Genomic DNA, 72,089 nt, shown 5'->3' with positions numbered 1-72,089 from the left:
AGTGCAATTAAGAGCAGGAATTCACGTTATTCTGGCAAATATTCTTCCTGATATGCCAAAATTCACTTAAAATATTTCTACTGAACAAAATCTATAACTCAAGGCTTCCTCGTGCTTTTTCTCTTATGACCCTTTTCCACCTAAGAAATTTTTACATGGCTCTGGATGTATAGGCATATAAAACAGGTATACAAACAAAAATTATTTTAAATAGCGTCATATTTTTTTAAAAGATGAAAGCAAGGTTGCATGTTAATAAGACAGGTGTGTTCATTTTTTTAATACACATTTGTTTTTACACAAAGAATTACATCTTGGCTGAATATTTGACACAGGACACACAAAATATATTTTTCAGAGTTGCTTAATATTTTGATTTTATAGGCATCAACATCGAGAACATGCTGTGTAAATACTTACACAAAGGACAGGCACATAATTCAGAGACAATTCAGTAATTATTCAAGATCGCATCTTAATATCAAGCCAGAATTCACTTAGTGATTTTTTTCTTGTGAACCTCAAGTCAGCAACTCAAACAGGAAAATTTTCAAAGGCAAACTTTAACACTGTACAACTCAAAAGCATATTAATCTGATACTTACATGCTGAGGAACATGGCAGGGAATCACTGAAACCCTTTGTCTTCTGTCATTAAATTACTACCTGTCTAAAAAAGCAGGAAACTTATGTCCTGTGAAAACACTGAAGATCAGAACGTGCAAAATCTGTCGAGTCTGAGCAGAGGTGTCATGGCCAGTGTTCGCTGACACTGTGTGGTGTGGCGGCATGCACAGGGCAGAATACACACACGTGCTGCGTGTTCAGAGCCAAGGCTGCAGCGAAGTCCTGTGATGCCGCACAGGCGTGTGCCAGCAGGGACACCGTGAACTCATTACATGTTTGATTTTGAATTAGTTTTTGGTGGTTGCGTGTTCAGAAACCTTGTATTGTTCCCAAAAGTTTTGGGACGACTGACCTCCGGTCACATGACCTCAGATGATGTCACAATCTGTAACTATAGAGAAGCTCAGCTTTAGTTCATGGTCCTGTTGGCAAGGTAGTTTGATATCAGAACCGGGAGGATTGTCTGCACAACATGAATGAAGGTCCTGAGCTGTTATGACAAAGGAGAGTGAGAGTATCAGGTGAGTTTGCATTACAATAGTTCATTCTTGTGGTGACTGGTCCAATCCCATGAGACTCACTCTAGTTCACAGAGATCTAATTTAGCCTAGAGAGATATAAGTCAGTTTCTTGAGAAAAGACAGAAACTTGCTTTTGAGTGTGATGCTCCATGACCTCGTCACCTAGAAAATGTCCATCCCCGGACCTTGTCTCATTAAGGAATCAAGACTCAACATGAAACCACAGCACCTTCTTTTATGACCATGGTCTTCTAGAAAATTCTCACTTGATCTTAAAAGCAAACTATATTTCTCCAAGCATCTGTTATCTGGGTTTCTTTAGATTTTCTCTCTAAAAGTCCTGAGCTACCAGATGAGAGAAATAGGTGTCCCTTAACACCATCATGCTAGAGCCGGCAGCCTTGGCTGAACCCAAATTTCTAACCAACCCTATCAAATGTCAGGCTTGCAAGTCAAGTCATCCTGGATTCTTGAGGCCAGCCTGTCCAATCATTGGATAGCACAAAAAGGCTTATCAGACTGTTAATTGCTAGGAGGGCCCAGCCCACCATATTCCATGGACTTGTGGTGGAAGGCTGTATAAGAAAGCCAGCTAAGCATGTGCCCGAGAGATCCAACCAGCAAACACTTTTTCTCCATGGTTTCTGTTTCAAATTTCTACTTGAGTTCTCCCCTCAAGCATAAGCTATAACCTATAAGCTGAAATGCATCCTTCCCCCCAACTCCCTACAGTCGCTTTTCAATCAGAATGTTGTATCACAGCAACAGAAAGGAAACTCGAGTAACAACCTAAAACAGGAATTTTTGTATGATTTTATGTTCTAGGGATTCAGGCATTCAGAAGGAAGCAACACGATGTTTCCGGTCACCATAGAGTCTACATTCCCAAAGGCAAACATACTTACTAAGTGAGCAAATAGCCAAGATCATCATAGATTATTGCAAATTCCATAAAGAAAAGAAACAGGATATGCTGAGAGCAGCCCGGATCAAGATACAGATAACAGAAAGGAACCAGATCTGGGTGGAACCAGATGCAAACGTGTGCCAAGAGAGAGGGAAAGAGGAAATAGCAATCCAGAGGCCCTGGGGTGGAAACGCTCTTGCTGTATTATAGGGAGGGAAAAGCATCAGAGTGGAAGAAATACAAAGAACAAGTAGAAAAGGAAGACGAAGAGTCAGACGACTCCGAGCCAGGCTGACCTTGAGTTTTATTCTAACTACTAGAGAAAAGTCCTGAAAATTCCTCAGTAATGAAGTGCATTCCAGTTTACATTAAACATTAATCTACAAACTTAATAGAAGAGAAGGAGGCATTCAGGAAGCTATTAGAAGAGCCGTTAGTGAGAGTTGCTGTTGATAACAGGGGAGATAGAGACGGGAGCACTATGGGGCCTTTGCCACTGAGTCATAGTCTGATTTCTAAGAGAGATGAAGAAGTTCCTACTGGGTGAGATGCTTGTTGGCAAGTTCTCTCCTCCCGAAGAGGCTGTGGGCGTGGCCCTTGCCCCAGTAAGTGAGGAGGGGGCGTGGCCCTTGCCCCAGTAAGTGAGGAGGGGGCGTGGCCCTTGACCCAGTAAGTGAGGAGGAAGACAGAGACCCATGGCTTAGGCAGAGAGAAGGGGAACTGGGTGAACAAAGGTGGCAGATCACTAACCACAAAAAAATCAGTTCAGGCTACAGCTGTCTTGGGCAAGCCCCTGGCCTGGGACCAGGACTGCAGAAACAGTGGGGACTGCAGCCCCAGGCATTTCCTTTGGCCCTTCCCAGATAGGCATCAACTCCCACTCCACCCTCCTTTGTCTCAGCCTCATCTTTGGTTAGCTCTTTTTGTTGTAGGAGTGAGAGGGGAAAGAGAGATTGCTTTAGATGTTGCATTTCTTATGCAACATATCCCCGAATGCAACCAATATCCCCGAAACAGAAATAAGAGAATGATTTGAAAGAGAGATTAGACCACTACCAGATTATCCAGTCATCCAGATTATTCACTTAGAAAATCCAGCTGCTCCAATTATAAAGCTTGTATTAATACAAAGAAAGTTCCAGTACACAGTAATATAAAATATGCAGAAATTAATATGTGTACCATATACCAGTGTCTTGGTTAAGGTTCTGTTGCTGTGAAGAGACCTCGTGACCACGGCAAAGGATGGTGGGAAGCCATGGTGGGATGTAGGTAGACACGGATGTAGGTAGACACGGATGTAGGTAGACACGGTCCTGGAGAGGTAGCCAAGAGTTCTACATCTGGACTCACAGGCAGTAGGAAGAGACAATGAGCCACTAGGCCAGCCTTGAACTTCTAAGAACTTCTAAGACCTCAAAGCCCACCCCCCAGTGACGTATTTCCTCCAGTAAAGCTATACCTATTTCAACAAAGCTATGCCCCCTAATAGTGTCTCTCCTTATGAGCCTCTGGGGGCCATTCTTATTTAAACCACCACAACCAGAAAAGTTGTATGATACAGAAGGAGGAGCACTCATTTGTAATTCAAAAATATTAAAAGCCAGTAGAAATGACCTGAGCCAGATCTACATGAATTTAGGTGCACAAACAACAGAGAACTTATTTAAAAAAAAAAATCTAAGAACATAATTATAATAATTGAAGAAATATATATTTCTAAAACACAACTGATGTTTAAACTTGATCCAAATCTAATTTAAAAGGTAGTTGTATGAACCTGTCATAATGATGTTAAAATAAATAAAAACTTAAGCATTCAACATTAGTAAGAGAAATACTGGTAGAGAAAACTAGCAGCACAAAAAATAATTAAGGTAGAGTTGGTTTGAGGCAAAATATAAACAAACAAACAAATAAATCTCTTAGAACAAACTCAAAACAGACTAAAGGAGATATGACATTTCAGCTTCCAGGTGATGAAGTATATGGTACAAACTATTGTTCCAATATTGAGCCAATAATTCATGTTCCAAGACTGGATTGTAAAGATATTAGAGAAATAGAGAATCATGTCAAGATGTTTTATTACAGAATTAATTCTAAAACAGAAACCTTAGATACAAATCTAGGTATGATGGCAAACACCTGCAATCCCAGCACACAGGAGGCTGAGGCAGGAAGGGTGCAGTGAGTTTGACACCAGCCAAGGCTACAGGACCGAGTTACAAGCCAGCCAGGGTTAGATAGTGAGACCCAATCTCAAGAATCCAAAATAAATAAATAAATACCATACAAAACAACAAAAACGTAGGTATGGAACCTATGACCAATAATCGGAAAGCATTTAAATAGTCTATAGTATATTCACTAAATAAATATATAAGACTATCAGAAAAATTTTAGGGGAGACGTATTGCTATGTATTTGAATCTAAGTGAAAGAGCAAGATGGAAAACACTGTATGGAGCAGGAAGTGTTGGACCACGCCCACAGCCACCATTCAGCAGCTGACACAGAACCAGCAAAACCACGACAGGCTTTGAACAGTATGAGCTGAATCTGTCAATCAAACGGGAGAGTCTTGAGCCATATCAAAGGAAACATCAGAGATTACTTTGGAGGATGGGATTTATTTCCTTAATATACTCTGTACATTCTAAATTTTCCAAAAAGACATCCACAAAATTTCTTTATAATCTAGGGGAAAAAAATCAATGCATGCAATTTATGAACGCAATTTTGAGTGACTTTCACTTTCACAGGCACATAAGTCGAGCATGGGTCAAATATTTCCTGTGTCAATGTTAGCACAGCAAATACCTGAAGTGATTTATAAAGTGAAAGACTGGCTTGGTTCATAGTTCTAGAGAGTTCTATCTGTGACCAGACATAGCATTGGTAGGGGCCCATATAAGGCAGTATGTCCTACCAGGAGTGCACAGCAGAAGACATCCATTCATCTCATCCACAGAATCTAAACAGAGGGGTCTGAAGTCTCACAGACTTAAAGATTGGAGGCCCACCCACCAAGCCCCACCTCCCAGTACATCCACTGTCTCTCAGCAAACTTTAAGACCGTGAGCTTTGAAGAGAACATTTAATATTCAAGCCATATCAATCCCACCCCTCTACCACAAATCTTCAAGAAACAGAAAAGACAAATCTGGAATCCCCATGGATTAGTCGAGCTGTGAGCAAAGAAGATGAATGTTTCAACCTCATAATCATTTTCTGAGATCTTTGATTTGATAATCATAACCACCGTGTGAATAAGATACATTCATAATATCAAATGGGTTTATTTTGAAGCAGAGGCAGGGACTTAAGAAAAGATGAGTTCAATGTTGTTGTTATTGGTGGTGGTGCTGGTAGTGGTGTGTGTATGTGCATGTGTGTGGGTTGCTGGTAATGAAACTCAGGGCCTTCCACATGCTAGACAAGCATTTAACAACTAAGCTACACTGTAGCTCCCAGTTCTTATTTTATAACTTCAGCATAAAATTTCTCTCATCATTTGATCTCTCTGAACCTTAATATCATCACATTTATCATGTCTTAAGAAAGGAAAAAAATTGCCTATCCACTGCACATGGTGGCCCATGCTTTTAATCCCAGTACTTAGGAAGCAGAGACAAGTGCACCTCATTTAGAAGATCAGCCTGGTCTACACAGAAAGTTCCAGGCCAGCCAAGTCTACAAAGTGACCCTATGAAGGAAAGAAAGAGAGAAAGAGAGAAAGAAAGAAAGAAAGAAAGAAAGAAAGAAAGAAGAAAGGAAGAGAGAAAGAGAGAAAGAAGAGAGAGGAAGGGAAAGTAGGAAGAAAGAAAGGAAGGGGGAGAGAGGGAAAACGGAAGGGGGAAGAAAGGAGGGAAAGAATGAAGAATGATATCTAATCAAGTGAAATGTATTTGCGTATGCAGAAGTCATTTGAAAACGAAAATACTCTCTACCTTAAATAAATTAAAACCATTATTATATTTACATGTTTCTCCCTGGTTAAAAGGGTTGTTGTTATCATCAGTGGAATAGGTCACGTGTTATCAAAAGGAGTGCAGAGGTCACACAGAACTACGGAAGATGCTAACCCTGACTCTTTAGACTGCAGTCATCTGAGCCCCTGTTGCCTATCCCCAGTTCGTAAGGGCATGTCTGTGCTCGATTGGTGATCTCCACAGCTTAGCCAGCTCTTCTCAGTGTAATAATGCTTCCTTCACATGATCCACAGAGGCTTTTAATGTAATCAAGCATTGCACCTCTCAAGTGTATATTTTCTGTTAGTCACATGTTTATCTAGCTACAGCAAAAACAAAATAAATAAATAAATATTCAGAGCCTCCCAAACTAAAAAAGACGTTACTCACATTTTCTTTAGTTAATAAATCTTAAGAGAAACATAAATAGTTACTTAAGTAGTTACTATATATGCTTTAAAAAATTATAGGGACTGGAGTGATGGCTTGTCACTCTTACAGAGTACCAGGATTCAGTTCCAGCACCCACACAGTGTTTTAAAACTGTAGGCAACTGCAGTTGCAGATCTAATGCCATCTTCTGATCTCCATAGGCACTAGACACACAGGTGATGTATATGTATACATGCAGGTAAAACATTTATACATGTAAAATAAAAGCTTTTTTTTTTTTTTTTTTTTTTTTTTTTTTTTTTTTTAAAAAGGTACATTCAATTCTTTGGTGAGGAGGATGGGCATGCTGTGGCATGTACCTGCAGAAACCGGTTGTCTCCTTCTATAACACGGGTTCCAGGAACTCGGGTCATGAAACTTGGTAGCAAGTACCTTACTATCTGAGCCAACTTGCCAACCCCAAACTCTGTATGATTTTAAAATCATGCTTTTGTTTTGTTTTGTTTAAATCAGGCCCAGGTAAGATGAACTTACCTGGACTCTAGACTGAAGGAAGGCCAGAATTCTTAAAGCATCCACTAACATTTTTCTCCTACTAAAATCAATAATCCTCTCGAAAGTTCATCCACAAATTGTTGAACCTTCATAAGTTAACAAAACAGAAGCTATCTAATATTTTTAAGAACTATAATCCTAATGAGGGTCTCTGAAAAACTTCCCATGAAGCAGCCAATATTAAACAGGTCATGAAGTTGAGCGAGTACTATCAGTTTACTTCTACCCAAGATCAAGGTTTTGACCCATCACTATACCCTGAGGGGAATCCTACATCACCATCACTTCATAATATTCTTACCAAATATTAAGTCCAAGCTTGATGCATTCCCATTGGTTCTAACCACTTTTCAGATATTAATTCACTTGATCCTTAAATTGACCTATTAAGTAAAAATATTACTACTTCTGCTTCATAGATGAAGACATGAGGAATTAGTTAACCAGTTAGTTAACTTGTCCAGCGTCATTTAACTAATAACTGCTAGCACTGAAATTTTAAGGAGATGGGGTGCCCTTAAAATCCTGTGCACAGCTGTTACACTGCTACAGCACGAAAAAAGAAGTTAATTATTTATAGAGAACTTGCTGTGTTCCAGACTATACGCTGACTCTATAGCGTTACTACCACTGTTTCTCCTTTTTAAAGGCATAGAACTCTATTCTAGGAAGGTTCAGAAGCCCCCGCCTCATAAGCCAGGTTGGTGAGTTTTAACTCAGGTCATCTAATTCCAAAGCACATGGGGGTTTGTAGTCGTTAGTTTGTTTTTGTTTGTGTGTTTGTTTTAGTCAGGGTATCATGTAATTCAAGCTGCCTATAACTTGCTATGGTGCTGAGAATGGCCTTGGATATCTAATCTCCTTGCTTCCACCTTCCAAGTGCTGGCACTATAGGATGTGCCGTTAGACCCAGTTTACGAGGTGCTAGAGAACCAAACCAGGCCTTTGTGAACAAGAGGAAGCACTCTACATACCAGCCCAGCAAAACACATGCTCTGAAGTAGATAGCTTTGGCTTCATCACAGGCTTTCCTTCAGGGAGGACAAACAGGTAGTGAGGAAGACCTGGGCATCTCTATGGGACAGATAACAACATGGGCTAACAAGGAAATCCATCTATGCTCAGTGAAGAGGTTGAGAATTTTGAGTAACGTGACAATTTGAGGAAGTTAAATGGAAGATTGCTGGCTGTGTTTCACATTGGGATACGTACTAGCATTTTTAGTTCTTGAGGCTTGAAATGAAATCCCAGAGTGACTCATTTCCATTGCACTCTGATATGAAGCATGCCTCCTGATCCAGCAAGGATGGCTGACTTCTCAAGAATTTATGAGCCACTTGAAGCTGGTAAGCTCCAAAGCCACCTAACTCCAGGGACCGTGTCCTTCTAATCCAACATGATCCCGAGTCTCAGAGAATATTCAGTCCTGAAAGATGTATGAAAGTATGTCAAGAAGGAGTGCTTCCTGTGATAACACAGCTTCTTTGCAATAAAGATGTTGCTCCAAGCCTCATGGATACAGTTCAAAGTTAGAAAGATATGCACCCAAGGTAGCCAGCAAATAATACAAAATACCCATATACAAAGATGTGTATCTAAAAGTTCCATCAGAGAATCACTGAGTGACAAGGGACATGGAAAAGCCTGGCTTTCTGTCCCTTGTCTGATAACCGTGAGCAGTCTGCCATGATGCTAACAGTACGATTATATGGTAGAGTTGTTGGTATATTCTCATGGGACATCTGGGATCACCATTGCTTAGGGTGTTTTCTAGTCTTTTTGTCCTAGTGTAGGACTGTTTATGATATTTATTGTATTTGAAAATATTTTTTTGGCCAGGTGCGGTGGTACACGCCTTTAATCCCAGCAATTGGGAAGCAGAGGCAGGCAGATCTCTGAGTTCAAGGCTAACTGGGTCTACAGAGTTCAAAAACAGCCAGGGCTACAGAGAAACTCTATCTCAGAAAAGAAAGAAAGAAAGAAAGAAAGAAAGAAAGAAAGAAAGAAAGAAAGAAAGAGAGAGAGAAAAGATTCTTTGATTATAGGGATGAGCCTCTCTTAGGAGATTAAAATATAAACTCAGAGTCAACACGAAAAGAGCTTTGGCTCTTGGGGAAAGGTAATTGTCCTCATAGTGTGATATCATGGGAAGGATTCTTTTCTTCAAAACTACTTGTATGGGGAAAAAATTTTTTTTTGGTTGAAAGTTGGAAATATGAGGATATGCGAGATAGTGGACAAAGACATCACCCCTTCCATAAAGGTCTGTATTTAAGAGGAGAGGGGTGAGTGGCAAGCTGGAAACAATAATAACGATAAAGAAGGTGAGACCAACATGGTGGAACCAACATGGCAAAACCAACATGGCAGAACCAACATGGCGGATTCCTACTTTGAACCTTTCTCTCACCCCGTTTTTTGTTTTTGTTTTGTTTTTTAACCCCTCTAATCTCCTTCTACACTTAGCAATACCTGGACCAGAGAGAAGCCTGAATCCCACTGGCTGACCCTGGGGTGCTCTGTAACTCTAAATTATCTGGGACCTTTTGACACCAAATGCAGACACAAAACCCAGAAATAGAGGAGTACTTTGGAGGGAGGGTCCAGATGGGGAATGCATTGAGGGCCCTCAGCTTCCAAAGATACCTGAAGCGAATGGTCTGTGACACTAAGACCCGAGTCCATCACTGCAGTGTCAACACTTCCTCAGTGACTACAGGAAAGGCATGTATCTTTCTGGAATTTCACATTCCAGAAACCTACATAAGAGACGAGGAAACCATGTTAACATATCTACCAGGAACAATTGTGAGGCCAACTAGCATGTTCTTATATTAATAAAACAAAATAATCAAAATAATCAAACGGTCATAATATAAATGTATCACTGGCTTGGAATACACTGTCATTTTAAACTTTGTATGTCTAGATATTTATTTCCTAGCAAGCACACAAGGATTCTAGAGTTTATAATTCTGTGGGCAACAACGCTAATACATGTACGTATAATGTAGCTTTCTAAGTAATAAGCAGTGCATAAATACATGTCGACTAAATGACAGATGATTCATCAATTGATTGAGTGAAGGCATTTTCAAAATCAAATATACTGCTACTAAATAAAATCGCAGCTGTCGGTCTAAATAAATAACTCAGGGGCCACTTCCCAGGCTGAGTTAATGATCATCCTCTACAACAGCCTTCCATTAGGCCTATGTGAAATAAGTAATAAATTTCTAAATTAATTACTTTACTCATGGTTAGGATGGAGTCAATAAATAGAAGCAGAAAGGACAATAATCACATTAGTGAGACCTGCTGTGGGATCTGTGCTGTGAGGAGAAAGAATGTATGCCCCAAGCTCCCTTTTAGTGTTTTCCATAGCAGTTAGCATCTTCCCAAACAGCTTGTAACTGACTGCTGTAGCATGACTGTTAGTTACTTTCAGTCCCCTCTTTCTAGTATTTAAGTACTGCAAAGCTGGAGAGTCTTTAATGGGCCATACCAGCCCTTGATGCATGGTTACTCAACAAATACTCATTAAATTAACACACATGTTTATTAATTAATAGCTTATACTTCCCAATGTATCATCTCACTGCTATCCAATGTTCATATGCCCCATGCCTAACTTGGGATATGAACAAGACCTTAGAGACTATTCATGATCAATAGTTCCAAAATGCCACACCTCCTAATAGTGCCACTTACCATGGGCCAAGCATCCAAACATGAGTCTATGGGGTCCATACCTATTCAAACCACTGCATATATTGAAATAACGTTCTTTAAAACCTTCACATTTTAAAAATATGATTTCATACTTGGTAATTACTAAGTTGCAAAGTCCAGAAAGAAGCTCAACTAAAAGCTACAAGGATTGCTGGCAACCACAACTTTAACCTATGTATAATGTATTTCCTGGTGGGTTTTTGTTTCACGTAGGGGTCAGGAGTCAGTTTTATGCTTGCTTTATGTTTTGGTGGTGCTGATAGTCGTGGTAGGTTTTTGTGTTTATATTAGAAGTAGAACCCAGAGCCAATGCATGCTAGTCAAGTGTTCTTCCCCTGAGCTACACCCCCAGCCCTAGTGTGTTTTTTTGAAACAAGATCAGTGTGATTTTATGTATGGTCCACAAGAAGACACAAAATCTCAAGGCTCCCAGAATACCATGCACAATTCTAAGGAGATGATTTGAATGAGGCCAACACAGACTGCAGTGGCCTCATAGTGGGCATTCAGTCTGGAGAGCAACCTAGCTACAGTATGAGATAAATAAGGGAATTGTGGGTGAAGGTTAATTTTAAGGAACAGAGGGAAGCTATATCTGGTGAGATGACCCTGCAGGTAACGGTGCTTGTTACACGCCTGTGAGCTGTGCTGGATCCCTGAAACGTGGTGGAAGCAAAGAACTGACTCCTGAAAATTACACTCTGACCTCCACATGCACTCTGTGGGAGATTTGCTTCCATGCTAACACACACACACACACACACACACACACACACACACCACCACCACCACCACCACCACCATCTCCACTGAATAATAATAATAATAATAATAATAATAATAATAATAATAATAATAAAAGGAGCAGAAGGAAGAGAAGAATAATGGGCAGCATGATAATGTAAAAGACCAGAATAGGCATAGAAATGGATACACATACACACACAGTGTCCCATTCAGCTCAGGCTGTCATAACAAAAGTGCACAGTCTAGGTGACTCTTTTAAAAAAAGAAAAGAACGAAAAAAAAAAAAAGAAAAAAATAGATTTCCTTGCTGTTCTGCAGGCTGTGAAGCTGAACATGCAGGAGCTAGAAGTTTGGTTTCTGATGGGGCTCCCTTTGTGGTTTACAGATAGCACACTTTCTTGGTGTGTCCCGACATGGGCTGCTCTTAGAGATTTCCCTCTCTTTCTTCCTCACCTTCTGGAAACACGGATCATGTCAGTTCTCTCTGACTTTAATTGCCTTCCCAAAACACTGTCTCCAAGTACACTGGGGAAGGTAGAGCTTCAGTGAATGGGTTTTAAGAAGACACAGTGATGTGCAAACTTTTGAAGCAATGTGTACAGTCACACAACGTGACTCATTCTGAGAAAGTGTTTAGTTAAAGCCACTCAACAATGAAACCAGTTGCCCACCCCCAGAGCTGCGGCTTTGTGTCCCTGAAGGATGGTGGAAAAATGTGTTCCTACGGTGAATGAAGCGTAAAGCAGAAAACATTCTAGCTTTCTCCAGCTCAAAACCTCTGCAGTATTTAAATGTTTCTGGCATTGCGGTTTGAGTACACTCACCATGAATTTCCCTTGTTCTGAAAGATTGGATCCATATGTGATTATTATTTGGAGAAAGTCTAACAGAAGGCTCCAAACAACGTTCAGACAATGCGTGATGAACTGAAATTTCACCACTCTTGGCTTTGCCGTGAACTCTGAGGTCTAATTCTAATAGGGCTTGTACATAGATTCATGGTTTTGTGAGGGCTTTGGGGAGTGTGGCTTAAGTCAATACTTGAACAGCATCCTCGACACTTCTTATCAGTTTTTTTTTTTTAAGAAAAACTTTCAAAGAGGTTAAGTCTGATTGCATGAGTGAGATTAGAAATTCGTAATAGGGAAAGCCATTTCAAACATAGTGCTTGGTAACTCCCAGGAAGAAAAAGCCTAAAAAAGGAAACTAGATTAGGATAGAAAAATCAAGAATATTCTTTCACTATTTTTCTGCCACAAATTGCATGGTCTCCTAGTAAGTCTACAGGTATAATAATTAGCCCACCAGACCAAAATTGGAATTATGGCTCATCTGTAAATACTTGACAACCAACCCTATTTATTAACCCTGAGTTCTGTTTTACTGTCAACTGTGCTATGACCAGTTTATATGTACATGCTATTTTAGCTTAATGCATGACATATAGTAAAGGTTATCTATCATACAGTAAAACAAAACAAAGATAAAGATACTGTTAGTTCAAATAAAAATTGAACTAACAAGAAAACAAGTTAGTTGTAGTTGATACCCCACTATTTAGTAAAGTGAATCATGCTGTTAAGAATGTTAAGCAAAATGGGTATTAAGAGATACACACACACACACACACACACACACACACACGCACGCACACACACAGAGTGACCTGGAATTCACTCTGTAGTCTAGATAGGCCCTATTTCAATAAAATAGTGCAACAAAGGAAGATATAAGATGTCACCTGTCTTAGGGTTTTACTGCTGTGAACAAACACCATGATCAAAACAACACTTATAAGGACAACATTTAATTGGGGCTGGCTTACAGGTTCAGAGGTTCAGTCCAGTATCATCAAGGTTGGAGCCTGGCAGTGTACAGACAGGCATGGCAATGGAAGAGCTGAGAGTTCTCTTCATCTGAAGGCTGCTAGGAGAAGACTGCTTCCAGGCAGCTAAAAAAAAAAAAAAACGAGAGTCTTAAAGCCCATGCCCATAGTGATACACTTCCTCCAAACAGGCCACACCTACTCTCTCTAAGAAGGCCACACCTCCTAATAGTGCTACTCCCTGGGCCAAGCATATTCAAACCACCACATCATCCTATGGTCTCCATCCCCCCACATGTACACTTACACATATACATACATCACACACACACACACACACACACACCTGGTACAAGGCCATCACCGCATATTCTCTGATTACTGTTAGCTACCATGGGAAAGGAGAAAAGGTGCATTTCTTTCCTTTCCCATTTGTCATTAATCATTGCTGACGTTTGGCTGAGCACCCATGAACAGTCTTACTAGGCTTCTGGCAGTTGACTTGGACTATACAATGGCTCTGTCCCCACAGTACACTCCAGAAAAGATTACCAATCTCCATCAAAGTGTTTCCAATTTAGAGAAAGAGTTCATCAAACAGCAGAAAAGACTTACAATTGAGTTGATTTCCATCCTCCTGACCAGGTTGAATTTTTCAATACTTTCTTGGGGGCCTTCTCACTGGTGGGCCTCTTAATCCTTAGGTTAGAAGAAGAGTCTAAGACAGAGACAAGGTGATGCCTATGCACAGGTAGAGGGACTAATCTAAGCCATACATCTAAGAGTTAGCATCCTCCCAAGGACTGCCAATGGCCAGTGGAAGTGAGTGGGAGGGAGGGAGGGAGGGAGGGAGGGAGGGAGGGAGGGAGGGAGGGAGGGAAAGAGGGAGGGAAGAAGGAAGGAAGAGAGGGAAAGAAGAAAGAAAAAAGGGAAGGAAGGAGGGAGGGAAAGAGGGAGGGAGGGAGGGAATCCTCACCTGGTGCTCTCTGAGAAAGACTCAACTCCCCTGGCAGTTCTGTTTTCAACTTCTGCCCTCTGGAGCAGTGAGAATCCCTCAGAGTTACACTTGGGAGGATGGACGTGTTAATGCTATACACAAATATAATAGAAAGTTACCGTAACCAGGTTAAGAGATGTCTCAGTAGGTAATTGGGTTCCCATAGCTCACATAAATGCCATGTAAGTGTGGTTGGCCATCTGTGATCCCAGCTGTAGGAGCAAAGACAGGGAATCCCCTGGCAAGCTGTGAACCACACCAGCCGAAATGATGAGTTCTGGCTTCAGTGAGAGCCTGCTACAATATATCAGCTGGAGCGTGACTGAGGAAGACAACCACATTGACCTCAGGCTTCTACAGGTGTTCACATGCTCGTGTGCTCACACAGATGTGAACATGTAAACACTACCACGCATGAATAAATCTTTTGACACAAATGTATCACTCTCTGCAGTCATAGTGGTCCTCAACAATGAAAGGGACAATCAAGAGGATCCCTTTATCACATCTGTATCCGATAGTAGACAAGAAATGTACCCTTCAAGAGGTGTCAAAACTCACTACCTCTTTTTATTTATAACCGTCATTGTTATCAACAACAACTTGACATTTCTCCCTCTGGGGATCACCACTAAAACATATTAGGTTATCAGCATATGCTGATGGCTCTGGAAGCCATCAAACACTCTCTCTCTCTCTCTCTCTCTCTCTCTCTCTCTCTCTCTCTCTCTCTTTCACACACACACACACACACACACACACACACAGGAAGTCAACATTCTGTTATCTCTCCTGGAATCAAGAAAAACAAAAGAAAAATAGCAACTGGGGATATGACTAATTTGAATAATTGTGTTTGTCTCTGCTGCTCTTGTAATATGTACTGTCTGGGGGCAAAGTCAGTTGTCTTAAGTGAGAGAATGTCCCAGAAAGGTAAGAAGCATGTCAAGGAGAACATAACTTTTTCATATTTCTCATTGTTCTCTCACTAACTTCATCAAACTTTCTCCACCCCCACCCCTGAGTAATTTCCCAAACTCTTCTCACAGTAGCTAATTTGTCCTGCTTTTTCTCAGCACATGTTCCTGGAACCATTGGTTTATTTCTATAATTGTGTTATTAACCTGTGCCCTTCATCCCACGCCAGCCAGCTGTGCGTTCCACCTCCCATAGACATCCTATAGATACTTGGACCCAAGGACTTAAAGGATTTCTCCAGTTCCAGGAAGGTCCTGGGATGGGGTAACCGAGTGAGTTGCTATCCTTTTAGACGTTTCCTGAGGCTGACATTTCCAATGTCTGTCACTAATTTCAAAGTCCCTTTGTATTACCCAATAAAGATGGATGGATCGATACATAATGATTTTTTTTCTATTGAAAGAACAACTTAAGTTTATCATCTGCCATTTATCCTGCCATTTATTTCAAAAACGAACTTTATTCATTTTAACATCGACTCATTTGGAGTATGGAGAAATAAATAAGGGCTGTAACTGCTGGCGTCCCCGTCCCCCAATGCTTACCAAGACCTCTGCATTTCTGATGATTGCTTTCTCTTTTGTAAGCTAGAAGAGAGTGGCAGAAGGAGCTATCCCTGAATTGGCTATTAACACTCGCTCCATAAGCTGCTTGAGGCTTTGCTGAGCCTTTATTAGAGCTCAAATTCTTCTTCTTCTATTCTGTTCTCTCACCAACCCACTCTATGTTCCCCTTTAAAGTATTATCTTTAATAAACATTTTGTGCCCTCAACGCCTCAAACATAAACTCTCCATGAATCCTCAAAGCACCCTGTAGCAAAGTGATCATTTGGATGTCAAATTCCTATGTGAACATGTCTGAGCACTTTCAAGATTGAGGAATTCTGTAACTCCAGAAATTCCAGCATAAACTGGCAGGCCAAAGCAGCACACTGGCCTGCCCTGTTTTTAGGAGGCATGGTGGCTGATACGTCACCATTTGTCACCCTCGCATATATTATACCCGTCTTCAATGTGTGACCTCGGAACAGTAATGCAGTTGTGACATGGCAGCTCATTTGGAATGCAAAATGTAATCCTAGACCAACTGCATCAAAACCCCTGGAGCACAATACTGTTTATTACAGGCTGATGATTGCAATCTGCTGATGGAAGCCAATCATATTTCATTCCCTTTAGTACTGTTGCATATAGGAACAGACAGCAGTAAAGCCAGATTGAGTCAATGAACTACAAAGAAGGGCCTTCTTGTGGTATCTCGGAAAGGTAATAAACCCAACAAGTGAAAGCATATTTTTTGACTGCTATGATGCTGTGAACCAAGTTCTGGCACTCTAATGGCACTTGGTGGCTACTGATTCAAGCCATCTAGAAACCCATCCAACCTCTAGACTGTGAACAAATAATTTGTTTAAGCAATTCTCTTTTTTTCTTGTGTTTTCTTTCTTTCCTTCTTCCTCCGTTCTTCCTTCCTTCCCTTCCTTCCTTCCTTCCTTTCTTCTTTTTTAAAAGCCTTTCCTCCACCCCTCCCCTGAGGAGCGCAGAAGTCACTGACATACACCATCATAATTTGACTGTTTAAGGCAGTGGTTCTCAACCTTACTAATGTTGCTACCTTTTAATATAGTTCCTCATTTTGTGGTGACTCCACAGATCACCACACTGCTACTTTATAACTGTAATTTTACTACTATTGTGAGTTGTAATGTAAATATTTGTGTTTTCTGATGGTCTTAGGCAACCCCTATAGAAGGGTGGCTGACAGCTCCCAAGGGGTCATCCTGAGGAGGGACACAGTTTGGAGGGAACAATTGAGGCATCTTTTGTGAAGGATGTAGGAGGATGGGTGGGACCTGACTCAGTGTGAAGAGGCAGAGACTTATCAGAGAGAATTTAGAGAAGATGGCACTGTGAGAAACTGAGCAACAATAGGTTGCATGCAAGTTGAAATGAATGCTGGTGTTAGTACATTTCTTGAACCAGATATGCCTTAAGGCTGCAGTTTAAGTGCCTTATTGTGCACCAGCACCTAGCATTGAATGTGATATTCTACAGATGCTAAGGAGACAAGTGAGGGATGATGCTCTGGTCTTCAGGGAAACATATTCTGAGGTACCAGATGCTGCTTCCACCATTAAGTCATCAATGTGCTTCAACTGTGACCACCTCACCAAGCCCACTCTAATTGCATCTCCCACTTTTCTGTGATCTGTCAGGCAAGGAGGGTTACCTGTTGTCTTAGAGTTCCTATTGCTATGAAGAGACACCATGGCCACGGCAGCTCTTACAAAGGAAAACATTTCATTGGGTTTGGCTTACAGTTGATAAGTTCAGTCCATTATCATCATGGTGAGAAGCAGGGCAGCGTGCAGGCTGACGTGGTGCTGGAGAAGGAGCTGCGACTTCTACATCTTAATCTAAAGGCAGCAAAGGGAGACTCTGTGCCACACTGGGAGTAGCTTGAGCATAGAAGACCACAAAGCCCTCCCCCAAAGTAACACTTCCTCAGACAAGGCCACACCTCCTCCAATAAGGCCATATCTCCCAGTAGTGCCACTCCCTATGGGTCAAGCGTTCAAACACATGAGTGTATGGTGGTCATACCTATTCAAACTACCACATCTATCCATCAGGGAAGAAATGGAGGTGCCAGGCCACCATCAGTACCCAACCTTTCTTCTGTGTCTGCTCTTTCCAGACGCTAGAGAGCACCAACAGGTTTGTGTCTTGTGGTGGGAAGCAAAAAAACACAAGGATTATATGAGAGCTTGGGGTTAGACCTTAGATCCTTAGACCACCTGAATGTGACTCGGAGGAAGCTGCTGCCTAATTACAATCTCAAGCAAGTGAGCTGACATCTCCGACGCTCTGTTTCCTTGTCTGAAAAACGGGAATTATAACCATGTTGGCCTCATTTTTAGAACATGAGAAATTCTGAAAAAGGTCATGTTCATAAACCACTTAGCATCCTGTTTGGCACACAGTGAGCACTCAATAAATAGTAGCCATTGTTAGTGACCCAACCTCTCTGTGGCTCAGTGCTAGCTTCCCATTCATCTATGCTTATGGGAAGGAATGGCCTTTACACACTCTCCCGTTGTGTTAGTCTGCCTTCTGCCATTATAGCAAAATGTCCGAGGCCAACTTAGTAAATGGAAGGCTTGTTTTGTATCAGGAGTTTCAATTCATGGTTGCTTGCCTCCGTTGCTTTCTTGTAGTAGCAAAGCACACACAGAGAATGTACGTGGCAAAGGAGGCTTGTTCACTAATTAGCAACTGAGAAGCAAAGAGAAACCAAGAGGGGGTCCAGCTCCACGTATTCCCTTCAGGAGCGTGCCCCTGATCCCTTAACTTTCAGCCACTATTTTTGCCTTCTAAAGCTTTCCACCACCAAGAGTTCATGAGACAAGCCTTTCACTATATGGGCCTTTGGGAGACATTCAAAACCCAACTTATTGCATCTGTTCACAGGCAGCACAGCTAAGGGACAATGACAAGAAGGAGCCAAGTGTTCTGCCTGGTCAACTGCAGTGCTTTAACACCTGGATGCAAAACCACTGCCAACATCCTCCTTCCCATAAGACTTCCTAACCCCCACCACACCCGTCAACTCACCAGAACTAAAACCTTCTTTGGTAGGCACTCCTTTACCCAGTACTTTCTAGCTCTCAAAGCCCATCTCTTGTCTCTTCTTCCACACCAGCCTTGTAAAACAGCTAAGGACAATCTGTGCTAAGTCTGCTTTTACCTATTATGAATGCACAGCCTGGTGACTATGCAATTTTCCAAAGACTGTAGGGTCAGGAAGTTGCAGATGGTTTGGGCCAGACTTAGTCATTTCCACCCCCTCAAGGCCTTGTGCCCTGTACATGGATGGGATTTTCCAGAGAAATGCATCATGTATGTGTTCTATGCACAAGATTCATTCAGCCATACAATAGAGCTGTGAAGAACTCCTTGGGACCCATTGTGTATCTTACCCAACCTAAAGAGGATGGGCCTTTCAACTAATTGTCTGTCTTTACTGTTATCTAAGTCTTTACTGTTATCTGCCCACTTGCAACTGCAGTATTCAAGAGGTTGAGGCAGAAGAGTCACTGAAAGTTTGAAGCTAGCCTGGGCTCATAAAGAGACTTTGTCTCAAACAAACAAACAAAATATATTTATTCTATCTTGTCCTAAATCATATGCAAATCCCCTTTAACCTGAATGTTTGCTCTAACCTTTACCTTTTGTGCTTATTCAACCAAAGATTCCACATTGAATTCATACAATTGTTCTTTCTTTTCCACACCTTACATTCAAGGAAGGACACTCAAGTGCTTATGGGGACTGGAGTGGGAGACCACAATGAAAGGGGAAGGATTGGAGTCAGGACCACAAAAAGGATGCTGAGCCTTTGTTTGAAGTGGAATCTTAAAAGTGTGGCTAGTGCCAGGCAAGCAGCTCTGTGTGAGGACTGAGGATCTGTGTGCAGACATCTTGTTTTCAAATTGGCTAAGAATGAAAGATGTGGCCACTCTGAGACAACTGGTTCCATCTCCAAGTCACTCATAAGGACTCAATGTATGTGACGGGAAAAGTTTGGTACCCTGGCTCTCTGACCTTCATCTGACATAACACAGTCTACCATCGAAGGAAGGCAAGGTAGGAACTTAAGGCAAGAGCCATGGAGGACCACTGCTTACTGGTTTGTTTCCCATGGCTTGTTCAGCCTGATTTTCTATGCACTTCAGAGCCACCTGCCCCAGGTGTGGCACTGCCACAGTGAGCTGGGCCTTCCCACATCAATCACTCCTTAAGAAAGTGCCTCACAGGCCAAACCTAGGAAGGCATCTTCTCAATTGTGGTTTTCTTTTCTCAGAAAGTTTTCTACCTTGTGTCAGGTTGTCGAAAAGCAAAACAAAACAAAAATAGAGCACTTGTCCTCCAAAATCTTGAATTGCATCTGTAATGGGGAGAGTAATACTAGTATTCCATAAAGGCAAGAGGTTTAAGCTATCTTCTTACCTTGTCGCTTAAGTAGAATACCTTGCACATAGTCTTGATTGAAGTATAGTGGGAATTATTTCTTATTCTAAGCCATGAGTAAGCAATGCTTTTAAAGCTATGGGCGCACAGACAATTAAGTAATATAATATAATTAAGTAATATAAGAAAAGAACCAAAATTCAATGATTGCTAGGGAGAATTTCAGCTATTTACTGACCAAATATTCTGCAGCTAGGCCTGCTGTCACAGGTCTGAAATAGCAGTATTCAGGGGACTGTGACAGGAGAACAGGGAGTTCAAAATGAGCACCAGTTACACTGTAGGTGTGAGTGTGTGTGTGTGTGTGTGTGTGTGTGTGTGTGTGTGTGTGTGTGTGTGAGAGAGAGAGAGAGAGAGAGAGAGAGAGAGAGAGAGAGACAGAGACAGAGACAGAGACAGAGAGAGAGAGAGGTGCCATGTGTGTGTCCATGTCTGTGTGTGTTAAGGATCTGCCATTTACGTTTTCATTGCTACGTTAAGATCTTAAACCACAAATTCCAACTAAGCTCTCACAGTCTATCAGTCAAATGGTAAATCTTCATAAGCAAGCTTTAAAGTAAAAATAATGACAATAGTATTCCTTAAAATTATGGGAAATGATTTTCATACAGACGACATTCTTTAGATCTCAAAATCTCTTGGTGGAAGAAACTGTATTCCCATTTTACAGATTAAGAAATCAAGCTTCCGTATTTCCTGTGACAGAACCTCCTGGTCTTCTGTCTCTGCATCTAGACATTCCTCCCAGACTTGTTTATCAGAAACAGTAAAGGTTACTACTTCTGTAAGATGCAGAACATGTTGTGCCTGGCTCACTCTACCTGAGGGTTGCTTCTACCGAGGCCCAAGAGAGTAGAAAACAGAACCAGCTGCCTCTCACTCTTTAACCAGTAACCCCATTACCCCCTGCTTGTACTGTGGTTACCATGAGCCTTGGCAACACACTTCAAGCCAACTAAAGTCACAGACTGCAGCCCATCATTCCCTATATTGGTTTTGTCCCACCCCTCCCTCCCTTTTAGACCTTCATTTTTACAAAAGCTGTCATATAATTTCCTCCAGAGCAGTTTTAATGAAATGGCCTGTTTCCTTATATAAAAAAGGCTCATGAAAAATACTGGAACTCACTAGTTATATCAAAGAAGATAAATATTTTAGTTGGCACACTGTCAACTATTAATTCCTGAGTTCAACCCGACTATTTTGCTTAGACTATGAACACATGAGTTTGGGCTCACAAACTTAGGATCTGAAACATTCTGGGAAAAGCCTAAAGAAACTGGCCTTCCTACCCGTGAAAAGTCCAACCCAAATGAAAACATATTTCACAGAGGTGTTCCTGTGTTTCTTAACAGACCAGTGCCAGGGAGTGCTGATGGCTTTTCAGGTTCACTCAATGCTAGCTCCGTTCACCCATGATCTTCAGAATCCCAGCGACGATTTCTCCCCACTTTTGAGTCTTTCTACCCAAAATAGAAAGTATTTCAAGCTATGAGGAATTGCAAATAGGAGCCTAGTGTTTTTGTTATTAGTTAATGGTGGTGACAGGCAAAGTGGCCACAATGTGGAGATGATATTTGAACCAACCATCTCTCCAGCTTCTCCCCTCCTGAATCAAGCATCAGAAGTCATGCAGAGAAGGGATTCACTCAAGACTTGATTGTGGCAGAGACAAGACTAATGGGGAGCAACTGGGCAGCTCTTCCTTCCAAGACTTTAACTCTGGCCAATCTGAAGATAGCATAGCTGCTAGCTATGGAGGTACCGATGTCCGTGCAGGCTCTATTGGGAGATTTCATGCAGGCTCTATTGGGAGATTTCATTGGGTTAGTAAAAATGTCATGAATGTAGTCAGTAAAATGAGTTCACAAACAACACAGGGGATTATCTAAGTCATAAGGGCAACAATGGAAACAAAGTAAATGCATATACAACAAAGAGACAAAAAAAAAAAAACAAAAAAACAAAAACAAAACAAAAACAAAACAAAAACCACTGTTGGAAAATACCTGAAAGAAATACACCAGTGTGGTAACATCTGAAAGTCCTGGTAACACAGGGGGCAATCATCCTATGTCCACAGTGTGTGTATGGACACGTAATCTAAGGAGACACTGAGAGATGTTTTCTAGAGCTTCGAGGAAAGGCAAGAGTTCACACTTCTGCTGGAATAGTGTGGCTTGAAACTGCTGCAGTCATTTTGTTACCACAAAGTAAAATCACGAAAATGACTCAGGCAACCACAGAGTGGAAACCGAGGCCCCAGCCATATTGTCAAGGCTAAATAGACAGATGGAGAGACGTCTGGTCCTGTTTGGCAATGTGGATCACAGCTTACCTGACGCCTGTGGACTTCTCAGAAATGTTAAGGAGCCCTCGCTGATACACAACTCACTGTGAAGATGAATTCTAATTTGTAAACCTAACTGTCTAGTCTGTAATTTGTGAATAATATTTCCACAGTGTTTGAGAGCACAAGAGCCCAAACCCCAGTGTCTGTAGAAACTGCCTTCCTCCTCTGATAGCCACTCATTTGTCTCTAAGGAAGCTGTTTTGTTATTGGAGGAGTTAACTTCCAACACAGCACAGAAGTGAACATTGTTATTGCCATCCTGATGTCCTTTTAAAATTGTATTTTATTCTCTATGATTGCATGTGTGTCCATGTTATGTGTGTTTATGCTGTGTGTGTGTGGGGGGGAGTTTACATGCCCTTATACACTCACTGGAAGCCAGAGGTATCATTCTCTGCATCCTTCTACTTCATTCCTTTGAGGCAAGCTCTCACTCATTGAACCTGTAGCTGAGCTAGCAATCCTCCTGTCTCTGCTACCCATAACACTGGAGGCACAGATGAGGAGACAGCATGCCCAGCTTTTTACATGAGTGCTGGGTCTTCATGCTTACAGAATAAGCTCCACTGAGACATCTCTCTGGTGCTGAATCTGGATATTTGCTACCTCAGGACACAGGGCATCTTTAGTGTTAACCAGCTAGTTGATATTTTGATTTCATAGTCTTCAGTACTTAGAGAATACTCCACACTTCATAAAAATAGGTAATGACAAATGACAGAACTATGTATAGGCTTACTTAATAAATCAAAGCCAAAATGTATTCATCAAATTTTAAAATGAAACTCACATGTGTAACTCCAACATTAGACGTTTTAACCCAATCCAAAGATAAAGCTCCTTAGCTCATGCTGAGAAATGACAGTGGGAAAACATTAAGTCTTTCTTTTCCTGATGAAGCCATTGTTTCTGTGAGAGCAGGAAAGTCTGTGCATGTTCAGTAAGAGCAATGTGTCACTCATGGGCTTGCTCCAAAGCCAGCAGCAGCAAGACAGAGATTAGCAGGACCACTTTCATTTTCCAGATAGTCTCAGCTCTCTCCACATGGTCCACTGAGCTTGCTGGACTTTATACAGGGCATCTCAGCATTCTCAGAGGCCATAGTGGAAGACCCCGGTTCACCCAGAGGCATTTTTCTGTATTCTGACCAGTACAGTCTCAAATTCAAATTCAAGAAGGGAACTAGATCTAATTTTAGCATAGAGAATTCTGTGACTGTCTGTAATTCACCCAGGGGAGATGGACATATGAATGAGGCAGAGGAAAGCGTGTTCCTGAAGAATTCAAGCACAGGTGCTTCCTAAACACCCCATTTGCTTTCTTTGTGGCAGTGTGACATCGATATCATCATTATTTGCTTATTTATATACTGTGTTACACTTTTACTCCCTTGAGGAAAATGTATATGTTTTCTCTAGACCTATATCAGTGCTGTTGCATAACTGATAGTAAATGTTTACCAAGGAAATAAACTGAACAGATTGAAATAATTAGTACCTCCCTAATTCCTGGAATTCATGCCCCCCCAATAGCCTACTGCTTAATGTAATGTCCTTCTCCAGATGCAGATCTTAAGAAAAGTTGATTGAATGTGAAATAATATTCCTTATGAATTTTTTTTTTTTTTTTTTTTGTGAAGGACCTTCCTTTTTGGGAGACAGAAGGGTAAAGAGGAAATAGATACACATCTGTAGTAGTTGACTCCTAAATGAGAAAAAAAAAAAAAAAAAAAGTCAAGGATGTTCACAAATGGTAGTCCTGATCCTTCCCAAAACAATGACATAGATTTCTACATTAAGAATAAACACTGGGTACAGTTCAAGGAAAGGGAGCATTGTTAGGAACGAGGCTGATAAGGCAAATAATGGCTGAAGATCAAGGGAACTGAAGAACCTAGTGAGAGTATTGTTAAAATCGCTAATTAAAAAGTTTCTCATTGTTTGGGAAGATAAGAACAGGTAGGAAATAATTGATAGGTTCTGAGAACAAAGTCTCAACGTCATCCTGAGGACGAACTGCAGATTCCGTGGGAGTGAGCACATAAGCTTACAGATGTAGGTGGCTAAAGGTACTGAGAATGAAACACAGCTCCGAGTTCAGGAGATGGAGTCATTTCTTTAGATGACTGGGCTGAAGGCGTGGCCTTACCTGTGGGCTGCTTGCATATAAAATGAAGCTAATGATCTTTGGAAAGGAATGAGAAATGGTGAGCTCCAAGCAGTCACTGAATCATCAACAAGGGTGCTGCACCCTTTAGGGCTTATGACCAACTGCAAGACTGACACAGAGTTTCAGAAACATTACAGGACACAGACAAGGAATTATGCATATATTTTGGATAGGGCTGGATTTAGGTAGAAAGAAGCAGGTAAAGTTTGTCTTCACCATTTGTCACCTTCCTCCTATAGCGTGTGTCATTAGCTTTCTTCACCTGTCCCACGCACAGATGGAAGGTGAGGCATATGACACACCTCTGCCCAGTTTCTTCCTTTCCTCTCTTCCACCAACTGGTACTTATTATCAACTATATTTAGAACCAACAAAATGTTACAACTGAAAAAAAAAGTGTACATTGCAATGTTCAATGGAGATTTCTAGTGATAAATTCTTAACAAGAAACTGGTTATTTCTGGACCAACATTTTATAAAGGGGTCTGGGAAACCAAACAACTGCCACAGAGTGGGTGCTTCCTTCCTAGCGTCTTGCAGTTGTGGAAATTCTTTGCCAAGCATTGATTTATCTTTTCTGTTTAGGATTGTTTGTCAAAGGTTTTTTTGTTTTTGTTTTTTTGTTTTTTTCTTTTCTTTCTTTTTTTTTTTTTTTCTTTCATGTTTGCGTGTACCTTTGTGAGTTTGTGTGCATGCAGGTGTCCTTGGAGGTCAGAAGAAGATTGTTGGATTCCCTGGAACTGAAGTTACGTTGGCTGTGAGTCACCTGATACAGGTGCTGGGAATTGAACCTGGGTCCTCTGCAAGAGCATCAAATGTTTTAACTGCTGAGCCATCTCTTCAGTCCCTTTGCTTAGGATTTTAATCACTCTCACAAAATGTGAGTTGCTTAGTGCCAAGGCCTGAGCTGAGTGAATACAGACAAATAAAGTGATAAGTCATGTATGTGAGACAGGCAGCATAGACCTTTGAATTCCCCACCCATGGGCCAAGGCAGGTGAACATATAAGACATTGACCTCCTTCTGTACACAACCACCTCAGATAAACAGAATTTTAAATAAATGCTGTAATGCAGAAAGGTCTGAGGGGCAATGACAGTAGGAGACATTCAAAGATACCCCATGTTCAGTGAATGCGAACACGTGCCTAACCTTCTCTGTGTTTTAAATAATTTCCTTCTGGCAACTTAGTAGGTCAGACCCTTTCTCCTCATTTTGAAGACAAAGAAACTCTCGACTTTTCCAAGGTCACAGCAATGGGAAGTAACAGCTCTAGGATTTGCATTTAGATGGTCGGGAGGCCATAGGTCCAGAGACCCACTATGCATAGCCACAAAGCACCTTTGTAAGACCTTCAGTTGAACAAAGGCCCTTAGAATTCTCTTCACTCCTTTCTGTCTTATCACATCCTGAAGGGTTGCAAAAGGCAAGCACATCTTTAGTTGAAGCACATCAACCTCCAGAGTGTCTGGGACTCTTAGTCAGGTCCTTTGCAGTATCTTTTCAAACTATCTGACCAACAGCTAAAGGGTCATAATTCAGAGCTGGGGATATAGAGATGCAGCAGAGGGAAGGAAATGGGGGCAGGGAGCGAGACTGCAGTTTGATCCATTTCATCCCATTGGAATCTTCAACACAACAAAGAACTTAACAATTACTAATTTATGGGTATATTTTGCTCCACAAATCACTATGGTAGCCTACCATTCTCCCAAAATTCCCTTGCCTTCTCTTTTTTGACTCATTTCTTCACTTTTAATCTTTTAAAAAGTTTTTATTGAGAATTTTATACTATCTATCTATCTATCTATCTATCTATCTTTGGTTTTTCGAGACAGGGTTTCTCTGTGTAGCCATGGCTGTCCTGGAACTCACTCTGTAGACCAGGCTGGCCTCGAACTCAGAAATCCGCCTGCCTCTGCCTCCCAAGTGCTGGGATTAAAGGCGTGCGCCACCACTGCCCGACTATACAGTATATTTTTACCACATTTTTTGCTGTCCTCCAGCTCCTCTCACACACCCCTCCATCCATCCAGCTTCCATCCTTTCCCTCCTTTAGAGCAAAACAAAAGGTAGATGTAGCGGGTGAGAAAATGAATTTTCTTCAGTGGAGTTACACCGATTATATCAATCACACTCCAGGGCCAGCTCCATGCTCAGTAAAAGTTAACCAATGCAAATTGGAGTTTTGGGGTTTTTTTTTTTGTTGTTGGTGGTGGTTTTTTGTTTGTTTACAGATACACATCCCTTATCTTTTAAGCTTTTCATCTTGCTTGGGGGAGGGGGGTGAGAGTACACACTACACACACACACACACACACACACACACGACCTTAAGGTCGTTTTCCAATCGAGGGAAGGGTGGTAGATTACAATGAAATAGGTTTTTCTTTGGTATTTCTAATCAGATCAGGCGGCTCAAACCGCAGAAAGATACTAGTTTCTTGGCAGGTCACCCGCTCACGGATCGATCAATCACACCCAAACTCATTTACTAACAACAAAAAATTTGCACAGTGGCAAGGTTCGTTTACTTAAGCCTAGGACTGAAGCGGTCACTCTAGGCGAGTGCAGTCAGGGCCACTAAGCCCTGCCCCGTCCCCAGGGAGCTCCCTTGCCTCCAGAGTCCCAAAGGCCTCCTGGCGGTCACTGGAGGATCGCAGGCCCTCGGGGAAGACAGGGAGGCAGCCGAGGTCGGGGAGAGGAATCGCGGGACGCACTGGGTTGCGACCCATTACCCTAAGGAAAATGGAACCTTTCGTTCCGGCCACCCACCCAAGAGCGGCGGGGAATCCTTCGATCTAGACAAGGAGAGGGGACCAGGCTCAACCTCCGGAATCCCGGACGCCGGGAGCCGCGTTACGGGAATCGCAGACGCCTGCAGTCCCGCCCCTTCGTCTCCGACCCCGAGCCAATCGCCGCGCGCTCTGAGACTGATCAGAACCAATGAGTTCCCGGTCTCCGGCTCCGGGGGGCGGGGCCAAGAGGCGGAGCTATGAGAGCCCGGGTCAGCGGCGAACGGAGGGTGGCGTGTGCGGTCAGGAGGCCAGAGCTTCGGGCGATCCGGGCTGCGCCTCCGCTGAGGGGCCGGCGGTATGAGCCGGGATCTGCGGGGCTGAGGGACCCCCAGGAGCGGCGAGGCTCACGGCCCGAAGGTGAGGAGAACAGGGCCCCGGGGCAGGAGGGTGCGGGCTGCCTGGCGTGGCGGCCACCTGGCACCGGGGCCCAGCGGGGCCGGGCTGGAACGGCGCCGAGCGCACGCCCGGAGCTGGTCGGGCTGGCCTGGGAATCCCCGCATTCCTCCCCTCCCGGCTCCGGGCTCCGACTTCCCTGACTTTGTCACCCGCCTTCTCCAGCCGCGTTCCTGACGCACAGTTCCGGAGCCCCCGCCCCAAAGTCCCCTCGGGATCGCGCGTCCTGGGAGACCGCGTCCTGCGTTCTTCAGTTCCCGTGCCGCGTTCCCTGAACCAACTCTGAACATGGCTCCAGAAAGTAAGGTTTTCGATGTCCCCTGAAATGCCACCATCCCCTGCTCTTGATATTTCTTAATCCAGAGCGAACTTTTCACCCAGACATCCTAACGTTTCGGCGTTGATGAACGTCCTGTGTTTATAAATATTAAGGTTCCCTTCATTCTGTACCCTTCCCAATACATCCCGCGTGCCTTTACATCCCGAGAGCAAGCCCATCTGTCTTTAGATTTTCACCTCTCCTAAGCGTAAACGTGCCCCCTCTTCCAGAGAGCAGGGCCTCTCTTTCTTAGGTGAACAACGTTTTAATTCAGAACTCCAAACAAAAATAATATCAAAGGCTTGACCCACTTCTGTTCTTGGCATTTTTCCATTAAAAAGAAGCCCATTTGGGCTTAATTTGTATAGTTATTGGACATTCCAGCAGCTGTACTGCTTCAGAGTAGTCAGTAAATGCTGGCATGTCAGCGTGAATCTTCTGAAAGATTAAGCTGTTTGGTCTGGTCAGTGTCGTAAACAAACTCTTTTAGACCCTGTGTGACTGCCAGCTTCCAGTTGGAACGACTCTTAATTTGAAATTACTGACTCATTATCAGGGGATGATCGCCATCATCTTAATTTTCCAAGTTTGTGTTTATATGTATCATTGAGAATTATCTATGAACTAAAATCTGGAATGCTACATTTATAGGACTAATCTGATAGTCAGTTAAATTCTGTTTTCCACAGGCTTCTTTTGGGGGAAAATTGTGTCAATTTGCTTCTACTCACAAATGAAAGAGAGAAAAAAACAAGGGGGAAATGTCAGATAAGGATAAACTGTATAGTAGAAATTTGTATAGTTGGCATTAGTGATTTAGGATATTACAAATACTGCTACCAGCTAATTTAATGCAACATTCTTATGTAACTGGACATTTTGTTCTGTTTTATTTATGACTTTGTGTTTTCATTTTACAATAATTTCTCCTAAGAGAATGTGACATTTCAGCTCAATGCTAAGATGAATACTGATTATTATATACCTATGAAGTGGGTGTTACAGTATCTACCTTTTAGAAAAAGGAACCAGGGTCAAAAGCTGACTCCAAAGCCTGTGCTCACAAACTGTTGTATTGACGGATTTCTGGGACACTGAGTGTTGCCCACAACCCTGCAGTTTAGCAGGAAGGGGTTTTCCCTAGAAGTGATCTCGGCTCTCATTTTGCTGCGGATTTACCTGGCGTGGAGCCTTTGCAGCTTGTCTACTAAGGAAGTTCTTAAAGCGTTCTCCTTGTCTTTGGTTGCAAAGGTGGCTTGATCACAGGCGAGGTTTCTGTTGCGATTATTTTAGTAAGCACTCAGCCTGCTCTGGAATTCATAAAAGATGCCTAGGTTTTTTCAAAGTTTACAAAATCAGGTAAACTGTTGTGTGAAAAACTACTTGGATACAGAGTAGTTTCAGTTAAGTAATGAGTGATACAGAAAGTACTGTGGGCGTTTAAGGATCGGAATTGAAATATTTAGTCGGGTTCCCAGAGGTCAGCCTTGAAACCTGCTTAAGGTTTGGATAAAGGGGAAACTAGAGAGATCACGTTCTGAATGTAGAACAAAGGCTAGAATGGAGAAGATGGAACACAGTATAGACTACCATGTACTGTTACCACGTATATTCAGTTTAATAACTACTACTTGGGCAACTTTGTGTGTCAGTCACTGGACATTTGTCTTATGTTCATGTGTTCTTCAAAGCCTTATTAAAGTAGGTCTTATTAGCGTCTTTCATACAAAGGCAAACTCGTTATTATCAGATTCTATATTTATACATAGATTTCCTAAGTTCAGTCTGAGCCCTTAACTGTAATACGTTGCTATATGAGTGGCGAGTAAAGTGATTATACCAGGTCTTTTAAAACTCATGTCTAGGCTGGTAATGTAGCCAGTAGTCCAGTGCTTGTATAGCACATGCCAGGCCCTGGGTTCAACCTTCAGCACTGCATACACGCACATACTCTGTCAGTAGCCCTTACATAGGTACACACATAATAAACTAACCGTTCTTTTAGTTGTTCCCTAAAAGCGTCAAGATTCTCAGCATGTGAAGTTGTGTAATTTCTGTGCTACATTTTGAATCCTTTTAGGGAACTCTGAAAGTGCAGTGGGAACACAGATGTTTGTGAATGTGGGGGAAATTCCACAGAAGAGATGTCAGTTTGGGTTATAAACAATGGAACAAGGCAGAGTCAGCCGGGCACTGGCATTGTAGACAAACTATAGCACGCTTACAAGTACACACTCCAGGTGTGCTGGAGGAAGTCGATCATTTGTGGTAACCTGAGCTAACCATCTAAGTGTGGCTGCCATGGAAATGATGAAAGTTAAGACCGAATGCTGAGGCCACGCAAAACGAGGAGCTAAAGTATTTGCAGTTGGAAAAAGAATCATTTCAGCATACTTGGAGTAAAAAGCCAGATTGCTTGTAAAGATGGCTTGTAATTCTCTCCCAGATTATAGCATGATCGTTTGAGAGAAAGACATCTAAGGAAAGGGTTTTCTTTATGTTGTGTGCTGGGGTTGAACACTGCAAAAAGGCCTTTCTCCACACTGTAAGCACATGCTCTATGAACTATACCCGGTCTCCTCTACTATTGATATTTTAAAATAAAAATGAATATTGGAGAGAGGTTGGACAGTGCAGGTGATGTAATCAGTTCTCTGATAGCTGACATATTTGGCATTATTACTCATCCTTTGAAAATCTTTTGAGGAAGAGTGATGGCTTCTGAAGGTTGCTCTGGGAAGAAGGGAGCTGGGAGCTGGGAGCTGGAAGCACAGCACTGTGCTCTGTCTGATCCAGTCCAAGAGGGGGTTGTGGTAGAGGAGGGGCCAGGGACTGTTGTAAGTGCTGTGATCTGTCCATAGAGACAGGCATGAATTTCTGTTACGAATCTGGAAAAGATTCGTAACAGAAAGTCAGTTTATAAGGGAAGAGAAGAGCAGAGCAGACTTTACTGACAGGCAACTGATAACGACCAGTGGTTTATAGGTGTGTGTGGGGAATACATTTCTGTGATTTAAAAAAACCTGAAAACAGTGTTGATACAGTGTGTCTGTATGTGTACTTGAGTGTATATGTAGGTATTTTTTGGGGGGGAGACTTACTAAATTATTTGCATCAGAGGCAGAATATCTAAGATGCTACATAACTAAAATTGAAGATTCAAGCCAGAATTCTTGAAATTGGTTTGAAGGTAAGGTAATAGTTAAAGTTACATAACTTCACAGTAAATATTTGAAAAGAAAAGTAGATCCTGAGCACTTTATCTTTGGGGATATTCATGGCCAGGAGATAAGAGCTGCCGGAGAATACAGAAAAGTGGCTGAAGGAGAGAACCGCCTACATTGTATTTAAACCAGAAGGTCTGAGGACTTTGGAAAGTAGGGACGGTGGTGGAAGGCTTCAGAACCACTGGAGGTGGTGTCACGGGGCTGCCAGGTCTTGTGCTATATCTGTTAGTATACGTGAGACTTTACACTGCTGCTTTAAAGCTGCCTGTACTCAGGGCAGAGCAAGAACTTACATTCAATGTAAGTTCTTTTTAAAACAAATGAACGGCCCTGTTATAAGTTGAATGTCCTGCCTCCAAAGTTTCAGACTCTCTTTAGTAGTCACATTCGCTCTTTGTCTTGAGGAAGAGTAGATTAATCATTTCTTGTGAATAGTGGCTAGCACACTGGCGCCTTCTGCACCATCCTGTCTTGTTTCCATGTTCTGCCTTCCGTGCATCCTCTGGAGCCTCAACTTTCAGTGCTAGTTGAGTTCATGCGTGCTGTATTTCAGATGGCGCAGTGGTGGTTGGTAGACCTTCCCAGGGGTGGTCTTCAACCATACATACCCTGTTTTCTCATTCTCGAAACACTTACTTTATTTTATAGCTGAGTGCTATGAGCCCTGACTTGCAAATTCTCTGTTCCTAAAGCACTCTGCATGTATTTTACCTGTAAGCTTTGAGCTCCCTGTAAGCAGGAACTGTTGGCATCAATTGTACTTGCAACATTATATTTCCTAAGTGATGGTGAGAATGTGGATCTTTTTATCAGAGTTCTCATAAAACTCTCGTTTGCCTAAAAATAAGCAAGATAATTTGTAAAAGACTTATGTCCTCAAAGGTCATAAATGTTTCATGTTTTCCAGGCTGTTTATGATCTGACTTTTGCACTTATTTCTTTATTAACTCTGGAATATATTTGTATAAAAATACCTTTTTAAATTTTTGCTTATAGGACCAGTTGTCCCAAAGTATATCTTTGAATAATGATATAATTTTTCTTCAGATTTTGTTTTGTAAATTCTCCCCATGTTGCCAAAACTAGCTGCCAAGTCTTAAGCAACTGATTTCTCTTTCTGAGCCACCAGCTGAGACTTGCAGGTGTGTGCATGATCAGCTTATAAATTATTTATTATTTATCTGTTTGTTTGCTTTGTGGTACCAGGGATGAAAACAGTTATATTCATGAGGGCAGCTGTATCCACTGAGCTACATCCCTGCCCTATAACTGATTATATATACTTGAGTTTATTTTATTTCGTGTTGTTGACTTGTCTAGTCTTCTGTGCCCATGCATGTTTTAATTATCTTTATAGTATGTCTCAATGCTGGTACATCAAATCCTTTTTGTTGTTGAAAATTGGCTCTTTGTGTCTAATCTTTAATTGAATTTTAATTGCTGTGTAGAGTTCAGTAATAAACTACTTTGCTCTTTGGGTTACAGTTGTGTTACATTTCTACATTGTGAAATTCTTGTAGAGTTCTGACAACATTTTTCCTATTCTACTGTTGCTTTTGATGCTATTATGAGCAGTATTTTTTTCTGTTACATTTCTTAGTTGGTTATTACTGATGTGTTCTGGAGTGCTAGTTTTTAAATAATCATTTGTTTAAATATTACATTGAATATCTAGGAGTCCTGATAGTTTAACATGTTATTTGACATTGTAGCAGCTACATATTTCAAAACTGCAGAAAACTATTTATTGCAACAGTGTAAAAGCCATAAAAGAATAGGCAGATAAATGGGAACAGGCAAACTACAGCCCACCTCTTCTTTGTTTTCTTTTCTAAGTAAAGTATGTTCAAAACTGTCAAATTTAATAATAATGAAACAAGTATAATTAAAAATTAGAATATTCAGATCTCATATCATCCAGGAAGCTCTGTAGCTAACATTACACCTACCACGGGGCTCAGCCATTCTATTCCCAGAATTCACTTCTCAGAATTATAGCATGTGTCCACACAGACTCTGAACTAGTTAATTTGCAGTATTATGTTATGCACACATGTGAATACTGTTTCTTTACCTCATGAGCATATCATATGCTAAGTGTGGATCTGAATCCTAGAGACAGGTATGAACACAGACAGAAACTGCCTCCTTTGCTTATAGTCCATTGGGGTAATACACACAATGTGTTCATTTCTTAGGACTAATGTAAAAAAGTACCATACATTAGGTAGTTTAAAATTACAGAAATGATCCTGTGTGGTGATGGTATAGAGGCAGAGAGGCAGAGAGGCAGAGAGGCAGAGAGAGAGGCAGAGGCAGGCAGATCTACTACAAAGTGAGTTCCAGGACAGCCAGAGCTAGTTACACATAGATTGATAGGTAGATAGGTAGGTAGAGATGATAGATAGATAGATAGATAGATAGATAGATAGATAGATAGATATAGACAGACAGACAGACAGACAGACAGACATGCTATTTTCTCCAGAAGCCAGAAGTCCTGATAAGAATCCTTTGGCTCTTCCTAGCCTTTAATAGTAACCATGTGTTGATTTTTTTTTTTTTTTTTTTTTAAGTTTGTAACTGCAACCACTTCAGTCTCTGCCTTGTATTATATGACATTTTTCTGCATCTCTCTTATAAAAGTCATATTGTTCTGTCTTACCCAACTCCACTAGGGCATCTTTGCTAATTATATCAGCAACTGTCCTGTTTCCAAAGAGGGTCATATTTTGAGGTCATAGGACTTGAGTGAATCTTTTGCAGGGGACACAGTTCAACTTTGAACAAACAGTGAGCAAAATAAGAAAATTATATGGCAGTTTAGAATGGGGGTTGGCAAACAATGGCCTGCAGACCAAATCTGGCTTGCAGTCTGTTTTTGTAAAGAAAGTCTAAACATTTATCTGGTTCATTACAGAAATTGTTTGCCAATCTACAAGAGATGTCTCAGTGTTATGAAGGAGAAAACAAAAACCAGGAGGGTGGGGTAGTAGAGGCAATTTAGAGAGGCAGGAAAGGCCTCTGGGAAGGAGCCAGAGCCCAGGCTGCACAGACTGGTCCAGTGCAGTGCTTAGAGAGTCCAAGTCTGGAGTATTCTGTGAAGAAAGCAACTGACACACTCAACACATGTGTGCACTTTGGAAAGTAAGAAACGTGTACTTACTTACACGTACAGTTATAGAGCTGTAGGTGTAGAATTTTGTGAGATTATCCACCAACACTTTCACTAGCTATTTTTCTTGGTAATATAGAGACTTCACATGCCACACCCCTCCCTGGTTATCATTTGAAATTTTAAAAATTAGATTAAAAATTTAGTTCCTTGTTATTGGTTCATACCAAAGATATAACATGTAGAAAGCAGCAATATAGAATTCAATACTTAAATTTTAAGTTATTTAAAAAAAAAAAAAAAAATAGCTGCCACTGCTCATGCCAGAATTTAACTTAGCACTGAGTACAGTTGAGCAGTTGAGCAGTCAGTGCCAGTGGAAGACCAAAGGAACCATCCCTCTGCTAAGGACTGGTTATTGTTTCCTTCAACAAAATGCCCTGTGACATTACATAAACATCAAGAAGGTTGAATTGGTTGTAGGTGACCTTAATGTTTGCAGGTATGTATTAAACCAGTGGTTCTCAGCCTTCCTAATGCTACAACCCTTTAATACAGTTCCTCAGGTTGTGGTGGCTCTCATAAAATTATTTTCATGTTACTTCATAACTGTAATTTTGCTTCTGTTATGAATTGTAATGTAAATATCCGTGTTTTCTGATGACCCCCCCAAAGCAGTTATAACCCACAGGTAAGACCCACTGTATTAAACATAACTCTAGGCACTAATGATTCCAAAGGCTTGAGGCAGGAAAATTACTTGAATTTAGTAGTTAATGGCCAGCCAGGACAACATAGCAAAACCTTGTGTCAAAGGGAGGGGTAGGAGGAGACATAGTAATAACCACTCCACTGGGTTATTGAATACTCTTGCCCAAGTATTTGGGATTATTTTATTCTGAAGTTCATATCTCTAACATGTGCTACTTGGTGCCAGTTTGCAAATGTAGTGCCAGTGAAGGATTTAAAGAGCACATGCCCAGGTGGATCTAGGAGTTCGGGAAGGACTAGGGGTGAATGTGACTAAACTACAGTGTATACATGTATGACGTTCTCAAAGACTGTAGTAAAGCAGACATATGTAGCACTGTTATCAAAGCCAGCTTTCTGAACAAGGCTCTCCCGTCTTCACAGGAGGACCCGATAGAAGGAACATGACATCTAGAGGCAGCAGACTTGTTTCAGATTCATGCCTTATCATTTCTTAATTTTGTGTATTGGGTAAGTAATTTGTTTTCTCTGATTTTTGTTTTGTTTTTTTAAAAGTCCAGTTATTTTGTAAATAATCCCCACCATACCTATCTGCCTCCCAAGGATACTGACTCGTGTGTGAGCAGTCTAACATAAAACAGCACAGTGTCTGTTAGCAAGAACTGGGAAAGAGTGAAGGGTGGATACTTGTAAAATAAATCAGCATAGCTGAGGACAGTATTTTGCAGATGCATTCAGAGTATAACACATTCTGTAAAAGATCACTCTGATCCCTTCCCAACTTCCCGGCCGAACATGATTTGCATTACTTTTGAGAGAAGTTTCTACAGTTAGAGTAGTCACCTTGTCATAGTAACAGTGACTGCAAATAGTTCATACTGATATCTTCCCTGATGACTGCAATCCTTATCCATTCTTCATTCTGCCCTTGGGTTAAATTTTTAAGAATTGGAAATAAACATAAAGGTCATAGTATAGGCAATAAAAATATTTAAAGTGGCATAGTTACTAAGTATTTAATTAGGTACAATTAGGCTGCTTTCCCCCCTCAACTTGAGAAAACCCAAGGACTGAAAGAACAAACAGCACTGCAGTTACCACATGTTTGTTCTAAGTTTTCAAGCAAGCCATTCACCATCTGGGATGAGCATCACTCGAGGGAATGACTTGTGACACAGACTACTGCTTCAGCAGACTACTCTTGGCTCGCCATAGCTGAGGAATTACCAGTAAAGAAGAACCACTCCGTTCTGAAATAAACCTTGCTTGCATCTTCACTTACTAGTCATGTTTTAGCTTTTTAAAAGCTTCCTAGAAAGCAAGTTCAAGGAAGTCACTGTATGCAGTGTTTTTGCAATATATGCATATTCTGCAAGAGGCGTGAATAAGAGGAACATTTAATACACCTTTAATGGGAATGTTTACTCTCAACAGAATCAAATGTAACAGAATCCTGCCCTTTTTAAAACAAAATAAGTCACAATTAAAGTCAGCTGTGTAGAATGCAACATAGACTACTTTTGTACTGGTTGTCTGACACTTTAGTAGATAACTCCTTCCTCACAGCTCAGTGACAGTTTTTAAAATTAGGAAGTAAGACTTTCTAGTCATTACAGTGAAAGGCTTTTCTGTTTCCCCATGGCCTTGCTCAGTCACAAGCCCAGCTGCCCTAATTCCGTATTGCATGTGAGAGTTAACCTTGCCTCACGTACTTGTACAGTCCTCTTGCTAATTGTTAATTGCTCCTCTGGCTCAGTTTGTCTGGTTGCTTCTCATCAGCTTCTTGTCAGGTCGTGTTTGTTTCTTTCTTGTTGCTGGGGATTTAACCTCTGCAGAGCACCTGAGCTGCGGAGCTGCCTTGGGCATCCATGAAACATTCCTATGTGTGTACCCTTTGGAAGACATTAGCACATTTCTTTCAGTATATATTCACTGTGTCTGTATAATGTTAAATTTGCAAGAGCACTGACTGCCCCACCCGTACTGTTCAAGGATGTTGAAATACTGTTTCACTTAGGAAGACTCGCTGGTGGTTTTCAAAGATAGCTGGAATGGCCCCTCTAGAGTAAAAGGCAGGCTTGCTGCCTGCTCACTCTAAGGTGTGGGTTCCTAAGTCTGACCTTGGTGTCCTGTAAGATAACTTGGTTGCTGCTGCTCAGAGTCCTGTCTTTTGTTTCTAACTCAGAGGTCTCACAATGCTTTGGTTGTTTTCATGAAACTGCTGCATATCAGACAAACTGAGCCATAGCAGTTAGCAGGAAGACTGTGTAAGTAGTGCAGACCTGCTGGGTGTCAGTAGTCCTAATACTGCTTGAGAACCAATCCCGGTTTGCTTTTTTTTTTTTTTTTTTTTTTTTTTTTGATGTAAAAATCCTATGTACAAGTAACTGTGAGATGGAGGACTGTAGACGTTTATGCAGCTCTAACTTTAGTAAACAAAGAAACTTTTCTGTATTCATATAGGTGTTTTATCACTTTCCAGAAAATAGCCACACAATAGAAACAAGCCTGTGTTTTAGCTTGTGTGGAAGAGAATGGGTTTTTATCTTGTGTCTGTTACAGGAGCATCTCTGCAAGATGTCAGCACTAAGGATTTGGCTAATGCAAGCTTTGCTTATTTTCCTCACCACTAAATCTATAGGTAAGGCTCATGAAGTGTCCCTACTCTACCGATTAGACTTTCATATTTTAAATATTATATAATTAGGTTTATGTTTAGTAATTATATGAGTATGTATTCTTTCTGGGGTCATTATTGAAAAAAGTGTCTTCAGTACAAACATGCCTGATAATTTGTTTTGTATCATTTGAGTTTCATCAATACTAAATGCTAATTAGCTATATTTCAGTAATGTTAAAGTTGGGGGATATGCAAAATGTTTTTGAGTAAAGGAATGAGAGAAAAATCTGTTAATTCGTAGTCCTTTTCTTCTCCTCAATTACCCAAAACTCACCAAGCAGTGTGGTTGCTTACCAGAATGACGTGGTAGTGGGGCCAGAGTGGTGACACTGATGGTGGCCTGAGACCTGCTGTCTACAGTGCAGTGCATGAAGACATTAAGAAGTTATATTTAGAGAACTTAAAAGTATGGGGTTTTCTCTACATGCATACCTGTTTGTGCACCACATGCATACCTGTTTGTGCACCACATGCATACCTGTTTGTGCACCACATGCATACCTGTTTATGCACCACATGCATACCTGTTTATGCACCACATGCATACCTGTTTATGCACCACATGCATGCCTGGTAGCTGGGGAGGCCAGGGCAGTGCGTGGAATCCCCTGGGACTGGAGGTACACATTGTGAGTGGCTGTGTGGGTGCTGGGAATCGAACTCCAGTCCTCTGTAAGATCAGCAAGTGTTCTTAATCTCTGAGCCATCTCTCCAGCCCTTAGGAAACTCGCAACAGTTTGACATAGTCATGACAACCGAGCATATGGTCAGTGGAGTCAGCAAACAAAGTACAGATCTGTGGCAAGTTGGAAGAAAACACCTGACCTCTGTCACAGTTTGAAAAGCACCCCTTTAGGTTAGCTCTCTTCACACTGAGGGATTTGGCTTCACTTTGAACAGTTTTCAGTGACAGAAAGTTTTATGTTAAACTGAAGCCCAAGTAGGACAAGTAAGACTCTAGAAACCCACTAGCAAGCATTTGCCAGAAGGCAGCCTTAAGCTGGAGCGAGTGAGAGAGAGAGAGAGAGAGAGAGAGAGAGAGAGAGAGAGAGAGAGAGAGAGAGAGAGAAGGCATTGGGCCCAGATAAGTGGCCAGGAGGAGAGGAATGAGAGTAAGAAGTGGTAAGTTGGAACAAAGCATGTTGGCCTGTATCTGTAGTCTGAGCACTTGGAAAACTGAGGCGGGGGACTACCAGTTCAAGGTCAGTCTAAATTACATAGCAAGACCCTATGTCATTACCAGACCAACATTGTTTGGTACCAAAACCAGACAATACGAGTGTGCAAGCTATATGCTAATGTCGTGATGAACACAGATGCAGAAATGCTTGATAAAATGCTAGGAATGGCATTTAACAGCACATTTAAAAGATGAATCTGATTAAATGTATTCATTGCAGAGGTGCAAGGGCTATCCGCCATATACAAATGAGTGAAGGAGACTGGCAGCACTAGCAGCAGATTGAAAGATGAAAACCCTGTGGTCACCTTAGTCGATGCATCGATAAGTGTCATGTAAAACTTCATAAACGAAAATAATAAACTAGGGATAGGAGGAACATTTCTGTCTAATAGAAGTTTCATACACACACACACACACACACACACACCTCAAGTCCAAAGTGAACGGGCTAAGTAGAGAGAAGCTGAAAGCATTTTCTCTAAGGTCTTGTATAAGCTAGAGGTGTTATTTTCACTGCATTCATTTCTAATCACCTCTATTAGATATGACACTTGAAGACCTAGCTGGAGCAGTTGATAAGACAAAAGAAGGAATATAAAAGGCATCTAGGTTAGAAAGGACGATACCAGATTGTCTCACTGTGGATTACATGATATTATTTATCAGAAGCCCCAAAGAGTCTACAAAATAACCAGAACTAATCAATGAATTCAGAAAAATTGCTGAATACAGAATTAACATATCTGGGTCAGTGGCATTTTCATATGGTAATGGTAAAGTATCTGAAAAAGCAATCTTATTTATAGTAGCTCCAAAAATAAATAAAAGTAAATTTAGTCAGAGTTATAATATCTATAAAATATAAACCATAAAATCTAATAAAAGAATTATTCAATAATAGAATCATTGAAAAGGACACAGAACATGGAAAGACAAATAATGTGCATGAGTCAGAAGAAATCAGTATTGTTAGATTTTCTAAGTTACTTTTCAAAGTAGTTACAGGATTAGGAAAAACTTCCTAAAATTCATATGGAATGATAAACACCCAAATACCCAAAAGAATATTGAGCAGAATACATAAAAATGGAAACATTATATTATGTAACTTTAAAATATATTGCAAAGTTACAATTCTTAAAACAGTGTGGTGTGCTCCACCCATCACATGGCCAGCATGGGACAGCTGGCTCTGATGGTGTGAGTGCCTTGCCTGGGCAGCACAGTGGAGCTAGCCCTGGTGGCAGATGTGTGGGTGAGCCAACACCCTCACCTACCAGGACAAGAGCACCAGAGAGCTCTAGCTCCACCCTTTGCCAGCTACAGCACTCAAGAAATCTGGCTCTGTACCTGTGAGGAATTCAACTCAGTAGAAGAATGTAAGTAATGTTTAAAGGGTGGCAGATCTAGGTAGACGTTTCTCAAGAGAAGACATATGAATGGATATTAAGTCCATGCAAGCATACCCAGTACTAATCATCAGGGAAGTGCCAACCAACATCACAGTATGGAATGACCTGGTTCCTGTCTAAGTGACTTTTGGAAACATTAGTAAGTGGGGCAAGAATGCATAGAAAAGGAAACCAAACCTACCTTTGATAGGGTTGTCTGTTAGCACGGCTATCGTCAAAACCTACACAGGGTTGTCTGTTAGCACGGCTACTATCAAAACCTACACAGGGTTGTCTGTTAGTACAGCTACCATCAAAACCTACACAGGGTTGTCTGTTAGTACAGCTACCATCAAAACCTACACAGGGTTGTCTGTTAGCACGGCTACCATCAAAACCTACACAAGGTTGTCTGTTAGCACGGCTACTGTCAAAACCTACACAGGGTTGTCTGTTAGCACGGCTATCGTCAAAACCTACACAGGGTTGTCTGTTAGCAAACCTACTATCAAGATCAACACGGAGGCTCTTAAAGGGAAAGCATTTCCACTAGCACACTGTAGCAGTCAGTCTTCTCACTGCTACAACAAAATTCCTGACAAGTGACTTCAGGAAGGTAGGATTTGAGGCCCATGAGCCTGGAGAAGGCATGGCTCAGTGGTTAAGAGCACTGACTGCTCTGCCAGAGGTCTTGAATTCAATTCCCAGCAACCACAGAGTAGCTCACAACCATCTGTAATGGGATCCAATGCCCCTCTTCCGGTGTGTCTGAAGACAGCTATAGTGTATTTATATACATAAAATAAATAAATAGGTCTTTTAAAAAGTTGGTGCAGCTGGGTCACACTGTGCATGCTTTAGGAGACAGATGAGAGTAGTGTGGAGCCTGCTCTCCTGTCCACTCCAGGCGCCCAGCCCTTGCAAAAGTGCCACCTACATTTAGAGTGGCCTTTCTGCCTAAGTAGCCCAATCTAGCCCCCCTCGTGGGCATGCCTACAAGTTTACCTCCTTAAGTGAGTCGGAATCCTGTCATATTGACAAATTAGTATAAACCATTTACATATGATTCCGAATTCGCACTATGGGAAAATAATAGAAAAGAAATTAAGTCAGTGTGTCAGAATGAGACCTGCATTCCCATTTTCATTGCAGTGCTGTTTACAGTAGCCAAGAAATACATAAGTGGGTAATGAAATGAGTGTGTGTTCATAATACTATTCCACCTTAAAAATGGTGAGATCCTGTCATTTGCGACAATGTAAATACAGCTGACCACATGTTAAATGAAATATGCCAGACACTGAAAGACAAATACTATATAATCTCACGGGTGAAATCTAAAAAAAAAAAATTTGGTTTTATAAAAAGTTGAGAGTAGAAGTTCTCAGATCTTGGCGTCCTGACTAAGGGAACCAGGAAAGGATGCCCACTGGTACTCAGTTGTACCAAGATCTAAGAAATATATCTGGTGCTCTTATGCACAGCAAAGTAACTAAGTGGTAATATACTGTGTCTTTTCAATAATAAATAAATAAACAAAAGCAATTGAAACTGCAGCGGTACGGGTATCTTCACAGTATTCAAAGCAGACGAAGTGAAAGCTGTCATCAGCAGTGGAATCCATACAGTTCAATTGTGTATTTGTTTGTTTTTCTTCCTATCTGATTCTTCTTTCCCTTCTTCTTCTTTAAATAGAAAGTTTTATTCCATACATTGATGGATAAAATTACTACATTGCTAAAACTAGTCCAGTTGTTTTCTCAGAAAATTGTCCCCCCCTACATTTTGTTAAAGCAAACATTTTGTCCAGTTGTTCTGGTTTGGGTTACTGTGTTACTGAAGTCTGAATTTTGATATATGGACAGTATGTCCACCTCTCTGTTCCGTCATCCTAGCCTTCACTGGCTTTCAGGGCTGGAGAGCAAGGCAGCCCACCTGTTTTATGGAATTTAGTTTAGGTTGTCTGAGCCAAGGGTCGGGTGGGTGATGGGCAGGGTTGAGTTGTGTTGGACGCAGTCTGTTTTCAGAGGGAAATCAGAATATTTGACCATGGGCTCAGTAATTTTTATGTTTTGTATGTTTTGTAACATTATAACTTGTATTCAGACCACAATTTTTTCAGGCTTACATTTTCTTTTTTTTTCAGAGAGTTAGTGTAGTGAATTTGTATAGCCTACACTGAGTGTTGCAGCGCGTGCGCTAGGCGAGCTGAGCACAGTCTGCTGTTCTTTTCCAGGTCAGCTTGTGGAACCGTGTGGTTACATCTACCCTGAGTTTCCAGTTGTCCAGCGTGGCTCTAACTTCACTGCCATTTGTGTGCTAAAGGAGAAGTGTCTGCACCAGTACTTGGTAAATGCCAGTTACATCGTGTGGAAGACAAACCATGTTGCTGTTCCCAAGGAGCAGGTCACTGTCATCAACAGAACCACGTCCAGTGTCACGTTCACGGACATGACCCTCCAGAACGTCCAGCTCACATGCAATATCCTGTCCTTTGGGCAGATCGAGCAGAATGTGTATGGAACCACCATACTTTCAGGCTGTAAGTGAAATTTGTGGCTTTTGTTCAATTTTGTCAGACTCTTGAACTATACTTTTAATGGTTTCTGTTAGCCTTCCCAGGGACAGTCACTGGTTTAGTAGCTTTTGGATGTACTTATTTTATTTAAAAAAAAAATTAGAAGCAACGTGTACATTTCCACTCTTTTACACAGATCCAAAAGAGTGACACAAGCGTCATTTCTTTGTTAAAAGACAAACATTTATCAAATTAATGCTCTCAAGAGTATTACTGATCTGCAGTTTGTTTCTGTTGATAGAACTTTGTGTCGCCTCATTACTGAAAAAAGGCTTAAGTTTAACAGGTTTCTGAATGAAGAAAATGGAGAAATACTAAAAAGAGGCCATGGATTTGAAGTGAGCAAGAAGGCATATACGGGAGGGCTTGGCAGGGGAAAGGGAAGGAGAAATTAATTATAATATTAAAAAAATTACTTATAAAAAAGAGTGGAGCTAGTGATCCAGACCTCTCCTTTCCCTTCAGAAAGCAGTAAGGACACATTCACACCCAGGTATGGTGGTGAGTGCCAGTCATCCCAGCATCTGGGATGTGAGACAGTAGATCCAGAGTTTGAGGCCAGCTTAGGCTACATAAGAGGACCCCATTTTGAAATACAAAAGTCAAACAAACAAAAAAACAAAACAAAAAAAACCAAAACAAAACAAAAAAAAAACCTGTCTCAAAAACCAAACAAACAAACAAAAAAAACACACAAAAAAAAACCCAAACAAACAAAACAAAAAACAAAAGTAAAAGTACATGTGAATCATTTTTGTTCTGACAACTACCTTTTAATACTAGTCACTATTAATTTTTGAACACTTAGTGGAAACATTCTGGTAATTTATGTGATTATAAATAAAAATGTAATTTTATATAGAAAACTAAAATGAAAGCAATTAATTAAAGACAGTTACACTAAAAAAATATAATGACCTAAAAAGTATTTGCGAGTTGGAAGAAAATTAACATCTGTTTCTCATTATTGCCTATATCTTTACCTTGGATTCGTTTATCTAATTGAGGTAGGTCTTAGGTATTATATGAATTAGATAATACTTGTCTATATAAGGTATTTTTATTTAACTTAAATGTTTGTTTCCTTACAGTTCCTCCAGATATACCTACAAATTTGAGTTGCATTGTGAATGAGGGGAAGAACATGCAGTGTCACTGGGACCCAGGAAGGGAGACGTACCTAGAAACAAACTACACTTTGAAATCAGAGTGGTAAGTTACTGCAGATATGCCCTCTGCTGGCTTATCACACATTGTGGCTGGGACTTGCATTGGGTCAGTATCAATATTGGGTGACTATTTTGGGACGTCTCACATGCTCTGACAGAGTTATGCGCTCTTCATGGGCACTCAGCAGTGTCAGTAGTGAGCAGTGTGCACACTCTGCCCCATGCTGCCTTCAAGAGGAGCCAGCCACATTCCGTCCATAGACATTGCAGTACCAAGCTCTAAATGACGACTTTCAAACATAACCACATGCTATTTGTCTTAGTCAGTGTTCTCTTACTGTGAAGAGATACCATGACCATGGCAACTCATATAAAGGAGAACATTTAATCCGGGCTGGTTTACATTCAGAGATTTAGTCCGCTGTTGCCATGGGGGTCGGGGAGCAGGGCAGCACACAGGCAGACATGGTACTGGAGGAGCGGAGAGGTCTACACCTGGATCAGCAGCCAGCAGGAAGAGAGAGAAAGACACGGCCTGGCTTGAGCATTTGAAACCCCAGACTTTCCTCCATTGACACACTTCCTCCAACAAAGCCACACCTACCCCAACAAGTACACACCTCCTAGTAGTGCCACTCCCTAGTGACCAAGCAGTCAAATATATGAGCCTATGGGGGCCGTTCCTATTTAAACCACCACACTATTACTATACTTCAACAATTTGAAATATTTTAATATCAGACTTTCAGCTAGCATTAATTTCTTCATTTCTCTCATAAAATGCTGTCTTATAAAAATGGTTTGGAATTGAAATTTAAAAAAAAAAATTTAAACCGTCTCAATTTTAAATTGATAAATTCTTCTCTCTCTTAAGTGACAGATTCTACTTACTGCTCTTTCCTTTCCATGTAATTCAGTTACTTCTTGGATATTGTATAACATTCTTTCATTTCTTTATTTTCTAAAAATTGTTAGGTTTATATATTTGGTCAAATTTGGGTTGGATTTCTTTTTCTAAAAATTTCCCTCTCAGGGATGGCGTGTTCCTCCACTAATATTGTTCTCCTTTCTGCGCCCCCCCCCCCCCCGCCAGCCCCCTGGATTAAGTAGCAGGTTGGGGAGATGGTTGTCACTGCACAAGCATGGGGCTCTTAGCTCAGATGTCTAAAACCCACACATCAGGTGACATGCATTGTTCTGTGACCCCAGCTCCGAGGAGACACAGAGAGACAGGCGGCAGCTTACTCTACTGGCCGGCCGGCCTAGATCACTGAGCTTCAGAGTCAGGGTGACCCTGTCTTAGTAAGTGAACTGCTGGCCTGCTCACGCGCACACACTACACATTGGTCTCTAGCGTTGCCAGCCTTATCCATTCCTGGAAATGTATTTCTTGATGCACACAAAGCTGAAAGAATAGTGCATCCTATGCATGCCTGCCACCGAGATTCTACAATTCATTTTATGAGATTTGCTCTCTCACACCCATTTGCAGTCTCTGGCAGTCAGTTCATCTGTTCTTCAGTGAATTTCAAAGTGACTTGTAGGCATTAGGAATATTTATAATTCGACACTTCAGTGTTTCCATGGGTAGCATCAGTATTTAAGTGAACTATACTTTGTTTATAGTGAGAACACGAATCTAAAGTGTCTGTCACGCTGGACATTTGACGAGGGCATACACCTACAACTCACATGTTCCCTGAAGTTTCTCCTCAGTTCATGCTGATCCCCACCCCTGTGAGACAGCTGCTGAGGTTGGACCAGCTCAGGTCCCATCTGCTTTCATTCGGATGTCTGAACACTTGTCAGTGTTTGTTATTTGTAGGTCATAAAATTATAGCACTCTCCTTTGTTTTGTTTATGTATTTTTATTTTACAGTTCTTGGTATTAAAAGAAGTATATTCCAGATACTTTGCAGGTATTTTGCTGTTGAGCCTCTAGTCTCAGGGTTACTTGAATGTTCTCTCAGAAAAATATAAGTTGTATCTTGAGTTCACATTGATATCTTCAACTTTGAAAGGGGACTGTAGTTTGTTTTTTAATATATAATCCATCAAGCAGCTACATCCTTTCTTCTGTACCAAAATTTCTAGTTCCCAACAATATTAAAACTACCGTTTTCTACTGTTTCCCACAATAAACAAGAATGTAATTTTAGACACAATTCCAGTATTATTGCTGGTGATAATATTTCTAAAAACAGTTTTAAAATTGCTTTTCTCCACAAATATGTATGGTTGAATCATTGTTTTAGAGCATTTGAAATTAGGGCTAGAGAGATGGCTCGGTTAGGAATGCCTGCTGCTCTTCCAGAGGAAGCGTCTGCTTTATCTTTTTTTTTTTTTTTTTTTTTAAGGCTTATTTTATGTGAATGTTTTAAACTGAGGCATAACTTTGTGACAACACCACACCTACTCCAACAAGGCCACAGACCTATTTCTTCTTAGCACCACTCACTGATGACTAAAGCATTCAACATTTGATCCGTGGGGGCATTCTTACTCAAACCACCTGTCTCAGGGTTTCAGTTGCTTTAAAGAGACACTGTGAAAAGACACCGTGACCAAGGCAACTCTTCTAAGGACAACATGTAATTGAGACTGGCTTACAGTTTCAGAGGGTTGATCCAGTTATCATGACAGGAAGCATGGCAGCATCCAGGCAGGCATGGTGCTGGAGTAGCTGAGAGTTCTACATCTTGTTCTGAAGGCAAACAGAATACTGGCATCCTCTGGCAGCTAGGAGGAAGTCCTTTAAGCCCATCCCCACACCTAATCCAACAGTGCTACCCCTACTCTAACAAGGCCACACCTCCTAGTACTGCCACTTCTTGGACCAAGCATATTCAAACCACCACAGCTCTCTTTCTGGATTATTGTCAGGTCAAGTTAGTAGTGTCCCACCGTTGTCTCACAGGACTGACATCATTCACTTCAATTCAAATCATCTTACACCATGGCAAGAAAAGTGAGTATTTAGGGAGAGATCGCATTCATTTACCTGTTATGTTAGAGTTGTTCATCTACCATGCTTAATTCAGAGATTAAATACCATCATAGTGAAGCACGTGTAGGAAAAATCATAGGATACCTAGGGTTTGGTGTTACCCAGTGCCTCAGTCATCTGCAGGGATCCTGAAACATCTGGTCATGGGTGAGTTAAGGCTGCTATTCTGACCACAAGGAAATAGATCATTTTTACGGAAATATCAGTAAGGACATGGCATAAAATTCTAAAATGAAGTTTTCTTAGATTAAAAATGTGGAAATAATATTATAGGTATAGACCGTTTACAGTTGTTAAGATACGTGATCTGTCTTTGGTTAGCAACACTTCTGTTGTAAATGTTCATGCACCCTGCACCAGTCTGGGTCATATCCATCTCTTTCTCAGTCAGGTTCTTCACCTTTGTATTTTTAAATCTGTTTAATGGCTGGTTCTTCTAATTTTATACTTAGGGCAACGGAGAAGTTTCCTGATTGTCAAACAAAACATGGCACCTCATGCATAGTCAGCTACAGACCCATCTATTTTGTCAACATGGAAGTCTGGGTGGAAGCGGAAAACGCCCTTGGGAAGGCCTCCTCAGAGTCTGTCAATTTCGACCCTGTGGATAAAGGTAACTAGGAGCCAGAATTTGAAACTTTATCAGACTATAAATTATTGTAAAGTTTTGTTATGGTTTGTAAATTATTTTTCAGATTTTGATTAATGTAGACATGTTAATTAGTACAACAATTTTTTATAAAGTCTTTTATAATATTATTAGGTATAATTTGGAAACAGAAAAGTAGACATAGCTTAGCCATACTCCTGACTGTTTTCAGTTTGCTTTTGGGATATTTTATCTATCATTGCTGTTTGTTTTGTTTTTCAGACTGGGTCTCATGTAGCCCAGGCTGGCTTTAAATTGGCCGTGTGTCTAAGGCTAACTTTGAACTCCTGATCCTCCTGCCTTCCCTACTTAGAATGTCCTTTGCTGTTCAGCCAGTTTTCCAGCTCTCTTAGAACGTTGGCATTTCATTGTTCATCCAGTCTGCAGCACCGCACACCGATGCAGTTGCAGTGACTTCCTTGTGTTGTTTTTATTTTCTTTTTAAAATGTAATTTGGTATAAAATTCCAGTATTTTTAAATATCAGCATCTGAAAATTAGCAAATATACTGAACAGACTAGGAGAGCTTCCGTAGGATCTTTCTATTACAAAGCAGAGCATCATTGCTAGAGAGATTTCATTTGGTAAAAATAATCTTAGGAAGCACATCATTGTATTGTTGACTTGTAGTATATGAAATTATAAAAGTAAAACATGACTAACTTCAGGACTTATTTTATTCTTCAGTGAAACCCAGCCCACCACATAATTTATCAGTGACCAACTCAGAAGAATTATCCAGTATATTAAAGCTATCATGGGTCAATTCAGGTTTGGGTGGTGATTTAAGGCTGAAGTCTGACATCCAATATAGGACCAAAGATGCCTCAACTTGGATTCAGGTAAACTAAAAGTTGCTGTTTATTCTGATAGTGTTGTTGCTTTTGTTTGTTTGTTTGCCTGCTTTGTTTGGTTTGAACACTAATATGACGACTCACCTGTTTTCTCAATGTCTTAATGTGAAATATTTCATTTGACAGACAGACATGCAGATAGAAAAACAGTGGCCTTTAAGGAAATTAAACAGGGTCATAGGAAGGGCATGCAGGAAAGGCATCCAGGTGGATGAGGGGATTTTAAGCATGAAATAGTTCAGACAGCTTTGCTGCAGTAGGTTAAAACCAGCTACCTGCTTTTAGAAATGGAATTTTTCTGGAACATGTTTGTTGTCTTTATTTGGGGGCTGGAGTAACAGATTTTCTGGCCCCCAGCTCAGGATACTTACTCTCTAGCCCCTGATAGAGGGTTTGCCAACTCTTGAAGTCCAGAAAGGTTTAGTGGGGATTGCAAGCCTGGGAGGGGAGGTGGCAGGTCCATGCTGTCAGCAGAGGAGTACTTGTAGCTGTCTCGGGGAAGTCCTACATTGACTGTCTGTGAGATTTTGTGCTGCAATTCCATTTATAAGTAATAGCCTACTTTTGTTTTTATTGGCTGGTGGGTCCATTCATTTATTTTCCTGCCATGGTTGCAGTTATGAACTTATAAAGATATTAACCCATAACCTTTGCTACTTTATGATACTCCACTTATTTTACTGGCTCATAATACAATCACGAAAAGCAAAACAAAATTGGCTTCATGACTCAGAGTGTACAGAGAGGATGTGTATTTAAAGTTTTTCAAAGATTCTAATATCATAGAATCTTGTCTTAACTCAATAGTACAAAAAAAAATGCTACCAAATTTGACATCTGTTTTTGTATCCAGTATTGAAATGTCAGAGTGGCAGAAAGAAGTAGTTATTTGTCTGTATTTGATCCCCCCCCCACCCTCAGTTAAAGGACAGTTCATCTACTAGGCGAGCTTCTGCTTTGCTTTGCTTTGCTTTGCTTTGCTTTCAACATTTATTTTTATTTATTCTGTGCATGCACATCACAGCATCTATGTAGAAGTCACACAACTTACAGAAGGCAGTTTTCTCTTTCCACTGTGTGGGTTCCAAGACTCCAGCTCAGGTGTCAGGCTTCGTAGCAGGCACCTTTACTTCCTGAGCCACTTTGTGGCGCCAGTCCTAGCTTTTGTTTTGTTAGTGGGGTTGGGTAGCTTCTTGCTCCCTGATAAACGTACCCCTTCCTCCTGCACACTGTTGTCAGGCTGACCTGTCTGATTTCACTGTGGACTCCCATTCCATCTCTTCCCATGAGCTGCTGGACAGAAGGAGCTTGATGGGAAAGAACAGGAATGGAATTGAGAACAACACACGTTTTCTTCTCTGTAAGAAAGTCTTGGCTCTCCATGCTGCCGTCTCAACACTGCCCTCCCGGAGTCTTTTTTCAGGCTCTTTTCCCCTTTGGACACAGAGTTAGCTGGTGTAGTACAGTTCCTTGTCCAGTAAGTGCCCAACATTTATTCTTGCCTGCATCTTTTCGCTAAGCTGCCTTGAAGTGTTTTGTTGCTGTTTGTGTGCGCTTTTGTTTGTCTATATGTTTGTGTTTAGCTGTTGGATTGATCTGGTTCTTTGAGTCAGGCTCTCACTTCAGATAGTGCAGCCTGGCTTAGAACTCGATACTTGCTCTACCTTCGGTAGTTCAGTCCTCCTGCCTGATACTACAAGCACATATCATCTCTTTCACGTAGAGAATCCTGAGTATTGCAGGAAAGAATAAGTGGGTGGAGCCTATAGATTGTCATATTGTTACCTCCATGTCTTTTTCTCCAGGGGCTGAATTTATTAATCTTGCATTGAACTGATTTCTTAAACTGTACTCACTTTAGGAACCTTCTCTATTGGAGGTGTTGATGATGTCGCTTAATTTGCTTTATTCTCAGGTTCCTCTTGAAGATACAGTGTCTCCCCGAACTTCGTTCACTGTGCAGGACCTTAAGCCTTTCACAGAATATGTGTTTAGGATCCGGTCCATTAAGGAGGATGGGCGGGGCTACTGGAGTGACTGGAGTGAGGAGGCGAGTGGGACCACGTACGAAGACAGTAAGTAAACGCTAAACTTAAGGGGATGGCGGAAAGACGCCTGTGAATTGTGTTGCCAGACTTAAAGGTACAGCCCTCACTGCTGTACCTGTGATTATTTTAGTCAAGCTGTACTGGTGTATTATTTCATTTTTAAGGACACCACAAAAAAACTTAATGTGTATTATTGATAGTATGTGTATATTTGATACCTAATTAGGTTATATTATATTACTATGGAAAGATATTTTAAATGTCATTTAAAAACCATTTGCTTAGCTTTGATCAAGGAAGGTGGTCCCAAGATGCCCCTAACTAGAGAATTGTATCCTAACTCACTAAAATCACACTGTCAGAGCAGGCTGTGGTGGTGCATGCCTTTAATCCCAGCACTGGGGAGGCAGAGGCTGGAGGATCTCTGTGCATTTGAGTTCCAACCTAGCCAGGGCTACAGAGTGAGACCCTGTAAACTAAAAGAAAACACTGTTAGATAAAGCCCTTGAAAAGGGGCTGATTTGGGATTTGGGTTGGTTTGCTGTAAGTCCTTTTTTCATCATTGATTAAATTATAATTACACATACGCTGCAGAATATAAAAGCTCAAAACCAGTGTGAGGTCTAAAGAAGGGTCTCTGGCTCTGAAGAGGTGACTCTGAGTGAAAGAGCTTTTGCTCCTTAGAGGCCTGGAGTTCTCCAGTTCAGAGGATCTGCTGCTCTCTTCTGGCCTTCATGGGTACTGCATACATACAGTACATAGACACATGCAGGTAAACACTCATGCACATAAAAATGAATATATCCAGAAAAGTTAGACCCTCCTCCCAAAGCTGCTAGCATTACTGATCTCCTGTGTACTAATCTCCTGTGTATCAGTCCTTTGCTGTAGACTCTTCTCTTTGGACCCTTTCCTACCATAGTCTTATAGCAGAGCCTTAGCTCACAAAGTTCATGCCTTCAGCCATCTTGCTAGAGGTTTAGGTCACATGAACTAAAAATGTCAACAGCAAGTGTCCCTCCTCTAAGGCTTTTCTCGCGCTCATGAACACTGTAGAAAGCAGTCTTGTTTGGCCAGTTTGAGAACACTCAATCTAGTAACTAGGCTCCTTTGGCTCAACGAGGGATAGTTTGGTTTTGTAGGGGGAGGGGAAGGATGGGGAATTTGTACTTTGTAACACAGGCTGACCTTAGACTCTCAGCAGTCCTCCTGTCTCAGCATCCCAAGTGTTAGGATTATACGTGAGTCACCATGTCCGGTTGCTGATAGGGAATTCTTAAAGTGGGTTTTTCGAGGTTTATGGGTCCATTTGTACAAGAGCATGAGGCACCTCAGAATGTAGGCAAAGTGGTTATGTGTGCATTCAGCACTCTCTAGAGCATCTTAAAAGCCATTAGATGAAGCATTTCTACAGCCTGCCACAGGAAGCATCCAGATGCTGTCCGTGTTTAGAGGTGTCTCTAGCTCACTTCCTGTGTACTTCCATATTTTATTCCGTTTGAGGGCAGCACCGTGGTAGCATAGTGCGTGCGATCTCCATGTCCAGTGCCAGCAGCTTTTCAAACTGCTTCCTGCCAGCCTGTCTTCTTTTATATATATATATATATATATATATATATATATATTATATATAATTTATTTTATTTTATGTAAGTACACTGTAGCTGTCTTCAGACACCCATATGAGGGCATCAGATCTCATTATGGATGGTTGTGAGCCACCATGTGGTTGCTGGGATTTGAACTCATGACCTCTGGAAGAGCAGTCAGTGCTCTTAACCACTGAGCCATCTCACCAGCCCAAGCCTGTCTTCTTACTCTCTCCCTGTGTTCTGTCTTTTTCTCACAACCAGAACACCACTGTGTGGGTTTCATTCAAATACTGTTTTAGTAAATATAGTATTTGCAGTTATTCTTAACAAAGCTCTGGAAATCAGAAGTTACAGGAATTTTGTTTTGTTGTTTGAAATGGGCTCTCGTGTAGCCCACACTCAGACCCACTAAGTAGCCGTGGCTGGTCATAATCTTCTACCTCTGCATCTCCAGTGCTAAGGCGATGGGGCCCCATGCTTACCTCTCCTAGAAGAATGTTTTACTGTAGTTACAGTGCTCACTCCTTAGCTTCAGTTCTGCGGTCCTTGTTTGTAGTTACTCACAGTCTAAAATTAGGAAATGAAAAATTTCAGAAATAAACAATCTATAAATTTTAAGTAACTTCATTATATTTTTATTATTATCCATTATTTAATATCATCCATTGTTAGTTTGTTACTGTACCTAATTTACAAGTTAAACTGTAGCATGAGTAATGTTTGCAGGAAAAGTAATGCATAGAAAACGTTCATTACTCTCCAGAGTTCCTGGTGTCCACATGGGCTCTTAGAACACATTCCATACAGACTGAGGGGCAGCTGCGAGTCGTCAGCGTGTGTGACTGGACCCAGTGCTCAGAACTGCCTTTTTATATTATGCCATGCAGCTAGAGGCCAGACATATGCCAACATACACCAACATACGTTTCCAATTTCATCTTTAGCAAAAAGTAATACAAACAAGTCAGTTTCATTTTCTTAGTCACTGTTGGAAGAAAAACTGTATTTTTAAGACTTTGTTCTTTTTTGTCTACTGTACTACATGAATGTGCTCGTGTGTGAGTACGCGCGCATACACACAGTGGTGCTTTTCTGTCTACTTGTAGGAATATACTTACATTTCTAAAGAATTTAAGTATAATCTGTAGCCAGGCACCATGGCACAGGCCTATAGTCCCAACTGTTCAGGAGGCCAAGGCAGGAGAATCATTTGAGCCTAGAAGTTCTGTCCTACTGTGGGTAACGTAGCAGACCCCGTGTGTGTGTGTGTGTGTGTGTGTGTGTGTGTGTGTGTGTGTGTGTGTTTATATGTGTATTGTGTGTGTGTGTGTTTGTATGTGTATTGGAGACCTAAGTACGTTGTTCTGCAGTGGGCCTGCTGTTGTAAAGAGGGATGCTGTGTGACTGAAGGGCAAGACCACTAAGAACAGAATGACTTCAGAATGTTACTGTATTGTTAAGATAAAAAACGTTTTATTTTATGAAGTTTGTGTTTTGTTTAGGACCATCCAAACCACCAAGTTTCTGGTATAAGATAAATCCATCCCATACACAGGAATATAGATCTGCACGGCTCATATGGAAGGTAAAAGAAAAAAAGATAAAAAGATTTATATTTGTATCTCATATAAATGCTCTTTTTTTTTTCTTTTTCTTTCTTTTTTTTTTGGGGGGGGCTTTTTGAGACAGGGTTTCTCTGTGTAGCCCTGGCTGTCCTGGAACTCACTCTGTAGACCAGGCTGGCCTGGAACTCAGAAATCCGCCTGCCTCTGCCTCCCAAGTACTGGGATTAAAGGCGTGCGCCTCCACTGCCCGGCTACATATAAATGTTCTTAAATGGTATTTTAAGTTTAACTTTCTAACACTAAAATTTTTATTCATCTTTGTTTCCTCCAGACATTTAATAGTGTTACTGTATAAAAACACAAGGCCTTATATAGCTACTGAAGAAGCCAGCCAAGTTTATGAACTCAGCTGATGCATCATTTTGGATTTAGCACAGTGCATAGAAGGGTGACCTCTGTAAGAACAAGACCTTTCTAAACATCTCTGAACTCCCCAGGGAACCTCCTAGGAAACTGAGAGGCTTAGAGAGAGTGGAATGTGGGCCGGTGAGGACCACACATCACACAGTAAAGGTAGAGAGAAAAAGATGCTGAGGAACAAAGGATAGAGACCAGCATCTCAGCTGTGCAGAACATTGCAGAGACAGAGGCTAGACCACACTACAGGCCTGGTTCAGTTCATGGCTTTATTTTCCTATTTTATTTGTTTGTTTTTATTCTTTCTTAGTGAGTAGTACTAAATTCAAAATGAGCTCGGGCTGAAGAGGCAGCTCAGCTGTTCTGAGCAGGCACTGCTCTTCCAGAGTATCCAGGTTTGGTTCTTAGCATGCACCTGGTAGCCTCCAACCTCCAGGCATGCACACAACACACTAACAGACATGCAGGTAAAACATTAATATAAAAATAAATCTTTTTTTAAAATGAGTTGCCTATTCCTTCTAATTAAATATTTACAGGTTTGATATAATGCCAGAATTTGTGGACATGAAAAGTTGATTATTCAAGATTCCTGAAATAATTTTTGGTAAATTTTTATTATAGGCATTACCTCTTTCTGACGCCAATGGGAAAATCTTGGATTATGAAGTGATTCTTACACAGTCCAAGTCCATTTCACAGATGTACACAGTTACTGGGACAGAGCTGGTAGTAAATCTCACCAACAATCGCTATGTAGCGTCTCTGGCAGCGAGAAATGTAGTCGGCAAATCAGCTGCAGCTGTCCTCACCATCCCCGGCTCCCACTTCAGAGGTGCGTACTGGGGAGGCGGAGCCGTGCTCACGGATGCCAGGGTTAAGTGTGGACACGTCCTGGAAGCATGGTGGATAAGCTGCTCTGCCATCAGGGACGTCATGATTGCAGTCAGGAGCTTCTTCCATCAACACGTGCGCGTTACCTCAACCCTGTGCAGTTCATTTGAACTTTGCAGCTAGCTTACTAATTCATTTAAGTGCTTCCTGATAGTTTATTTGTTCTTTTGAAATACTATTTCAAGGTTCTAGGAATTTTCTTTGCATGTGATATATTTTTTAATCACTAGCTGTTAAGGACAAAGACCTAGTTATAAACTTAAATACATAAAACCTTTGGACACAACTGTAAAATATTGAAATAGCAGATTTGTCAGTGTTGACTGATTTTATCCTCATTAAATTCTGTTTTTAAAGCTTCTCACCCTGTAGTGGATCTTAAAGCATTTCCAAAAGATAATCTGCTCTGGGTAGAATGGACGCCTCCATCTAAATCTGTGAACAAATACATCATAGAGTGGTGTGTGTTGTCAGAGAACTCACCCTGTATCCCAGACTGGCAGCAAGAAGATGCCACTGTGAATCGGACCCACTTGAGAGGTACATCTGCCTAAGCACATAAGTAGATGGTATTCGTCTGACCCCTGGAGACAGTGTCCTTTCCATGCTTTTTGTCTTTGTCTTCTGTTGTCTCGTTATTGTGAACCACTGAAAAGCCTCGCAGCCTCACTGTGACCAGATGTGTGACTTAGCAAGTTACGCTTTAACTCTTAGCCTCTCTGAGCCACAGGGTCTCTGTATGGAGAGGAGGGCCAGTACTTTTCTAAAAAACTAAAATAGAAATAAAACCCTTGTATTTCTTTATCAGCAAAAAGGACACTTACAGAACTGCACAGAGAATCTAGTCCATCCTTTACCACCAGTTGTTTGTTATGTGTGCTCAGCTCAGTTAACTCTGTCATCATCCAGATGTAATTAGCTCCCTAGTTTAACTTCCTAGGCTGTTGAGTACAGGAGCCCGGCCAGAGCACAGTTCCGTGTGCATTCCAGGCTCTAACATAGAGTGGTGATCCAGCTGCTATGTACCACTGCATGGTTGTAAAGTCAGTTAATAGTGTTAAAGAAGACAGAACTGCTTTGTTCTTTCATTCATAAGGAAGGGCAACCATGAGGGTTTGACCGGGAAGAGAGCACGACCTGAGCAGGGGTGGCTCTTACCAAGTTGCTGTTAATGATGGTAAATTTAGATGTCTCCTTTATTGGCCTTATCAAATAAAAACCATGGGCCTGGGGAGAAGGCAGCCTAGGAGATTAAAGAGCTTATGGTCTGCTCTTAGAGACAAAGGTCTCAAGGCTCAGAACCCTAAAAGCACCATTGTTAGAGCAGAATTTAGAAACGGCTTACTTATTTATCATAGATACCAAGAAAAGGTAAAATTGCTCTTCAGGAAGACAAAAGGTGCATCTAATGTTATGAATGTTAGTGAAGGAAGTAGAGATACATGGTGAAGGTATGAACAGTGTGAGAACAACCTTGTTTGTTGGTACATAGGATACATATTTTATAAAAGGCCACTTTATTTTCTAAACCATACTTCAGTTGTCTGATAAAACTTCTTTGATAATTTGGAAGGATTAGAAGTAAAGTACTGTATTTAAGATTTTTTCTTTTAAAATTGAGCGGAAGCATCCTTAAATCTTTTTTCCAGCTGCCAACCACAGCTGTGCATCAGTGCTCTGCCCTGGATCTCACTGTTGCATCTTCACAGGTCCCAGAATTAGCTAAAATACTGGCTTAGGGTTTCCATTGCTTTGAGAGACACCATGACCAAGGCATCTCTTAGAAAGGAAACATTTCATTGGAACTGGCTTACAGGTTCAGAGGTTCAGTCCATTATCATCATGGAGGCATACAGGCAGACACTGTGCTGGAGGAGCTGAAAGTTCTATATCTTGGTCTGCAGGCAGCAGAAAGAGACTGAGTCCCACACTTGGCGTGGCTCAAACATATGAGACCTCAAAGCCTGCTCCCACAGTGACACACTTCCCCCAACAAGGCCACACCTGCTAATAGTGCCACTCCTCCCAATAGTGCCAGTCTCTATGGGCCTATAGGAGCCATTTTCTTTCAAACCACTACCAATACCAAAGCTGTCCCAGAATAATCTGAAGTGTTTCACTAATCCTGAACATAAAGGCATTTACAATTTCTGTTAGCAATATAAACACTTTTTAAACTTCCTGGTTCACTGTCATGACATTAAATGTAGCCTTGTGGTTTTTGTCAGAGATCGCTCATCATAGCCTTGAACTCACAGTGTTGCCCAGACTGGCTTCCGGGTCATTATGTTCCTCCCACCTCAGCTGTCTGAGCAGTAGGATCACACAGCCAACAGTTTACTATATTATGCTTATGTTTGGTGTACAAACGATTATTTTATATATAAAACTGCAGTTTTTAGAAGAAAGTAAAACTGGGGCTGGAGAGATGGCTCAGGAGTTAAGAGCACTGACTGCTCTGCCAGAGGTCCTGAGTTCAATTTCCAGCAACCACAGGGTGGCTCAAAGCCATCTGTAATGAGGTCCGATGCCATCTTCTGGTGTGTCTGAAGATAGCTACTGTGTGTGTGTGTGTGTGTGTGTGTGTGTGTGTGTGTGTGTGTGTGTATCTTTTTTTAAAAAAAAAAAAAAAAAAAGAAGAAAGTAAACCTAAATGGTCATATAATAATAAGGTAAAAATCTCATTTGGAGGAAACTTGCTTTCTCTGCTATTCTTGTTGTAGGAAGCCTACTGGAGAGCAAGTGCTATCTAATCACAGTAACCCCAGTGTTTACCTCTGGGCCTGGCAGCCCCGAGTCCATGAAGGCATACCTCAAACAATCAGGTAGGTCTACCTTTGCTTGCTTTGAGAAATGCTTTTAACATTTCCCAAAACATTTATCACTTTTAAATAAGAATCCTCTATGGGCGGTGGTGGCAGATGCCTTTAATCCCAGTGCTGCTGGGAATGCAGATGCAGATGGTTCTCTGTGAGTTCCAGACCAGCCAGGTCTAGGGTACATTCCAGAATAGCCAGGGCCACACAGAGAAACCCTGTCTTGAAAACAAAACAAAACAAACAAAAAACAAAAAAAGCATCCTCAATATGTTAGGTATCGGACCTTTACTGACTAGTGTTGATTTCTAGACTCATGCTTCTCAGTTCACAAATGCACTTACTCTCTTACAGCTCCTTCTAGAGGACCGACTGTTCGGACAAAGAAAGTGGGGAAAAATGAAGCTGTCTTAGAGTGGGACCAGCTTCCTGTGGATGACCAGAACGGATTTATTAGAAACTACTCCATATCTTATAGAACCAGTGTTGGAAAGGAAACGGGTAATAAAATTGTAGTAACTACTAAGAATATGCTACTAAAGCTTTTTCTTGTTTTTAAATACATATTTCTCACATAATGTGTTTGATAGTATATAGCATCCTTAGCAGACATTTGCAAATGTCTATTTTTTTTTAAATACTGTATTGTAGGTGTGTCTTAGTTAGGGTTTTATTGCTGTAAACAGATACAAGGCAACTCTTATAAGGACAACATTTAATTACAAGTTCAGAGTCCATTATCATCAAGGCAGGAACATGGCAGCATCCAGGCAGGCATGGTGCAGGAGGAGCTGAGAGTTCTACATCTTCATCCTAAGGCTGCTAGTGGAAGATTAACTTCCAGGCAGCTAGGAAGAGGATCTTAAAGCCCACGCCCACAGTGACACACCTACCCCAACAAGGCCACAGCTCCTAATAGTGCCACTCCCTGGGCCAAGCATATGCAAATCATCAGTAGTAGTAGTGTGGCTGGTTGGTTGTATGGCTCAGCAGGTAAAGGCACTTGTCACCAAACCTGATGACCTCAGTGCAACCCCTGGGTCTCACATGATGGAGGAGGGGATGAGGAGCAAGTTGTGAATTGATTCCCAAAAGTTGTCCTGTGACCTTCATACATAGACAGACAGACAGACAGACAGACAGACAGACACACACACACACACACACACACACACACACACGGGGGTGGTGTGGGGGGGAGGTAGAGGTGGAGAATCATACACACACAGAGTAAATAAATGTGATTTTTCCAAAGATTTTAAACTTTAAATATATATATTGTTTTATCCATAAAGAATTTTCTGTTATAAATGCTTGCTGGAAAAGTACTTTTAATACTTTACAATGCCAAATATAGGACAGATGAGTCAAAACATTGGGTAAAAGAACTGTTGTTTCTCCTTCCAGTTGTGCATGTGGACTCTTCTCACACAGAATACACACTGTCCTCTTTGAGTAGTGACACTCTGTACATGGTCCGAATGGCAGCCTATACGGATGAAGGAGGGAAGGATGGGCCGGAATTCACTTTCACAACACCAAAGTTCGGTAAGAAATGAAGCTTCAAGTTCAAAGTTTCATTTGACTAGAAATGGATTTACTGTGCTAAGATGTTGTTTTAAAGAGAGGATGGAGGCAGCTCAGAGGCAGAGCACTTACCAGCATCAAAGCCATGGTTGCTCCTCAGCATGGCCAGTGGTGGTAGGCGGCTCAGAGTGGGGTGTGCACTGTAGCACATGGATGCTTTTTTGGTATAGGTCTGGTACAGGTTGCTGGTTATATGAACCCCTCTCCTCTTGGCTCCTGCTTAACCATGATGGCTAATTCACCTGCGTAGTAGATCTCAGCTTACTGACCTCCCTCCATAGGTTCCTTTTCTTCAGAGGGGATTGTGTAGGTCTCCATCTTTGCCAGGTTGCTTGAGAAACTAGTCTGGCTCATTCACTTTCCTGCTGAAATCAGTTTCCAGCCCTACCACTCCTGGGGAAGCTGCCCAGTGTACGGATGTAAGTGATGACTATTGTATTGTATGTAAGTAGAGGGAGTGATGTCCTGTCCAGTGCTGGATTTGAGCTTCACTTTCCTCTCTAAGGTTCAGCATAAAGTGTGCTGGCCTGCTGGGGTCCCTGCATCTTACAGTCCTGCTTTTGTTCTGCTTGTACTGTACTTTTTACATGTGTGTACTCTGCAGAGCTGTTACTGACCCATGCTTCTTATATGCTGTATGTGCTATTTAGACTTCTTGCACGGCTTCAGCTTTCCCCTCCTTCTTGCTACAGCCCTCCAGCTATTTGCAGAAACCAGAAATTTAGTTGTAGTTCCAACAAGTGTCTTTGTATTTTTCCCTTACATAATAGAGGAGAGTGGGTTGCTTGTACAGCCCTCCCCTTTGGAATAAGCTTGCCTTGGCCACAGGCTCATCACTCTTTTAAAAGAATTAGTAAATAGATATACCTGCAGTCACTCCTAGTCTCAGTATGACATCCAAGGTCAAGGAGATGGGCTCTTTGTGGAAGCGTCTTAGGTGCATCTCAAACTCATTTTCAAGGGTATCAGCAGGGTGATAATAAAAATAGAAATATTCTGTGGCACACAGTTGTCTACATACATATATAATCACATATATAATAAAGAGAAATTGCAAAAGGAACAAATCTATATAACTCTAGATTCACATTTCGATTTCAATCTTGGAATCACAAGTTATCATTTAACTTTGGGTATAAACACTCCAAGCCCCACCCTCTAAGGCTGCATTACCCCTGTGCCTTTAGGGTGGGGATGTCTCAGGAGTCAAGGCCTGCTGCTCTTTGGCCAAAGATTACAGCTGGTCCCATGAGTTTTATAGCAGCTGACCTGCCTGCAGGCAGTTTTGTTGGTTCAGAGTTTCTAAGCTGGAGTCATGTCACGTGACTTGTCTCAGCACTACTTATTCACTTTTTCTTTTTTCTCAAAATCTCAGCGATATTCACTCACTATTTTTTTTTAATAAAAAATATATAATTATAACTCTCAGGTGAATAATCTTGCTAGGGTTGTTTTGTCCAGCTGTCCTGGCTCTTCTGCCAGGTTTTTAATCACCTGACCCCTATCTATCTTTATAGGTGGCAGGTGGAAAGCCACTGATTTGTTATAGCAGTGACCTTGAGGTCCCCAGTACAGCCAGGCACACCAAACTAGGTAGCTGTCACACACTGTCCCCTCCATAGCCTCTGCTAACAGCAGAGGAACAGAGCTTTCTTTTCTTGGCTGCCAACTTGCGTGGCTGGGTGGTTCAAGGGGGCTGTGCTGGGGAGCCAGGAGCTGTCTCCTGCCAAGTGTGGGCTGGGCGAGGGCGCCCTCCATGTGGTGTTACCTGGAGAGCACCCTACATGTGGTGGGTGGGCTGTACGAACCTGAACCGCGGTTGGTGCCCCTCACTAAAGGACCTGCCCGCCTCTCTGCTCTGGAGCAGCACTCTTGTTCCTGCGGCTTCATCTCTTTTTAACTCAGGATGTTTTACACAGTAGTCCAACCAAAAACAAACAAAAAATCAGTCGGAGTCCAAGAACATATAGAACAGACAATATATAAACAACACAGACAGCTCGCCCCTGCCACGGGCGCAGAGACCAAGTTACACAATAAGGGCATAGAGAGATTACCAGAAATCCGTCTGCCTCTGCCTCCCAAGTAAGACTCCAATAACCAGACAATGTGGTCAGTCTTCACAGATTCAGATGATTTGGCCAGCCTATGCTGGACCAAGTCTAACAGATTTCCAATATGCCAGCAATGAACAACCCCAAAATAGACACACTGCCATGAGAGCACAACAACCGCTGTCCTAGGCAGTGGTGGCCATTCCTGACCTTTTCTCTCTGCCCCATTGTTAACACACAAAGAGACTAACAAAAGCCCGTCTCAATCACCAGTGCCAGCCGAGAGGGATTCCACATCCTCTCCGGCACCTAGATGGACCCCCCCACCCCCCCCCAAGACGTCTCTGTCCTCCTGAGACATCTCTCAGGGCGCAGTAGCTAGTGACCCCACAGCACGTCTGCCAGTCACTCATTTGTCTCCTCACGAGACAGAAACAACTGCCAGTCCAAACTAAAGTACACTTTTCAGAAACCAAATAATTCAGACATACAGGCACACGAGAAACCAAACAACTTAGACAAACTGGCACACAACAACCAGACAGAAAACCACTGTGTTCCCTCACCTCCCAGTGGGGTTCTTGGATATTAGGGTGGTCACAAAATCCCAGGACGAGCCCCCAAATGAAGACCTGAAGACCCCCCCCCCAACCCGGGAGACCCTTACTCAAGTCTCGAAAAGTCACGGCCACCCAAAAATCACAAGACATCATACCTGGATGCAATCAGCAGAGGTTTATCAGGGAGAGTTGGCCAGCCAACGGTCAAACTGCTTGCCCACACAGGAGCAGAATTTGACAAAAGACCAGCAAGCTGAGGGGCTTTTTATAGCATGGGGTGGGGAAAGGGAGGAATTTTCTCGAGGTTACACGTGATTGGTTGCTTTACAATTTTTGAACATCAGCAGGCTATACCAGTCAGTGGGGGCGGAGGGCAGTTCCTGCAGGCAGAAGCTTATCTAGGTTAGCAGAGCATCTAATTAGACTTAAATTACAGCTTTCTGGAACACTGGGAAGACCTCAAGGGGGGAAGGGGTAACCATGGAAACATAACATAAAAACAGTGGAAAGTTAGCTAGTTCCTGGAACCACCCAGATGACTTGCATCTTTCTTTGTGGTAAGGAATGTGTTCTCCTGCATTGGGCCTTCCCCACCCACAGGTGGGTTCTCTTCCCTGAGGCTTGAGGAATGTTAATCTAGCAAGTGTCCTCTGACTCAGGGATAATGTACTCTTCCCGGAATGTATCCTGGAGCAGTGAAGGCCTGAAATCTTACATTCAGTTCCGCTTTCTGGAACTAATGAACCTGCATTCTTTTGCCCATGTCTAGGGGTAAAGAAAAAGCCTGTATATATTTTATAAAATGGTCTTTATAATTTTTCACTCTACACTTAACATTTTAAAAAATGGATCAGTAATACTAAAACTACTTTATAATTTGACTTTTTGTTGTTACTCATCTGCAGTTTCCATTATAGCTTCCTCCCAGGGTATGGGAGCCTTACCCCACAGACTTAGCGCAGTTGAAGAAATTCTGCCAAAAGTAAATACACTAATCAGTAAATAAGGCAAGTCAAAAGCCATCATCAGAGGCCGTCTCACCTTTAAAGAAAGCTTTGGAAGAGAGAGCTGCAGTTAGGACGTGGAACCTAGGACACAGAAAGCATCTTAGAGAACAGCACAGGGCCCAGGACAGGCACAGGAAGGAGGTGCAGAGCGTGGCTTAGCAGTTCCGAGAGCAGCTGTGCCTGTCAGCATTAGCACACAGGTGTTTACATTGGAGTGAGTGTGATAGTGTGTGTTTAACAATGTGAGGAAGGGGGTGAGGCAGGAGGATCACAAGTTAAAGCTGGCCCGTGCTCTGTCTCAAAAAATAAAAAATGTAAAAAGCCAGTCAATAGTTTATTCCCAAGCGTTGGTCTGATTTCTACTGGCCTTCGTGGGTTGTAGAGTGACTTACAAGGGGATGTGTGTGCTAGAAGTATAAACTAAGTAAACTGTATTTCTTAAGGGTTACTCTCTTATTTTTCCTATAAAAGAGTAATAAAAAGGAGTTATCTCCGAGATAGGTTAGCATATGCCAGAGCCAGTTCAGCCTTCAGCACTGGGGGATGGCAGGTGGGAGGAGCTGGAGGAGTTACCAGAAACAGTCACAGGGAGGTCATTTAGTACTTGTCTAATATCTCTCAGTTAGTGACTGATTTGTTTAAGTCCTGTTTTAAGAGCATGTAGAGATTTGTATGTTATTTAAGGATTTCAGATTTATTTGCATCTTTTAATATTTTATTTATCTGTTTTTGAGACAGCATCTCTAGTGATAAAATAGCCCCGGCTAAGTCTGGCCTCAATTCCCAACCCTGCTCTCTCTTTCTGCACACTTGAGAGTGCAGGCGAGCACCACTGTGCCCAGCTCTGCTGCTCTTCAGGGGAATTTTCCTCTGTGCCATCCTCCGGCCTCATGAGCACCTCCTTAAGTTCTTGGCCTGCAGCAGCCGTATCATCCAGAGGAAGCTGGACATGTCTTTCTTGTCTTTCTTCCTCCCTGCCAGTGTGTGCTTTGTGTTTATTACACACCCAGGTTTGCTATGTAAGGACAAGTATCTGGGTTAACAAGGACAGGGGTTAACAAGGACAGAGAGAGAGAAAAGCTACCTCAAAACCTGAAAACCACCAGGGTGGGCCGAAGGAAGGTATAGTTTGTCAATAATCTGCAAGGCAGGCACTTGGAAACAACAGGACAACCTGGCTGGGCTCCATGGTGAGTCCGGCCAGCCAGGTACACTGCAGGACACTGTCTGCATAAACAAAAAAAATCACTTGGTGTCCAGTGAACGCAATAATGTTTTTTCCACTTTTTCTATGTATTAACAGTTATTTCTTATCATACCCTTTGGTTTTGTAGCTCAAGGAGAAATAGAAGCCATAGTCGTGCCTGTGTGCTTAGCATTCCTCCTGACAACTCTGCTGGGAGTCTTGTTCTGCTTTAATAAACGAGACCTGTAAGTTGCCTGTTACATGGTAGTATTTAACTGTTGGGTGTTAACAGCTGAGTTCTGGTTGTGCTCGATGCTCGCCCACCTCCCAGCACTCATCCCCACTCCTACAAAGCACCCTTGTTCATTTTTAGTCTGTCCTCTCTTCCTCTGCCCCACACGGACTAGCCTGTTCTCAGGTGTAGCTTTGTCTCATCTAGAATCTCACACGCACGGCATCAGGTGGGTTGCAGACCTCTCACACTCAGCCATTTTGGAGCTCATTCCTGCCATTGCTTATGTTAAATTCTTTCCCTTTGTGCTGCTGAATCATGATCTATAGTGTGGGTGTGCAGGAGAGTTTACAGGTTTCGAATTCTTGCCTGTTGTTTTATAAAACAGCTATGACTATCCACGTTCCAGACTCTATGGGTACATGTTTCTGGGTCTCTCAGATAATCCTGCTGTTAACTTTATCTGAAGCCACTAGAAACAGGCATGTAGCTCTGTGTCAGAGCACCCATGACACGTACAAGGCTCTAGGTTCCTTTTCCAGCCCCACAAGCAGAGAAGAAATAGTCCCAGACTTCTCAGTGTCTCCACCATCTGGCAAGTGTCCCACCTTCATTAGCACTTGGGACTGAAGTGTTCCTTCAGTTGGGTGCTTCCTGAGAGTGTGGGCAGGAGAGCAAGGACTCTGTTTTCATTTCCATCCCCAACTGCCAGTGCCTTTCTTCACGAGTCACCCAGCCCCAGCGTGTTGTGGTTTATCTATTAAAGCCGTTTGTCCAGGTATAAATTGGGGTGGTCTTTTTTGTTTGCTGTTTTTTGGTTTTTGGGGTGTTGTTGTTGTTATTTTGGTTTTTGCTAATATTGAGTTGCAAATGTTCTTTTTGTTTGGAAACAAACATTTTTTTTTTTTTGTCAAATACATGTTTTGCAAATTTTGTCCCAGTTTCTGTCTTTGGTTTCCTTAACTCTGACTTTGGGGAAGCAGAAGTTTTTAATTGTGAAGATCCCTTTCCCAGGCGTTTCCTCTGGCGCTTGCATTTTGTACCCTCTTTAAGAAATCTGTGTAACCCAGGGCTATGCTTTCTTCTAGAAGTTTAGTGATTTTAGCTCTACCACCTGTAATCCATTCTGAATTAATCTGGGGACATGATATAAATCAGAGTCAAGTTTCTGCCCCCCACCAATCTGGTTCTGTTGATGTTGGAAATAGCTTCTTTTCAAACGAATGTTCGTTCCTGATGGTCTATATTTACTTCCAGCCTCTCATTTCTGTTCCTCTGAACTGTGTATGTTCTTTTTTAATTTTTAATTTTTGGAGAGGGGTTTTATACATCACATTGGTCCTGAATGCCTGTTCTTGCTGCTTCTGCCTCCCGAGTGTTGGGTGTGCTTCCGCTCTCACCTGGTGCGGCAGTCAGCTCCGTGACGTCATGTCTTCTTTGGGAAAACACAAGTTATCGTATTTTACTTGGTGTCAGATAGCACTTTTATTTGATTTTCAGACTGTGTACTTTTAGTTGAAAGTTAAATGTCTTTGTACTGTTACATGCAGTTCTACATAGGCCTTGCTTCTTTTTCTTTCAGAATTAAAAAACACATCTGGCCTAATGTTCCAGATCCTTCAAAGAGCCATATTGCCCAGTGGTCACCTCACACCCCTCCAAGGGTAAGATACTGTCTTCTTACTGTTTCTAATATATAGGCTTATGTATTGGGATTCATTGATAGAGTTTAACCAAAAGATATACAGGCCGAGTGAAAAGAAAATAGGAAGTAAGTGGCAATTGTCAGAATCCTAAGTAATTCCTCTTTCTAACACACTGTCTGTCTGTCGTAGCACATTTGTGCAGTCATTCTTCACATTGCTCCCTGCACACAACAAATACTTTGTTGAAAGTGGAAACTGAGGACCCACTACCCAGGGATCTGTGACTGGATGTTAAGTCCTGGCCAATGTCTGCCATCCTCACCCTGCAGATGAGCTCTGGAAACCGTACTGGACTCTCACACTTAACAGACCCGAGAGCGGAAATTCCTCCTATTACCCTAATAACCCTGAACTTAACAAGTTATACGTGTAACCTTGTATAGTTTACAAAACCTCGGTTATTCGAGTTCAAGTTTCTAATGTTTCCAAGGCTTTTTCTTATCTGTTTAATTCTAGGCTGCCTACTGTAGATAAGGAATATTCAGTACTGTTTATAGCCTACTTGCTTACAACGATATTAATTTGGAAACTGGAAACGCAGCCTGATCCAGACTTCTTGGTTTATTTTATTTATCTGCTGGTTACAGAGATTCCTTGAGATTCTCACCCTGACAGTCACTAAAAAGTTTCAAAGATGCACAAGCCCTTAAAATTTTGTATTTACAAAAGCTGTAATATGGGGCTCAGAGATGGCTCAGTGGTTAAAAAGCTGAAATATGCTGAGTGATCACTCATTTTCTCTTTCTAGCACAACTTCAACTCCAAAGATCAAATGTACTCAGATGGCAATTTCACTGATGTCAGCGTTGTGGAAATAGAAGCAAACAACAAAAAGCCTTGTCCAGATGACCTGAAGTCCTTGGACCTGTTCAAGAAGGACAAAATGAGTACAGAAGGGCACAGCAGTGGCATCGGGGGGTCCTCGTGCATGTCCTCCTCCAGGCCCAGCATCTCCAGCAATGAGGAGAACGAGTCTGCTCAGAGCACCGCCAGCACGGTGCAGTACTCCACGGTGGTGCACAGCGGCTACAGGCACCAGGTCCCGTCTGTGCAAGTGTTCTCAAGGTCTGAGTCCACCCAGCCCCTGCTAGACTCCGAGGAGCGGCCAGAAGACCTGCAGCTGGTTGATAATGTGGACAGCGGGGATGAGATCTTGCCCAGGCAACAGTATTTCAAACAGAACTGCAGTCAGCCTGAAGCCAGTCCAGATATTTCACATTTTGAAAGATCAAACCAGGTTTCACCGGGCAGCGAGGAGGATTTTGTCAGACTGAAACAGCAGCAGGTTTCAGATCCCATTTCACAGCCCTATGGATCCGAGCAACGGAGGCTGTTTCAGGAAAGTTCTGCAGCAGATGCTCTTGGCACAGGGACTGATGGACAGATGGAGAGATTTGAATCTGCTGGAATGGAGACAGCAATCGATGAAGAAATTCCCAAAAGTTACTTGCCACAGACTGTAAGACAGGGCGGCTACATGCCGCAGTGAAGGACTGGCTCCTGTACAACTTAAGCAGGACCTGCAGAGTAAAGCTAAAATACGCGTGACTTCAGATGAGAAATAATCTTCACTCCCTGAAGATAAGCATTGCCTTTAAGGACAGTCACAACTGGGCCACCCCATCCCAGAGTGTCTGGGATTCTCCTTCAAGCACTACATGGACTGGCTTTACCCTCTGAATAGCTGAGGACTCTGTGCTGTCTCAGGATGTGTGCACTGCCGAAAACAAAGTGTGTCTGAGTTTATAACAATTTTGTTTTGCTACACAGAAAATGGGATTTCAGTGAGCTATGGCGTCGGTCATCTGTGCTGGTTCTGACGAGACTGGTCATCGAGATGCCAGGAGTGGAGGTCTAAACCCTCCTCAGCCCACAGCATCGTTTAAAAGTGCCATGGGGCAGACTCCAGATTGTGTCATATAGCAAAAGAAAGGGTGGAGGGGGTGGTCCATTTCTGGTTCCATCAGTTAGAGAACATTGGCCTGCTCCTTGCTGTTGGTATTGATGCTGCCAGTTATTACTGAAGAAAGGATGGACTTTAAAGACAAGCAAAAAAGAAGTGCCCATTTTTCTTATCTTTACCTAAAACCTCACCAAAATCTGCTTATTGTTGATAATGTCTTTCAGAGTCAATTTCATCAACCCTGTAGTGGACCAGGCTGGCCTCAAACTCACAGAGATCTGTCTGCCTCTGCCTCTGGAGTACTGGGATGAAAGGCAATGCACCACCACCACTCAACTTCAGAATTGCTGTTTTTAAAGACTTAAGTTGTTGACGTGTTTCTGAACACATATATACACACTAGGGACAGATGATTCCAGATGTTGGTTGAGGAAGCACTTTATCTAGAATGTCTTCAACTTTAAATTACTTTAAATAATGACTCCACCTTGTTTTTATTTACAAGAATAGCAAGGTGTTTGCTGAAGGGTAGCACTCCCCAGAGCCTCAGGCCGAGTCCCAGAACATCCACACAGATGTCGGCAACCACCACACTGGCGGAAGTCCTCCTACAGAGCTGGCAAAGTCATAAGGATTTTGTTAGTTTGCTGGGTGGGGATTGAACCCACAGCTTTGTACATGCTAGACACTCACTCTGCCGCCGAGCTGATCATCTGCACATCTCATGTTGTCTAGGCTCAAGTGATCCTCCTGTCCCAGCTTCCTGAGGGTCTGGGACACTTTGGGTGTGTGCTGCCGCACACCCAACCAGGTATTTTTAATATCTGCCATTTATGAGTTAGAGTTTTACACACGATTTAGGACTGTCTTAGACCTGTTCCTTCTAGTTGCTTTATTAAGGAGTAGCCCAGGCATCCAGGGCTCAGCACTAAAGCCATTAATGTATCTGTGCCTAACTTTCCAGTGTGACATGAAGGCAAGGACATTGTAGACACTGGGTGGACAGGAATTGGCTGAGTCCCAATAGTGGCTGATTACCACCAGGTGTGCCCACAGGAAAAGGATTAAAGTCTCAGAACATGGGCACTTAAATCACTTATAGTGGTTTCCACACAACGGCTGAGAAGGAGTTGCTATGCACTTAGTTGATGCAGTTGGATGCAGTTTTACCTTTTACTCTCAGAAGGTTGTTTATTCTACTTGCCGACGTGTTATCATTTATATTTTTATACTGGGTAATCCTTTCTGAGTTCTTTCACCTGAATACTCCTCATGAGACAGCACATGCTTTGCTCTGGTATATTCAGTTGCCTTCTTGGCAAAACCAGCCTAGAATTGCTAAAATGGCGGAAGTGAAGGCAGATGATCAAAGTAGGCACAGGAAGGCCAGGTCAGGGTCAGACAGACCAGAATTCACACTACAAGGCTGGCATCGTCGCCATTCAAGCTGGACATCAAAGCCTGGTCCCAGACAGGACTGAGTTTTCTATGTATATATCTGCCAGGAAATTAACACTCGCTAAATTTCTCATTTTCTCACAGTAAGCAGTCTAGTTATGTGACTGTATTCATGTTTAGCTGTAACTTTCCTCATATCGAATAGTGGTGCTGTGAACATTGCAGTGTGACGTCTGTACTGGGGTGGGACAGTTACCCAGTGAGAGTTCAGGAGTGAACATAGAGAAGGAAGAACCTCATGGAAGCAAGTTTGCATGTTAAATCCCATACAGGAAGTGTTCCAGTGAGCCAGGACCTCCGCCAGCAGAGAGGGTGTGTGTGCTCACGGCATGATCATTCATCCAGGAGATGTATAATGAAGCACCTTTCTTTGCTCTGAGAGAGAAAAACAGTCTTAAAATTCGTCTTAAATACAGACTCTGCTTCAGCATGTTTTAGAATAATCTGGATGCATGAAACTTGTATTTTAGGTAGGCAGAGAAACTAATCTGGCTTCTTTATGTAAAACCAGTCTAATAAAGCTAGTTCTGTACATGTTCTCTTATTCTTTCATGTGTAAAAGTGTAGTTTAAGGCACATGAGAAAACAGCCTGACTTGTGGCCAAAACTAGTTCACTGCTTCTAATGCAGTTGCCTCTTTAGGATTCAAGAAAAAGGACGGTTTGATGCTGAGTTGCTATTAGAAAACAGCTTGGATCTCTTACTCAAACATAAAATCCTGGTCCTTTGAAAAGCATGAGTACTCGGGGACACAGAGAAGCAGAAGTGGGAAAAGTGCAGCTCCTACCCCCTGCCCTGCCCCACCTCCACCCCCACCCCTCCACCCTGGTTCTGTCTCCAGTTCATTCCATTTCTGCCCAGTTCCTGAGCTGTGTTCATCAGCTCATCCAAGATGTACGGGTTTTTGGGTTTTGGTATTTTGGTTTTTCAAGACAAGGTTTCCTCTGGCTTTTCCTGTCCTGGATCTGCCTGCCTGGTGTGCCACCACTGTCTGGTGAGACCATAGTTCTTATTGGGAACTTAAAGGGATAAAGAGGCAGGAGGGCTTTTGATTTTTTTTTCTCAACCCTAATTTTAATAACTGTTCTTAGTGCTTTAACCTCCCTTCTAGCCCATCACCCACCAGAGGTAGTAGAAAAGAAAGGTTATTAGGATACTGGGACGCAGACCTGTTTAGAAATTGTTCTTTGGAGCAAATCCTGTCTGCATTGTCAGGAAATCAGCAGTTCAGTTCACAGGTCAGTAGTGGCAGCTCCATCCACTCGCAAACACTTCAAGGATACACCAGCAGTCCAGTTTGGTAGTGTTGGGGTAGCAGCAGCAGTAGCATGGCCTAACAGGAATGGCCAGGCCTCAACTTCAGCACAAGTCAGCAGGAAGAACCAGGAGAAGTTCTCAGCTGTGCCTCTCTCAGCAAAAATGAAGATATGCAAGCAGGGGTCAGGTCTGATCTCACCATGTGTCTTGCCTCAATGTGAGTCTGTATCGGCTGACATCACTCTGCCAATCGTCTATGTGCAAGAAGCAGCCAGAACACCACCAGAAGTTTTTTGATGTGTTCTCTTCACAGAGCCCCAACAAATGGAGGTCACACACAACAACACATGTGAGGCAAACCAGTACATGCGTGTCACAAGGAATCCATCACGTGTCCTTTCACATGCTTGCTTTGGCAAAACAGCCTTTCACCTGTGTCCACTTCATGGGACACTATCAAAACGGTTAAAAGTAGGACTGCTAACGTACCATTAGACATCACATACTATTTTTAAAGCTGTCGGTTTTTTTTTTTTCTACCCACATAATTAGTAAACTGTGACATAAATTTAGGCCTAATAATCATAGGATTCCTTGGTGTTTGTTATAGACATATATTAACCAAGTAGAACAAGCCAGGAGACGTTAGCCTGCTACGTTCATTCTACTGTTTCATGGTACTGAGTTTCTTTTAAAAGCAAGTTCTGAACACAACTCCTGTCTAGTAAAGTTTTTAATGAGATGAGTAGAATCATTAATCTGCAAAAACAAGTGTAAAGGTCAATTATTAAAAATAACCTTGGGCTAGCTTCCAGCTCCAGATACTACTGCTAGGTTACTTTCCCCAGGTAAGATTACATTTTAAAAATGTGCCTTTCTCTGAGTTAGAAAACACGACAGCCATCAAACAACAAACTGTATAA

The 72,089-nt window shown here is 41.8% G+C and overlaps 1 protein-coding gene across 2 annotated transcripts; it reads left to right on the top strand.

The window, feature by feature from the left end:
- The first annotated feature begins 27,805 nt into the window (after window positions 1-27,805).
- Window positions 27,806-70,441, top strand: Il6st (interleukin 6 cytokine family signal transducer). 2 transcript variants are annotated; one of them, XM_034523310.2, is made up of 18 exons: window positions 27,819-27,965; window positions 28,167-28,302; window positions 35,797-35,883; window positions 37,936-38,014; window positions 42,864-43,169; window positions 44,297-44,417; window positions 47,834-47,994; window positions 48,718-48,872; window positions 50,800-50,959; window positions 54,027-54,109; window positions 55,131-55,341; window positions 55,758-55,940; window positions 58,124-58,225; window positions 58,571-58,717; window positions 59,624-59,764; window positions 64,759-64,855; window positions 66,425-66,506; window positions 67,297-70,441. In XM_034523310.2, exons 4-18 carry the CDS (start codon window positions 37,951-37,953, stop codon window positions 68,035-68,037), a joined length of 2,754 nt encoding a protein of 917 aa, XP_034379201.1. In that variant the 5' UTR covers window positions 27,819-27,965; window positions 28,167-28,302; window positions 35,797-35,883; window positions 37,936-37,950; the 3' UTR covers window positions 68,038-70,441. The 2 variants fall into 2 exon arrangements, with proteins under 2 accessions (XP_034379200.1, XP_034379201.1); XM_034523309.2 differs by lacking the exon at window positions 28,167-28,302 and having other exon boundaries at window positions 27,806-27,965.
- The last annotated feature ends 1,648 nt before the right edge of the window (window positions 70,442-72,089 follow it).

This window comes from Arvicanthis niloticus, chromosome 19 (genome assembly GCF_011762505.2).
Source record: "Arvicanthis niloticus isolate mArvNil1 chromosome 19, mArvNil1.pat.X, whole genome shotgun sequence".
NCBI classification, from domain to species: Eukaryota; Metazoa; Chordata; class Mammalia; order Rodentia; family Muridae; genus Arvicanthis; species Arvicanthis niloticus.
The sequence above is the reverse complement of the archived record's forward strand: the minus strand, read 5'-3'. Positions and strand labels throughout refer to the sequence as shown.

What these genes read in the sequence shown, in the direction of transcription:
- Il6st (XM_034523309.2), top strand. Translation starts at nt 37,951, where the DNA reads ATGTCAGCACTAAGGATTTGGCTAATGCAAGCTTTGCTTATTTTCCTC. An exon ending in AACCACCATACTTTCAGGCT is followed by an intron (nt 43,170 to 44,296) that starts GTAAGTGAAATT and finishes GTTTCCTTACAG; the next exon opens with TTCCTCCAGATATACCTACA. An exon ending in TTTCACAACACCAAAGTTCG is followed by an intron (nt 59,765 to 64,758) that starts GTAAGAAATGAA and finishes TTGGTTTTGTAG; the next exon opens with CTCAAGGAGAAATAGAAGCC.